Genomic DNA, 71,315 nt, shown 5'->3' with positions numbered 1-71,315 from the left:
ACACATAAAGGCTTCCTTCTATAGATTTATTTGTATCAAACCCTTTGGAGAACAAGCATGGAGATATTGATGCCTCAATGCTAGGCTCTTCCTCTTCTCACTCTATTAGGGACAAAATCAGTAAATACGTATTTTACTTTTAAATTTATATAACGTATATCAATTTCTAATACAACAAACCAAATATTAAAAAAAAAAAATTCCTGCATAACTAATCCATGTATAAGTAATTTCTGCGTAACTAATACATGTATAACTAATACCTGCATAACTCTAACCGGCAACCAAACTACTTATTAGTGTATGGAATCTAAAGTATTAAACCTGATCATCAGAAAGAAAAACAGACGTACCCTGTTAGCTTAGAAATCAGAAAGAAATGTGCTACTAGTGAAAGAGATTGATATTGGAGAATGAATTTGACGTTGTTTTTCTCTTCTATTCTCTCAATTCTTTGATATGTGGCCTACTCTTTATTAGAGAAATTTTCCTTCTTTTTTTTTCTTTTTCATTATTTATTCTGCCTTCCTACAGATCGACGATTTTTTTTTTTTTTCGCATTTCCTTTATTTTTATTTTTTTTGAGTTTTCCACCATATTTGCATTGAGATCAGATAAATTTGAGATAGTGTCAGAAGTCCCATATTAGAGGTACAACGCGCCTTAACAAAGGCGATTTCATATTCATAATTTTCGAACTTTAGTTAAGGATAAAAAAGTATTTATCACTCAATTACAACCATTATTGTTCTCTAAAAATGAATGATCTTCCAATTATAAAATATATAGTTTACTAAGTTTGACTAAACCATTTCTCTTTGCAAAAGGTAGGAAAGGGGAAAGGAGAAGGACAGAGTCAGACGATGCCACATTCTAATGTGGGATTAAAAGTCACTAGGAGTGTGTCCATGGAGTTGTTACACATGCAAGATTCTAGTTTGGCATCTGAATGTAATTAAAAAATTAAACAATGATTAACTATTTATTGAATAGCCCTTAACCTCGTTTATAATTAAAATAGCAAGTTGCAATTTCCTTAATCCCAAATTGATGATGATTTTAAGCCTGATAAAGTGGCATTACTCCAATTGGATTGGCTCTCCCAAATCTCGTATATAGACTTCTCCCAATTTTAATATAAACCCACTGAACGTTGGCATTTCTACCCCTAAAGGTTGGTTTGAGTGTCAACGGAGTGTGATGAAAATTATGAGAGATTAAAATTTAAACACCAATAAAATAAATTTTTTGGTGTCTAAATTTTTATAAACAAAGATATATTGATTAAAAGTAACAAAATATTCGAAAAAATAATTAAAATGCGTACAAATTAATATTTCTGCGCTTCCACTATGTAAAAAAAAAAAAAAAAAAGTACTTGCATTTCATGCCTCCTACGTGGAAACACTTACATGATCTTCAATTCATCCTTAACTGGGGACCATCCCATATTTTTCTGCACCACATAAATAAACAACAAAAAACTACAGGTCTTTTGCTTTAACTTATTCAACAAACTCTAATTCTTATTTTTATTTTCTTATGATCTTCAATATTATAAGTAGTTGATAAACAAGAAGCAAGTTGAGGTAAGATATACTAGTGCTATACTGATACTGATTACGGAGCATCTTTTTGAGTGCTTGGATTTCTGGAGTTTATCATCTTGGAAGGTGAATAAAAGACATATATAGAAACTTTATGCATAGAGAAGATTGGCCATATTAAGCAAATTGATCATTTCGTCAAGTTGGACAACATGGATCTTAACAAATTAAACTTATGAGAACTTTGCTAAATGTTTTGTGCACTTGCAAACAACTTGATTAATTATAAATATATAGTAGGATTAATTCAACTTGTTTATTACTTTTAATGCCTACTTAATGATACTACAGTTATCATATTAGACCCTGGTGGCCTGGGGAGCTTTACCCTTTATAGAAGTTTGTAGCAAGTCATCTGATTTTTTTTTCTTCTTAGTTTGTTTGTTATTATTAACTTAAACAGAGATGGAATAAATACACATGATGAGCTTAATCTTTGTTATAATTCATTAATTTGTATGGAGGAAAAGGGAAGCGGCGGCCTGTCCATATATCTCTTAATTTTCTGAGAACTCAAAAGGTAAGGGACTAATGGTCAAATGCTGGAAATTTATTTTCAGAACTGAATATTTGTAGATTTTTTTAGGACAAAGATTACCATGTTTTAGCTATCATCCGTTGTCAATTTTAAATTTAGCTCGATAATCCACCTGTAATTCTATGTGATTTTTGTAAATAGGAGACATCTTCTTCTTGTTTATTCTTTTTCCATTAGGATTATAAACAAAATGGAGATCCACCCCACAAAGTTTGAAAAGTTTCTTATTGGATAAATTTTTCGCTAGACAAAATTGGCATATAAAGGAAATCTTTTGCAATCGAAAATGATATATTATATAAGTTACATGATATTATAAGCAACACCGTGGGCATTTGGTCTAGTGGTATGATTCTCGCTTAGGGTGCGAGAGGTCCCGAGTTCAATTCTCGGAATGCCCCCTTCTAATTTTATTTATGATTTTTCATAACAAAATAGATGCCACTTATACAGGCGCAGTTGTTGTTTTGGGCCTTGGATCTCTACCAGCCTTTGAGGGACTGAAAAGCATATCCCCAAACACAAGAACAGTGTCATTTGGTTTCTATATCTTTTCTCCATTGTGTTTCCTAACGATAAATATCCAAGCAATTTTTTTTGTGGGTTCCATGTTCTTAATTGCATATATTTTTCAGCAGGCGGTATTTGTTCTATCGTGGCTTGATATCAACTAAGCAACCATCTAAATTTGGGAAGAAATTGAAATAGCCACTTTTATTCTATGCTATAAGAGTTTAGCGTATTTAAAATGTAATGAGAAAATAATTAATTTCTTATTGCGAAAATAAAACATAGACAAAAATACTCCCCAGGCATAACACGAAAAATTCGAGGAACGACTATTGGAGTTTGAACATTATAGCATGAATTGTTCATGGAGTTTAACATGTGCAGTTGGAACTTCAGGAGTTTAAACCTTTTCAATTTAAACTTCAAGAACGATTCCTGGAGTTTGAGCTTGCAGCTTTTCAAAATAGAAGGACTCACATAAATTAGAATTTCACGATTCCTGAGTTGTTAGTAACACATTGATATTTCTTTGTTATGGTTGTTAATACTTTGTATTCGAAAATATATTCAAAAATCATAAGCAAAGCAAAACTAGAAATGTAGAAGAAACAGAAATTAATCTGAGTCCACTAAATTCACAGTGTTTCCTTAAGGAACTTAATCGCCTCCTAATACCCGAGATTTAGGATTATTTTCTCCCAGGATAGAACGGATTACCCTCACTGGTATAGCGGTACTTCAAACCCTAATGACCAACGAACTCAAAGATCGGTAGCAAATCACACTTACTGCTTTTTTCTGTTAAATAACAATGGAGAAGAAAGAAAGAGAAATCACAATTTTCGTAAGAAAAATCTTTAGGAAAGATCATGTATTTATAGCCAAAAAGTTGGGTATTACCGAAGAGTTTCAACTCTTCAGTTAAAGGCTGCAACTCAAAATGGTTGTTTTATAACATGGCCATTTAGGCAAATTGCCAAATTTTAAATTCTAACAGAAAAATCAAAACGGAGAAAAATCAATTTACCATTATAAAAGCGGATAATTTGGATTAAAATAATATTACTTTAATCTTAATATTAACAAATAAATTTGGTCTAAAAAATTAATCAATCAGATCATTTGACCAAATTCGGATCCGAAGTTGAAGCCGAGCGAGCGACGACGACATGAGGTTTGCCTTCTTCTCAACTCTTTAAGAACTAGAAGAAGTGCAATTGTATATATACCCATCAAAAATCTTTTCCTCCTCCAATATGGGACAATGTCCCTTTGTCAAAGAGGGAAATTCAAAATTTTTATTTTTCCTCCATTTCCCATTCACTTTATTTTAAGCTATTACAAGCTTAAACCCAAAAATCTCCCACATGAATGGGGAATGACTATATCACAAAAATATGCATGCATAAATGTGTGATTACAAGCAAGAATTAATCGTATCTGGATAAGTAGGTTTTTGTTTAAACTTTCTGTAATGAACTTATGTCAAATATATTCGATCAATCGATTTATTTGATAGCTTTGAACCGTCGAACTTTAGTGTATACCTAGACAACCATAAGTCACACAACCAACCTTTAACCGTCTTTAGTTCTTATTGTTATGTTCGTTTCAGCCATGAATACCGCCTGGTTTCATAAGCGCATAGAGAACTGGCCTTACAAAATTCTCCTTGAAGCGGCTAACACTTCACACTTACACAGGTGATTCCTAAACGTGTCATCCTGTAGATACACTATTTGATATACCTCGTATCAAATTTAAAAACCATTAAAAAGCTTTAATTCTTTATCCTTGGTACTGAACATTATCTCATCACAAGAATGGACTAAAATTTTAGTTGACAATCTTGAACCGTCATTAATGACTTTGTTTGATCTACTTAAACCTATATCTTGGGATCTCCAATCTTCTAGGTAGAGTTACCGCCACAATGACTTGTCCTCGACCATAGTCCCATTTCCCTCGATGATTTTTTAACTACCTCTCTAGTTAGGCCTTTCGTAAGTTGATCCGACACATTATCGCTTGACTTTATGTAGTCAATCGTGATAATTACTCTAGAAAGTAATTACCTCACGGTTTTATGTCTTCGTCGTATATGATGAGATTTACCGTTATACATAACGCTCCCAACCCTTTCAATTATTTCTTGACTATTGCAATGTATGCATATTAGTGCCAACAGTTTGGGCCAACATGAAATATCTTTCAAGAAATTTCGAAGCCATTCAGCTTCTTCACCAGCTTTATCTAAGGCTATGAACTCAGCCTCCATTGTAGAACGGGAAATACAAGTTTGTTTGGATGATTTTTAAGACACCACTCCTCCACCAATAGTGAATACATATCCACTTGTGTACTTAGAGTCAATTGAATCGATGATCCAATTTGCATCACAGTATCCCTCAATCATCGTAGGATATTTACTATAGTGCAAAATAAAGTCTTGGGTATGTTTTAAATATCACAAGACTCGTTTCATTGCCATCCAATGAGATTGACCTGAATTACTCGTGTATCGACTCAACTTACTTATAGCACAAGCTATATCTGGTCGTGAACAATTCATGATATACATTAAATATCCTAACACACGAGCATAATCTAATTATGATATGCTTTGGCCTTTGTTCCTTGTAAGTGCAAGATTCACGTCAATTGAAGTCTTTGCAACTTTAAAATCTAAGTGCTTGAACTTTTCAAGTACTTCTTTAATGTAATGAGATTGCGATAATGCCAAACCTTGAGGAGTCTTATGGATCTTAATATCTAAGATTAAATCGGCAATTCCCAAGTCTATCATATCAAACTTGCTAGTTAGCATACGCTTAGTCGTATTTATGTTGGCAATGTCATTACTCATTATCAGCATATCATCCAAATATAGGCAAACAATGACTATGTGATTTGGAACATTTTTGATGTACACACATTTATCACATTCATTTATCTTAAAACTATTTGACAACATTGTTTGGTCAAGCCTTCAGGTTGTTCCATGTAAATTTTTTCCTCCAAATCTCCATTTAAAAAGGTGGTCTTAACGTCCATTTGATGAATTTCAAGACCATACACCGCATCTAATTTCTACTAATGTCCGTATGGACGTAATTATTGTAACAGAAAAGTATGTATCAAAATAGTCAATGCCTTCTCGTTGTCTATACCTTTTGACAACAAGTCTAGCCTTATATTTATCAATAGTGCCATCATATTTTATTTTCCTCCTAAAAATTCATTTAGAACCCAACAGTTTATTGCCGGGAGGAAGATCAACTAATTTTCATGTATGGTTGTTCAGTATGGATTTTATTTCACTATTGACTGCCTCTTTCCAAAAGAATAATTCCGAAGAAGATATAGTTTTTTTAAATGTTTGAGACTTATTTTCCAAAAAGAAAGTCACAAAATCTGGTCCAAATGAAGTAGACGTTCTTTGACGTTTACTATATCTTGGATCCTCCTAATTAGATGCACTTTCTTTTGTTTCTTCCTAAGGTCGTTTAGATCCTTCATGTAATGACCCGATCGGTGATTTTGAGTATTATAGTCAAGTTTCTTCAATTACTGCTCAATTTATACTTTACAGTTATTATATGACTTGCCGGGGTAATTAGTTCGGGTTCGGTGAGGTCTTGGAATGAATGGGAACACTTAGTTCCAAACTTTAAAACTTAAGATGAAAAGGTTATCTGGATGTCGACCTATGTGTAAACGACCCCAGAATAAAGTTTTGATGATTCCAATAGCTTCGCATGGTGATTTTGGACTTAGGAGCATGTCCGAATAATTATTTGAAAGCCCGTAGCTAAATTAGGCTGAAAATGGCAAAAATAAGAAGTTAAAGTTTGAAAGTTTGACCGGGGAGTTGACTTTTTAATATCGGGGTCGGAATCCAGTTATTAAAAATTTCATAGGTCAGTTATATTATTTATGACTTGTATGCAAAATTTGAGGTCAATCAGACTTGATTTGATAGGTCTCGGCATCGAATGTAGAAGTTGAAATTTGTTAGTTTCATTAGGCTTGAATTGAGGTATGATTCGTGTTTTTAGCATTGTTTGATGTGATTTGAAGCCTCGAGTAAGTCCGTAATACATTTTGAGACTTGTTTGTATGTTCAGACGGGGTCCCGAGGGGCTCGGGTGAGTTTCAGAGTGGTTTCGGACCATTTCTAGGCCATTCTTAACTGCTGGTTTTTGGCTACAGCAATTTGCATCGCAGAAATATCTGCTGCACAGAGATGATTTTGGAAGCTTATATCTCATAATCTGTAAGGAATTTGGAGATGATAAAAAAATAAAAGTTGTAGCCCTTTGTATTAAGTTTTGAGAAATTTAAACCGTTTGGCAGTTGGATTTGGATACAAAACGTTATGGTTAATATACTACAGGCTGTCTGAAAAGAGTTTTTGGAAGAGTTTGGTGTTTTGAGCATAAGCATGTAATGATACAAAGGTCCATTTATAGTTTAGAGATCGAAATTCAATTTCGAGACTTCCGAGAGTTTGATAATGAATTATAGGAATGATATGGAATGTTTGGTCTAATTTCATCAAGTCGCGATTGAGTTTTTAGCGCGAAACATGAGTTAATTGTTTAACGAGTGAAATTGGTATCGCATTGAGCAGATGAGCTAGTTTCAATTGAACGACTAGGTTTGTATTATTATTTGTGACTCACAAGAACAAGAATCGTCGAAATCCGAGTTAGTATGATGGAGTTAGAGCCTTTTTAATGAAAAAATAAACTGCTGGTGCAAGCAGGTTCTGGTGCGCACCTTTAGTGACGGGAAATGGACTTTTAGTGACGGAAAATGGACTTTTAGCGACCAGATTAGTATTTTTATTGAGCAGTTTTATTTTTTTTAGCTCATTTCAACATTTTTGGGTGAAAGAACACGGGTTGGGACGATTTTTGAGCTAGAATTCACGGGAAAAGCTTGAGGTAAGTCCCTTATGATCATTGTTAGTCAATAATATTGAATTATCATTGAGTATTGAGACTAGATTACGTGTTTTTGAGGTGTAATTCGATAAATTGGGCCTTTGGAGGTCGAGTTAATGTCGGAATTTGGTAAATTTGGTATGGTTGGACTAGTGGTTGAATGGGCGTTCATATTTTGTAACTTTTGTCGGGTTCCGAGATGTGGGGCCCACAGGCGATTTTGAATTAAATTTTAAATTTTGTTGGAAAATTAGTATTTTCATATGGAATAAATTCCTATGATTTGTATTGAGTGAGTCGAATTAATTATGACTAGATACGAGGCTATCAGAGACAAATTCACTAGGCAAAGACATAGCAGAGTAAAGAATTACGGGGTTTGAGGTAAGTAACATTTCTAAACTTGGTTCTGAGGGTATGAATCCCTGATTTTTGTGTTATATCAATTGTTGGAGGTGACGCACATTAGGTGACGAGTGTGTGGGCATGCATCACAGAAATTGTGACTTGAATAAATTTTGTGGACTTATAAAAAAATTAAGGAATCATGTTATTATCCACATATTCCCCACGTGTTAGAGAAATTGAGCAGAGGCTTGTATTAAAGATCATGTTTAGGCTACGTGTCGATATTTTTGGGACCCATAGGGTCGTGTTGCTGTTGAATTTAATTGTTTAAAAATATACATTTCATACTCATCCATGTTCATCAATTGTGAGGATATTTATGGGATCGGGGTTGCCTGCCTGCAGCAGGCTATATCGGCTTTATATATATTATTATTCTACGGATCAGGGCTGCCCGCCTACAGTAGGCTTTATAGGTTTTATTATTATATGGATCGGGGTTGTCCGCCTGCAGCAGGCCATATCGGCTTTATATCACGTCTGGGCTGAAGGAGCCCCTCCGGAGTCTGCACCCCCCCACAGCGAGCATAGATGATTTATATTCTGGATGGACTTCCGAGGGCATGGACTTTCCTTACTTATTTGTATTTGTGATGAATTTCTCTAGACATGGATCTTGTTCGAATCATTATAATTTGGGGATAAATATTTCCCTAGGCTGGTTGGCAATATACAATATTGTGTGATCGAGTAATTGTGATTGGGAGTATACGAGGTTCTTCCACTGAGATGTCATATTTCTCATATCATTCAGTATTGATCTATTTTTCTTGTACTGAGCTTAACTGTTTAACTTGAAAGCATGCCTACATTTTCTGTACTATTATTTCTATACTGGACTGTACTTGCTGAGCTCGTCACTACTTTCAGCCCAAAGGTTAGTCTTGTTACTTATTGAGTTGGTTGTACTCATACTACACCCTGCATCTCGTGTGCAGATCCAGGTACTTCCGGATACGGCGGTTGCCAGATTTGAGGATTTATCTATTGGAGACTTTCAAGGTAGTTGCTTGGCGTGCGCAGACCATGACTTTCTTTCCTTTCAGTTATTGTATTTTTCTATATTTTCAGATAATGTTCTCATCAGTCAGACTTTGTTATTATTTAGATGCTCGTATACTCAGTGACACCGGATTTTGGGAGTGTATTTATATCCGTATGTGTGGGGTTTTTCTATTAAATTTATATATAATATTTTCAAACTTAATAAAAATTGTGGTTTATTAAAATTGTCGGCTTGCCTAGTATTGAGATAGGCTCAAAATGCGGATTTTGGGTTGTGACAAGTTGGTATCAGAGCCTAGGTTACATAGGTCTCACGAGTCATGAGTAGGTTTTTTAGTAGAGTCTTGCGGATCGGTATGAAGACGTCTGTACTTATCTTCGAGAGGCTACCGAACCCTTAGAAAAATTTGACTTTCTTGTATTCTGTCGTGCGAATTTGTTGATTCCAGAAACTAAGTTTCTGTTATTCTATTCTATCATAGATAATGAGGACACGTACTACCGGATCAGACGGCCAGCCACCAGTGCCACCAGTTAGGTCTACAAGAGGTCGGGGTCGTGGTAGAGGCCGAGGCCATGGCAGAGGTCGAGGTGTAACTCATATGACAGTTAGAGCAGCACTCGTAGAGCCACCAGTTGCTCCAGTTCAGGAGCAGGTTCCAGATATAGTCGAGCCGGCGGGGCTAGCTCAGGCACCAGCTATGCCTATTGTGATTCCAGGCCTTCAGGAGGCTTTAGCACACATATTGACTGTTTGCACTAGCCTTGCTCAGGTGGTTTCGGCTCAGGCCACACAAGACACTTCTCAGGCCGGGGAAGGTACTCATACCCCGGTCACCCATACTCCAGAGCAGGTAGTGCAGGGACTTCAGATACCGGGGGCACTACCAGTCCAGCCGGTTATAACTGCTCAGGCCCATGTGGGTTCTATTATGAATGACGAGGAGCAAAAGAGATTAGAGAGGTTTGGGAGACTCCATCCTCCAACTTTCAGTGGAACTGAGTCAGAGGATGCTCAGGATTTCTTGGACATATGCCAGCGGATGCTTCATACAACGGGTATTCTGGAGACTAGTGGAGTCTCAATTAATATTTTTTAGCTGACCGAAGCAGCCTTCAGATGGTGGGAGACTTATGAGAGGAGCAGACCAGTTGGTGCAGCACCACTTTCATGGCATGAGTTCTCCAAATTATTCCTGGAGAAGATTGTGCCACAGACCCGTAGAGAAGAACTGCGCAGACAGTTCGAGTATTTACATCAGGAGGACCTGTCCGTGACTCAGTATGAGATGCGGTTTTCAGAATTGACTCATCATGCAGTTTGGCTGGTTCCCACTTAGAGGGAAAAGATAATGAGGTTCATTAATGGCCTCAACCAGCAGTTCCATTTTGTTCTGACTCTGGGGAATGTAGTAGTGCTAAATTCGACGATGTGGTTGACAGTGCTCGACGGCTAGAGATGGTCCGTACTCAGGAGCGTGAGGAGAGAAAGGCCAAGAGGTCTCGTGGTCCAGGTAATTCCAGCGGTGTTCCTTTTGGGCGCAGCCCTATCATAGTAGGGGTCGTCCTTATAGGCCTGCTCAGATGGCTCGTTCAGCTCATCGTGGCGCATCAGCTAACCATAGTTCATACAGTGCTCGACAGAGTCAGTATTCTCTTGGTGCACTTCCAGCTCAGAGTTCATATTATGCACCATCAGTTCAGGGTTCATCGGTACCAAGTTCTTCTGGCAGTTATTTTGGTTCTCGAGGTTCGCCTCAGAACTTGCCACCATTTTTTGAGAGGGATTGTTATGAGTGTGGAGAGCTGGGTCATGTGAGAAAATATTGTCCCCTCTTTTCGCGAAGTCCAGTTCAGCAGAGGAGTAGGGCTACAGCTCCTGCACCAGTTGCTCCACCACCCGCCCAGCCAACTCGGGGTAGGGCTCAGTCAGCTAGGAGTCGCCCAAGAGGGGGAGGCCGATCAGGTGGCGGTCAGGCCCGATTCTATGCTTTTCCTTCCAGGCTAGATGTTGTTGCTTCAGATGCAGTGATCACATGTATTGTCTCAGTGTGCCACATGGAAGCTTCTATATTATTTGATCTTGGTTCTACTTATTCGTATGTATCATCGTAATTTACTCATTATCTGGATATGCCCCGTGAGTCCTTAGTTTCACTTGTTCGTGTATCTACGCCGATGGGTGATACTATTATTGTGGACCGTGTGTATCGGTCGTGTGTGGTAACTATTGGGGTACTGGATACTAGAGTTGATCTCTTTTTGCTTAGTATGGTTGATTTCGATGTAATCTTGGGTATGGATTGGTTGTCTCCATGTCATGCCATTCTGGACTGTCACGCAAAAACCGTGACATTGGCAATGCCTGGATTGCCGAAGGTCGAATGGAAGGGTTCTCTAAATTATGTTCCCAGAAGGGTAATTTCTTATTTGAAGGCCCAAGGGATGGTTGGGAAGGGGTGTTTGTCATATTTGGTTGTGAGAGATATTGATGCAGACATTCCTACTATTGATTCTGTACCGGTAGTGCGAGACTTTTCGGATGTATTTCCTGCAGACCTGTTGGGTATGTCTCCCGACAAGGATATTGATTTTGGGATTGACTTGGTGCCGGGTACTCAGCCTATTTCTATTCCTCTGTATCATATGGCACCGGCTGAGTTGAAAAAATTAAAAGAGCAACTTCAGAAACTCCCTGATAAAGGGTTTATTAGGCCTAGTGTATTGCCTTGGGGTGCTCTGGTTCTATTTATGAAAAAGAAAGATGGTACTATGCGGATGTGCATCGACTACAGGCAGTTGAACAAAGTTACAATCAAGAACAAGTATCCTTTGCCTCGTATTAATGATTTATTTGACCAGCTTCAGGGAGAGAGGGTATTCTCTAAGATTGATTTTAGGTCTGGGTATCATCAGTTGAAGATTAGAGATTCAGATATTCTAAAGACGACATTCAGGACCCGTTATGGTCACTATGAATTTCTCGTGATGTCTTTTGGGCTGACCAACGCCCCAGCAACATTTATGCACTTGATGAATAATGTATTTCAGCCGTATCTTGATTTGTTTGTCGTAGTATTTATTGATGATATCCTGATGTACTCACGTAGCCAGGAGGAATATGCACAATAGTTGGGTATTGTATTACAGAGGCAGAGAGAGAAGAAACTTTATGCCAAATTCTCTAAGTGTGAGTACTAGATTAGTTCGATGGCATTCTTGGGATACATAGTGTCCAGTGAAGGAATTAAGGTGGATCCGAAAAAAATAGAGGCAGTTCAGAGTTGGTCCAAGCCATCTTCAGCTACTAAGATTTGGAGTTTTCTCGGATTGGCCGGTTATTATCGTCGCTTTGTGGAGGGCTTCTCGTGTATTATATCGCCCATGACTAAATTGACCCAGAAAGGTGCTCTATTCAGGTGGTCGGATGAGTGTGAAGAGAGCTTTCATAAGCTCAAGACTGCCTTGACCATAGCTCCAGTTCTAGTTTTTCCTTCAGCTTCAGGCTCTTATACAATGTATTGTGATGCTTCTCAGATTGGTATTGGGTTTGTCTTAATACAGGAGGGTAGAGTGATTGCTTATGCTTCGCGTCAGTTGAAGCCACATGAAAAGAACTACACTGTTCATGATTTAGAATTGTCAGCTATTGTCCATGCATTGAAGATTTGGAGGCATTATCTCTATGGTGTGTCGTGTGAGGTATTTATAGATCATCGGAGTCTTCAGCACATATTCTAATAGAAGGATCTAAATTTGAGGCAGCGGAGATGGTTGGAGTTACTGAAGAATTATGATATTACTATTCTGTATTATCCCGTGAAGGCTAATGTGGTGGCTGATGCCTTGAGTAGGAAGGCGATGAGTATGGGTAGCCTTACATTCATTCCTATTGGTGAAAGGCCTCTTGCAGTTGATGTTCAGGCCTTGGCTAACCGGTTCGTGAGATTAGATATTTCAGAGCCCAGTTGGGTTCTAGCTTGTATGGTTTCTAGGTCTTCCTTATATGACCGCATCAGAGAGCGCCAGTATGATGATCCCCATTTGCTTCTTCTTAAGGACATGGTTCAGCACGGTGATACCAGAGATGTTACTATTGGGGATGATGGGGTATTGAAGATGCAGGGTCGTATTTGTGTGCCAAATGTAGATGGTGGGCTGCATGAATTGATTCTTAAAGAAGCCTACTATTCGTGGTATTCTATTCATCCGGGTGCCGCAAAGATGTATCAGGACTAGAGGCAGCACTATTGGTGGAGAAGAATGAAGAAAGATATGGTGGGGTTTGTAGCTCGGTGTTTACATTGTCAACGGGTGAAGTACGAGCATCAAAGACCGGGTGGATTACTTCAAAAACTTAAAATTCCATAGTGGAAGTGGGAGCGTATTACCATGGACTTTGTAGTTGGACTCCCACGGACTTTGAGGAAGTTTGATGTTATTTGGGTGATTGTAGATCGGTTGACCAAGTCCGCGCATTTTATTCCAGTTGGTACTACTTATTCCCCGGAGCACTTGGCTTAGATTTATATCCGCAAGATTGTTCGCCTTCACGGTATGCTAGTGTCCATCATTTCAGATAGGGGCACGCAGTTTACATCACAGTTTTGGAGAGCAGTGCAGCGAGAGTTAGGCACACAGGTTCAGTTGAGTACAACATTTCACCCTCAGATGGACGAAAAATCCGAGTGCACTATTCAGATATTGGAAGATATGCTACGTGCTTGTGTTATAGATTTTGGGGGTTCTTGGGATCAGTTTCTGCCACTTGCAGAGTTTGCTTACAATAACAGCTACCAGTCGAGCATTCAGATGGCTCCGTATGAGGCTTTATATGGGAGACGATATCGGTCTCCGATGGGTTGGTTTGAGCCTGGTGAAGCTAGGCCATTAGGTACTGATTTAGTTTAGGATTCTTTGGAAAAGGTTAAATTGATTCAGGATCAACTACGTACGACGCAATTTAGACAGAAGAGTTATGTCAACCGGAAGGTTCGCGATGTTGCTTACATGGTAGGAGAGAAGGTACTACTCCGAGTTTTGCCTATGAAGGGTGTTATGAGGTTTGGGAAGAAGGGCAAGTTGAGTCCAAGATATATTGGGCCTTTTGAATTACTTAAGAAGATTGGAGATATGGCTTATGAACTTACATTGCCGCCTAGTCTATCGGGTGTTCATCTAGTGTTTCATGTATCCATGCTCCGGAAGTATGTCGGAGATCTGTCTCATGCTTTGGATTTCAGTACAGTGTAGTTGGAAGGCAATCTGACTTATGATATGGAGCCGGTGGCCATTTTGAACCGGTAGGTTCGAAAGTTGAGATCAAAGAACATAGCTTCAATGAAAGTACAGTGGAGAGGCCAGCCAGAAGGAGAAGCTACTTGGAAGACTAAGCGGGAGATGCGGAGCAAATATCCACACCTATTTAAGGCTCCAGGTATAATTCTAAACCTGTTCGAGGACGAATGTTTGTTTAAGAGGGGGAGAATGTAACGACCCGACCGATCGTTTTGAGTATTACAGCCCTGTTCCCCCAATTACTGCTCAATTTATGCTAAAGTTATTAAATGACTTGCCGTGGTAATTTGTTTGGTTCCAGTGAGGTCTTCGAATGAATGGGAACACTTAGTTCCAAAGTTTAAAACTTAAGTTGAAAAGGTTGGCTGGATGTCGACCTATGTGTAAAAGACCCCGGAATAAAGTTTTGATGATTTCAATAGCTCCGTATGGTGATTTTGGACTTAGGAGCATGTCCAAAAAATTATTTGAAACCCGTAGCTAAATTAGGCTTAAAATGGCGAAAATAGGAAGTTTAAGTTTGAAAGTTTGACCGGGGAGTTGACTTTTTGATATCGGGGTCGGAATCTAGTTCTGAAAATTTTCATAGGTCAGTTATGTATTTTATGACTTGTGTGCAAAATTTGAGGTCAATTGGACTTGATTTAATAGGTTTCGGTATCGAATGTAGAAGTTGGAATTTGTTAGTTTCATTAAGCTTGAATTGGGGTATGATTCGTATTTTTAGCGTTGTTTGATATGATTTAAGGCCTCAACTAAGTCCGTAATATGTTTTGAGACTTGTTGGTATGTTCGGACGGGGTCTCGAGGGGCTCGGGTGAGTTTCGGAGTGATTTTGGACCATTTCTAGGCCATTTTTAAATGCTGGTTTTTGGCTGCAGCAGTGTGTATCGCAGAAATTTCTGCTGCACAGAGCTAACTTTGGAAGCTTATATCTTGTAATATGTAAGGAATTTAGAGATGATCAAAAAATAAAAGTTGTAGCCCTTTGTATCTAGTTTTCAGAAATATAAATCGTTTAGTAATTGGAGTTGGGTACAAAATGTTATGGTTGATACACTATAGGCTATCTGGGAAGAGGTTTTGGAAGAGTTTGGTGTTTTGAGCATAAGCATGTAATGATCCAAAGGTTCAATTTTAGTTCTACAGATCAAAATTCGATTTCGAGACCTCCGAAAGTTTGATAATGAATTATAGGAATGATCTGGAATGTTTGGTCTAATTTCATCAAGTCGCAATTGAGTTTTTAACGTGAAACATTAGTTAATTGTTTAACAAGCGAAATTGGTATCGTACTGAGCAAATGAGCTCCGAATTGAGATACTAGGTTTGTATTATTATTTGTGACTCACAGGAACAAGAATCGTCGAATTCCGAGTTAGTATGATGGAGTTAGAGCCTTTTAGTGAACAAATAAACTGTTGGTGCAAGCAGGTTCTGGTGCGGACTTTTAGTGACGGAAATTGGACCTTTAGCGACCAGATTAGTGTTATTATTGAGCAGTTTTGTTTTTTAGCTCATTTCAACATTCTTGGGCGAAGAACACGGGTTGAGGCAATTTTTTAGCGAGAATTCACGGGAAAAACTTGAGGTAAGTCCCTTATGATCATTGTTAGTCAATAATAATGAATTATCATTGAGTATTCCGACTAGATTACGTATTTTTGAGGTGTAATTCGATAAATTGGGCCTAGGGATTTGAAAATAAGATTTGAGATTTGGAGGTCGAGTTAATGTCAAAATTTGGTATGGTTGGACTCGTGGTTGAATGCGCGTTCATATTTTGTAACTTTTGTCGGGTTCTGAGATGTGGGGCCCACGAGCGATTTTGAGTTAAATTTTGGATTTTGTTGGAAAATTAGTATTTTTCATATGGAATAAATTCCTATGATTGAGTGAGTCGAATTAATTATGACTAGATACGAGGCTTTCAGAAACCAATTCGCTAGGCAAAGGCATAGCAGAGTAAAGAATTACACGGTTTGAGGTAAGTAACATTTCTAAACTTGGTTCCGAGGGTATGAATCCCTGAATTTTGTGTTATATCAAGTGACGCACATGCTAGGTGACGAGTGTGTGGGTGTGCACCATAGAAATTGTGACTTGAATAAATTTTGTGGACTTGTAAAAAAAAATTAAGGAATCATGTTATTATCCACATATTCCCCACGTGTTAGAGAAATTGAGTAGAGACTCGTATTAAAGATCATGTTTAGGCTACGTGCCGATATTTTTGGGACCCATAGGGTCGTGTTGCTGTTGAATTTAATTGTTTAAAAATGTACATTTCATACTCAGCCATGTTCATCCATTGTGAGGATATTTATGGGATTGAGGCTATCCGCCTGCAGCATGCCCCTATATATATATATATATATATATATATATATATATATATATATATATTATTCTATGGATTGGGGCTGCCGGCCTGCAGCATGCCTTATAGGCTTTATTATTATATGGATCGGGACTGCCCTCAGGTAGTAGGCCATATCGACTTTATATCACGCTTGGGCTGAAGGAGCCCCTCCAGAGTCTATACCCCCCACAGTGAGCGTAGATGATTTATATTTGGGATGGACTTCTGAGGGCATGGACTTGCCTTACTTATTTATATTTGTGATGAATTTCTCTAGACATGGATCTTGTCCGAATCATTATAATTTGGGGATAAATATTTTCCTGGGCTGGATTGGCCATATACAGTACTGTGTGATCGAGTAATTGTGATTGGGATTATACGAGGTTCTTCCACTGAGATGTCATATTTCTCATATCATTCAGTTTAACTTGAAAGCATGCCTACATTTTCTGTACTATTATTTCTATACTGGACTGTACTTGCTGAGCTCGTCACTACTTTCAGCCCAAAGGTTAGTCTTGTTACTTATTGAGTTGGTTTTATTCATACTACACCCTGCACCTTGTGTGCAGATCCAGGTACTTACGGATACGGCGGTTGCCAGATTTGAGGATTTATCTGTTGGAGACTTTCAAGGTAGCTGCTTGGCGTGCGCAGACCTTGACTCTCTTTCCTTTCAGTTATTGTATTTTTCTATATTTTCAGACAATGTTCTCATCAGTCATACTTTGTTATTATTTAGATGCTCGTGTACTCAGTGACACTAGGTTTTGAGAGTGTATTTATATCAGTATGTGTGAGGTTTTTCTATAAAATTTATATATTATGTTTTTAAACTTAATAAAAATTGTGGTTTATTGAGATTGTCGGCTTGTCTAGTATTGGGATAGGTGCCATCACGATATGCGAATTTTAGGACGTGACACTTCACTAATCGACTCATATTCATTTTTATACAGATATATATTTTTCAAGAATTTAACATTATTTGATTCTATAACCGTATTATTATGAATGTCTGCATTTTTTAATTTATGAACCAGAAATCAATATACTTTACTATTGGTTGCATATTCTATGAAAACACAATTAACTGTTTTCGGTCCTATCTTAATCTTTTTGGGTTTAGGAACTTGCACTTTTGCCAATCACCCCCACACTTTAAAATAATTCAAGTTGAGCTTCCTTCCTTTTCATTTTTCAGACGGAATAGATTGTGTTTTGCTATGGGGTACTCGTTAAATATTCTGTTAGCCGTAAGAATTGCTTCCTCCTACAAGTTCGGTGGCAAACCAGAACTTACCAACAAAGCGTATATCATCTCCTTTAATGATCGATTCTTTCTTTCCGCAATCCAATTGGATTGAGGCATGTAAGGGGCTGTTTTTTGATGAATAATTTCATATTCTAAACATATTTCTTCAAAAGGAGATTCGTATTCACCACCCCTATCACTTCTTATCATTTTGATTTTCTTGTTAAGTTGCGTTTCAACTTCATTTGTATTGCTTGAATGAGTCTATTGCTTCATATTTACTATTAAGTAAGTAAACATAGCAATATCGAGTATTGTCATCAATAAAAGTTATGAAATACTTCTTTCCACCGCGATATGGTATTGACTTCATGTCGCAAATATCTGTGTGAATTAAGTCTAAAGAATATGAATTCCTTTCAACTGACTTATTAGGATGTTTAATATAGTTAGATTCCATACATATTTGATATTTTGATTTGTCACACTCAAACTTAGGTAATACTTTCAAATTAATTATTTTATAAGGTTTTGTAATTGACATGTCCCAAACATATATGCCATAAATTATTTGACTCAAGTAAGTAAGAAGAAGCGAAAATTTTATTATTCTCAACAACCATTACGTTCAGTTTGAAAAGTCCCTCAGTAAGATAACATTTTTCTAAGTACATCTCGTTCTTACTTATTACAACTTTGTCTGAAACAAAATCACACTTAACCCGTTCTTGACGAGAAGTGAAGTAGAAACTAAGTTCTTCCTTATTTCAGGAACATGACAAACGTTGTTCAGAGTCACCAACTTGCCAGAGGTCATCTTCAGGAATATCTTTCCATAACCTTAAATTTTGGCCGTTGCAGAATTTTTCATAAAAATGGTCTCGTCGGGTTCAGCGGGAGCATATGAAGCAAACACTTCTCTAACAACACAAACATGACGGGTGGCTCCAGAATCAATCCACCACTCCTTAGGATTTTCCACTAAGTTGCATTCAGATAACATAGCGCACAAGTCATCAATATCATCATTTGTTTCAACCATATTTGCTTGACCATTTTTCTTCTCTTTCTTTGGAGCACGACATTCTACAGCTTTGTGTCCAAGCTTTTCACAGTTGTGGCAGTTTTCCTTGAATTTCTTCTTGCTGGGATAGTTCTTTTGTCTAGAAGACTTCTTCCTCTTTTTCGGATTAGTTGGAGCAGTCTCAACAATATTTGCTCCCATAATTGTTGAATTTCCCGTGTCTTCTTTTCTGCAACTTGGAGGTCTTGTGGTTGATTCTTTACTTATTGCTTGTTTACTGTGGGAAGTACTGTTTGATGGACCCTTAGTTTTTTCATCATGGTTGCTCCACCTAACCTCGAGGAAGGACAATCAACTACAAAACCTCCAAGATTCAACGAGAAGTACTATGGGTGGTGGAAAACAAGAATGCATGACTTCATCATGGTTTGAAGGTTAAATTACTTAATTTGGTATAAATACTAGATGTGAATAAATTATTCTGAGGAACGACTTCAATCTCTCACCTTATGTGAAAGGGCAAGTCAAAATTCCTATTTTCGATAGTTTAACCTTTTATATACTGAATTATGTAAAATATTTGAACAATAATACTGGTTAAAAGCAAATTTAGGTAGGTGTCAGTAAAGATCAATTGGTAACATGAAAAATACTATAATTGTCCTGTTATAATCAGTTATGTTACAGTGATATATTTAATTCTATTAATGTTTTAACATACATAAGTCAAATCCTTTGAGTAAACAAATCCACCTTTGCATCTACAAGCATATTACCTATGTGACCCTGCACGACAGGTTTGCTAGTCTAACATTATACGGTCTTTTTAGCTTGTTTGCACAACTGCCACCTTCATATCATTCATCTTCATAAGTAGCTCGGAGTACACATATATATAGGTGAGCTTAAAATATAATAAAAAATGTCTGACTAATTCTTTGTTGATACAACTTCTTTCTATTCCAATGTTGGCATCCTTGTACAAATATACATGACAAATAAAGCCACATATGCGCTGTACTTGATGCATCTACATGAACCTAATTTACAAAGGCAAAAACATGATCTAATATGTGTTTGATGCTAGCTGACATATCATTCATTGAAGGCCTGAGCAGTACTAGCAACCTTGATAAAAACATCCTCTAAAGTTGTATCAGCCATACCCCAAGCATAAACTGTAAATCTACTCTTTGCATTCTCAACTAGTTGAAATACATCTGCAATTTTAACTTCATGCTTTGGCAACTCGAACTTCTGTGTCCCTGATAAATGGTATACCCTATTGGCATTTGGGCATAGGCATCGCACCATGTTCTCAACTTCCACCTCATTATCAGATGATGTAGTGATAGAAAACACATAAGAGCCTCCATATCTTGCCTTCAACTGTTGATAATATAGTTGGAACGGTTTGAGAATTATTATGAGAATAAATAAATTCACAGTAGGACTACCACACTTCTGAAATTGAAGTATACAGCATTTCTATAGTTTGAAATTACCTCTGTAGAGTTTCCCACGCATTGCAAGCTTCCATCAACGAATATTCCTAATCGATCACATAAATAATCTGCTTCTTCCATTGAATGGGCTGAAATGATTATATTTGTCAGTAATCACACCATTAATGAATTTGGGATTTTGCTGTAGAATGCATGATGTTCCACTATGATTACCTTTAAGATGATGCAATTCAATCAAGTGTTTTACTAGTAAGCCGATGCAGTACTTTTATTCATGTCAAAAGGGAAAACAAGGAAACTAGAGATGGAAAGTAGATTTACTAGTGAGAATTATCGCTCTGCCTTTCCGTGCATTCTTGACAACGGTCCACAAGGTATTTCTTGAAGCTGGATCGAGTCCAGTACTGGGCTCATCTAGGTAGACAACCTGGTAAATTTGCATATATATGAAGACATATCCAAATGTATTTTCGGTCCAGGAAATATGACAGGACAGACATATATACCTTGGGATTTCCTATCAGTGAAATAGCAACACTTAACCTTCTCTTCATTCCACCACTGTATCTCCCAGCTTGCTTGTCAGCAACGCCTCCGTTAAACAAGTTGAGACTTTTAAGAGAGTCTTCAACTGCCTGTAGGTTGTAACAAGTACTTTCGGATGTTAAGATCTATTTACAGGCCTTCCTCCTAAGCTAGGGTATCAATTTAGAATGGGTCCATAAATTACTCGATGTAAAGTCGCTCCTTTAAGATTTTTAAGCCTTCCGTAGAAAAGCAGGTGTTCCCTTCCAGTTAATGTATCCCAAAGTAAGCTGTCGATGATAAGACAAATTAGTATTTAATTTGGAGGTAGGAATCAGATGTCAACTTGACTTTATAGTGCACTGGTTCATACTCATGCTGAGGACATACACCCATGACGGTGTATATCTTATCCATCTCTTTACTTATATCCAGACCGTCAACATATGCAGCACCGGAGCTTGGCTTTATCAGCCCAATCATCTGTTAGCAAAGATCAAATTTTATGTTTTAGCAACCCAAGTAATAAACAAAAGCTAATGTTGGATAGCATATCTAGGCTACAGAATGATGGATACTAAGACAAAGTCGTAAGGATTTGAACAAATCAAAGTCACTAATTTTAGAGATAAGATAACATTTTGCAAAATATATTTTCAGAAGATTGAGATCACAGAACTGACCATACTAATAAAAGAAGTTTTTCCAGCACCGTTCGGGCCAAGCATACCAAAGCATTCCCCTTCGGGCACAGCAAGCGACAGTCCTCTCACTGCATATTTATCTGGATTTCCATCTCTCCCCGGATAAACCTTTTTCAGGTTGTCAACGACGATGGGATGACCTGTTGTCGACCCAAGTACCATCTGTTCAACCCTTTCTCTCTGTTCAAAGGAGGGGACATGGTCAAGTTTGTGGATACAAAACAAATATAGTAATTAATGAGAGGGAATCTTCAACCCATCCCATTTTATGTGACATAGTTGGAAAGGGGATGAACTTTAAGAGACGTGGAAAACTATTAAGTCAAGTCTTATAACTTTCGTGTTGCAAATTGTGAAGAGAACACCATAGTTTTCTGTAGACCTTTTTGTAGTCTTTTATCCTAACAATGGCTTATCTAGAGCACTCTTGCTCTTGTTTCTGTGGCCAGGCATTTAGGCTTACAACTTGGTGCTAAAGAGAATAAGCATAATAGACTTGAGCTTTTATGAATGAAAAAATGAAAAAGTAAATGAATTTCAGCTCACCTCTTGGGCAACATCTTCTTTCTCCATTTCAAGACAAACTCCAGAGTCCTTTTCTAATAGGTTCATAGTGGATTGTGACTGCTTCTTGCGGGAGTTACCCAAGAAAAATAGGGGACTTTTCCCTGATGATGTGATCTGGTCTATGTAATAAGCAAGAAAGAGAACCACTATCCACTCTATGAACATAATAATCAAAACTTCTTTCATCCCATTGCTGGGATCATTCAAATCTTTCCATGTCATACCATCTCGTTGGCCCGTATAAACACTAGAGCCACTATATTCGGATAACTCAAATAATCCACGATAAAGAGAAAATACAGGGTATACCTCCAAAAGTACAATCCACCCTCCTACAATCATTTACCACAATTAATGTCAGCAGTATGTAGAAACATGAAGCAAAATGCAAAGGGAAGTTACCACTAAAAGGCGTATAATCTAGTGGATACTGGCGGGACATGGAAGTCTTCAAACAATACATGTTGGTTTGATTCCTAAAGATTATATCATTATGCTTGATGTAGAAGACAAGGAAAATAAGTCACGATCAATTGCGTCATTCTCTTTGGTAAGATGAGGACCATTGTTACGGCCAGAAACTGAAGACATAAAATGGAAAGGCCCAAATTGTATCTTTTTTTATGAAGAGTCTCACCAACCAACCAAGCAACTGTAAAACCTCCAATATGTTAATTCTATAATGCCAACCTTCCTAATATAAACACACGAATAAAGTGTTTTAAGAAAAATAAGTTATCTTCAATCTGGAGGATGACTAGTATGATGCGGCTAGGAGAAGTATGATAAATAGTAGAGCTAGATCATGAAAGTGTTTTGCTTGTATTCTCAACTTACTTGACAGTGATGTATCTTCAAGAAAGTGATCGAAAAAGAATCCTCCTAAGAGACCGCTTGCAAACACCACCATGTAGCCCATGACTGATCATACAAATGTGGATGAATTAGTTTAATATCACATGTTATTTGCAATAGCGAGAGCTAGCTAGTAAGGATATCAGTCATCAGACCTGTGGCTGTCTTAACATTTGAGAAAAATGTGGCCAGAAAAAAAGCAAATGAGATTTGCAAGTTTATGTAGATGAAGTAGAACGCGAACTGGATGCTGTAAGCATTATAACGAAAGGTCTTTATCGCTGCAAATGAGGGAAAAGAAAAAAGATATACTATTATTTAGCCACTAAATTTGAGTTTACGGAAGGAATCAATTTACAAGCTGCGGCATTACCGAAAAGCGAGCCAAACCCCACAAAGCATAACATGTAGAGAGACGATACAACAAGAAAATAAGCATAAGTAATCGTCCAATAGGGGATGTCCTTAAGTCCATGCATTTTCATCATGATTCTTAGTTTCTGTTGCTTTTCATAAACCAGAGATACAAAAGCAACCTGTAAATAGTTAATCACAGAATGAATACGAGCAACTTAAAGAGGCAAATTAAAATATCATATGAAACTGATACCATCAGAATTCTAGGATGAAAACAACATGCAATCTTTTAATTTTATTTTTTATATGAACGACAAAGAGAAACTTAAAAGAGGAAATTAAGCTAGTTTTTAAAAGAAGATACATCTCTCCCACATTTTTGGAAAAGCTTAAGGTTGACAAAATAACCAAGTATATATGTAACACTATGAAAAGAAGTCGAAGCCAATGACTGTTCAAATTGATTGATTCCTACACGTATATCATGGGGTGTATACACTAAAGTTTAGATTGCCTTAAACAAACATATTGTTTTAGCTCTCCAGAAAAATAAATTACTTTTTCACAGACCATTAGTCAGCAGAAAAACAGAAACAAGTTAAATTTATGGGGTATGATTGAATACAAAGTTTCTCCGAGAAGAGGTCAACACTAAACTTTAAGTATTAGTAGTTGTTTAGAGAAAAGATATCAGAGTTAATCAGAACAAATGGCATTAATAGAGCTTATTCCACTGACATGCTTGAACTTGTTCCGTCCTGATAAAACAGAACTTATTTTACTTACAGGAAAAAGCTGTAAAACCACCCATGAAAAGAATACTGGTCCAAGTACAGAAATAATATCCAGAACATTCCTAGATCCTCGCTTTGGCATTTCTTTGACAAAAGCAAATATCATATTGGTAGAACCTCCAAGCAAATACTGAAGGAAGGCATTTGATACCTGTACGAACACATAGTTTAATTTGATTATTGATTAGCTAATTGATGCACTAGTTTCATTAGCCAAAGTGTAGCACATCAGATGACATTTGTGTTGTTAGCTGTATTAGAAATTAAGTAATTTTAATGGAAGTCAACTTTATTAATGAAATGGTAAATTTTGCAATAAATGCACATGAAATATTTAACAAACTTTCATTAGTTAGTAGAGTCTTAATGACGAAAAACTGCAGAAATTATCTGCAGCTACTTAGCGATCTTGACCATTAGATGAAAATCATTTCATTTCCTTGCATGGTTAATACTCATACAACTGATAATTTCTATGAGCAACAAACTACTAGTCTTCCCTAAACTTACCATTTAGGGGAGGAAGTAAGTGAAAAAAATATTTCTAAGCATTAATTGCAGAAATTTTATATAAGCGATCAAATGCTCCACAACATTTTGAACCCATCCCATCCAGATAGTGACTATATCTAGTCAATGCAGTCATGAAGTACGAAAAATTATCAAAGAAAAAAAAAAACAAGTTTCTTTCCTCTTGGAAAGCACATTAAGGATTAATCCGATCATGTTGATAGAAATCTGACAATTGTTAAAAAGGAGAGGAACAACAGGTTTTACATGTAAGAGGACATAGTAAAGAGCAAAAGATTTACCAAGTTCACCGAAGCAGGCACTCGTGTCATTTTTGTACCTTTTCCACTTCCTTCTTCCTTATAGGTAGCATTATACCAAATACTCACATTGAGCCTACTTCTATCTGTGTTTAAGAAATCATATGCTGCAAAAGGAAGGAGATCATACAAGTTGTTTATTGATAGTTTACATGATATTAAAAAAGCATGTTATGCATAAGGACATGCATGCAAAGAACCTGCTACTATCTCGTTTGTTGTTCTCGCTTGATTCCCCTTCTTGTAACCTTTATACAGCTCTTGATTGATCTCAGTGGAATTATTACGCCACAAGGGCAAACCTTCAAGACATTTCGCCTCTGCAGTAGAACATCAGGAAAGCTCAGGGCTACTTATAAACATCCAGGGGTCGGATGCACATGTTTGTTTTTGTCTAAAGAGAATAATTTTCATCAATAATACTAAAATAATAGAACTAGTAGTTTTAAACACCAATCTAAATTTTCTTCAATAGGGAAATGTAAGTAAAGAGTCTGCCACACCTTTTTCTATTCTATATTCATTTGTAGCACTAGCGTTTACATATGCGTCAGTATAGACAGCTCAGAATTATCAGATTAGATATGATGGACTCTTGGTGAAATCGTTGATGTGCTAAATTCGGTCATAACTATACCTAAATCACGAATGGGTTCTAAGAATCAGTGTGCTGGGACCGAAACATCTCAGAGTTTAAAGACCTTTGGAAGAGAAATTAATCCTGCTTGATTCATAAAGTCTAAACAAATAAAAGAATTTCTAAATCTGTCTTGTTCTATTTCCACGAAAATGTAGATCCAACACTTATAAAAATAAACATTAAACTAAACCAACTTTAGTTTTCAGCTTTTTGCCCTTGTGCCTTGTTCTTGAGTTCACATATGCAGAATCTAACACATCAAGAAGATTAAGGTGTTAAGGCCAGATAGCAGTAAGAAGCATAAGTCGTACCAACGTCGTGGTAACCTTCTATGCTGCCATGAAACGTGGAGTTCGGAGAACACTGAGATTGAATACTATAGAGTGAAGCATCTGGCGTATAAGCAGGGTCAATAAAATTCGTGCTCTGGGGTTCAGACGTCGAACCCTGAAAGAAACTTCACTATCAAACAGGGTCAAGGATATATACAGCAGTGAATCTCAAGAAAAACAAAAGAAATGAAAAGGGCCTCACCAGGATTAAGGTGGATGGATGGGTATCAGAATCTATAGCTGATTCATCACCGAGCAGGTGCTCACTGATACCTATGAAGTTCCATATCAATTGGACATACATACATTAGAAAGAAAGAAATCTCGTTTGGATTTGGTACATCAGAATCACAAAAGATAAAGCATACTTTCTCCAAAAGTCTGATTAGTTCCAGTCACAAGTATGATAGCTGGACAAGAACGAGACTTTCTGCATGAATCTTTAGGCAAGTCTGGATATGTAATAAAATCAGTTTGTACAGCAGTATATTCTTGTCCCGGTATCTGTAAAGTGGGTGGCCATTCAATTGGCTTAGAAACTTCACAACTGCTTGCTTGTATCTGATCTGAGTATTCCAGACCACATACATCTGATTTGCAGCCACATTTCAATTTTGGTGTATCCATCGTTATACCCATAAGAATACCAAGGAAATGTAGCATAATAATGAGTACAATAGGGACCGAGATGAGGCGACAATTTGTCTTGACATTTCGTTTCTGCAACAAAATGAAAACAAACCAATCAAAATACCACTTCAGTCTGTAAACAGAAAATGATACAGAATTTAATAACTTTAATACCGTAAAGAAATTATCACAATTTGCACCAAAAAGGAACATGTACAAAGTCTGTTATACACACACATACACACAGTGCCACAAAAGAAAGCTTGTTTTTGCTTCAGATGAAATGAATTGACAAGGAATCGAACAAAATATACGGGTCAATATCTTGAGATTAGTGACAATATTAGTAGCTTCGTAGCTTTCCATAAACTCATCATATTTACTATAGAAAATTAAATTTTCATTTTTAGAGAAGCCATCACGTTCAATTGACCAAGGTGTCTGCTAATATTATCCTCAACAGCATATACAAATAGAAAAACGTAATTCCAAATTATATTTCCACTTTTTGTCAATGATAAATCTCGTGTACCCTTGCTGAGAATACTACATGCTCCACGTTGTTTTGCAATAATTTCCCAGAAGGTTTTATGATGATCCTTAGTTACTTCACCTACGTCGAGGTGGATGATCAGATTCTTTAACATGATATCTTGAGCATCTCCTCTCAAGAAAAAATAAATAAATAAGAAAGAAAGAAAAGGAAAAAAAAAAAGTCTAGTAAACTTGGCCAACATTAATTAATTGTGTTAGAGGCTTCCTAAGGAATGTATAATAATCCTGTGGAGTTTAAAATGATCTTATGGAGCTTTAAAAGGAGTTTATAATGTTCCTAGCTGTATTAATCCATCCATTTCCTTGAATTTCGGATCAAACACTGGTAAGCCCTTTTCTGTATCATAGAGAGCAAAATTTGCACATACAAAGCCAAAAAAAAAAGTTGTTTTCTACAATATAAAACAAAACATGCAATTTTTCTTTTAATAGTGGCCGCGCGAACTTAAGCTGATAAGAAGATTGACCTTGGGCACCAATTTTTCCCTATCCCATCTATGTGGGACTCAGCACTCTCAGCACGCCCAGGACGGGAACAATATAAGATGGGGGTCCAACATCGGGTAAACAATGAATTCGGTAAAAGATGGGGCCCAAATATCGGATAAACAATGAATTAGGATGAGCCACTATGATAGCATGATAAGAAACTGGACCTTCATCCTAAATCAACCCCAAAAGTTAGCTCAAGAACGATGATTGTCCAAAAGAGACGAATGATGTGGGACTCAACATAAGCTGGCACCCCTCCCAAGTGCAATGGAGGTCTCCAAACTAAGCCATGGGCTTTCTTGACTTGCAATTAGAAAGCGAAAAAAAGAAAATTGTCTCTGTAATTCAGAGTAAAAGATAATACCTGAAATGTTAAATTTTTCCTAAGCAAAGCATCGGCTTGAGTACAGAAACTCGCTGGAGCTGTCACCGAGTCCGCCATTGAAGGACCTCTGTTTCAGCCCCAGTAAGTAAAGTAAAAGAACAATCGTTGATTTTTTTATTTTATTTTTTAACTTACTACGATTGAGTTCGTTAGGAATGAGTAACTAACTCTTAAATAGGGGTTGTTACATAGTAACAGTGAACTGCCCCTACTTTCGGCTTTAAATCTGGCGGTAAGTTGCTGTCTTAATGACTCAATTGCCCTTCGCACGGTTAATTGACCACACAATTTTTCTTCTATTTTAAATATTTAGAGTTAAAAGCCACAGAAATTCAGATCAAGAAACTAATTTAACAACAACTTGAAATACTGAGAACTCATACCAGCTTCTTCTGCTGAATAGAATAAAATAAAGTATTGCAGAATCAATGTGCAGTAATCAATTCCACATTTTGTTTTTCAAAACCTAATAATTTGAATATTGTAATTATCCTCCTAGCATGTTAAGTGTTTGGTTTTAATGTAGTGAACAACTTGAAAGTTTATGGGTTCTGAAATTGTCATAGTAAATTTAATAAATTTTCTAATACAAATATATGGTATAATTAAAAGCGATATATGGTATAATTAAATTTTCCAATACAAATATATGGTATAGTTAAAACCGGTAAAGAATACTCCGAGGAGCAAAATGGTAGTTCAACATATCTGTCAGTTAAGGTAAGAAAAATTAAAATTCATGGTGGGTAGGAGTAGTAGCAGTAGCTTAGCCTAGTATTTTAGGAGTAGTACTTTTTTTCCTAACAGAAAAGTACGGTTTAGAATGAAAGATGGTTCAACGTTATAAACATCCTTATTTGCTTCCACATAAATCGGTTCGTCACTACTTGAGATCAGTCGGTTTATTACTTAATGATGGATTACAAGGTAGTTATTCCAGTTACAAACTCTCGAGAAATTGAAGAGATAGAGAGGAAGATCGAGAGAAGAGCAATATGGAATTGCAGGGGGGAATCCCTCTGCTGGTGCAACAGTACAAAGCATTATTGAAGAAAAATTATTTACTTGCATGGCGTAACAAGCCAGCCACATTCCTACAGCTCTTCTCATCACTCTTCTTCATCTTCCTTCTCTTCAGCATTCAGAAAGCTAGCGAAGGGCGCTCGTCCTCTGTTGAGAAAGATTTGCCCGACCCTGACCCTCTTGTCACCCCACCTATCCCCCCCTGCGAGGACAAGTTTTTCATTAAGGTCCCTTGCTATGATTTCATTTGGAGTGGCAAAGATAGTAAAACTATTGGGGATATTGTCAAAAGAATTATGGCTAATAATCCTGGTAGGCCTATTCCTCCCAACAAGGTATATATGGATGGGCGTACAATCACTCGTTTCATTCATTGATTTTTGTCGTGTGTCATGATTCTCTTTCCTTAATTTCTTGTACAGGTTCTTGCATTTAACACTAGAGAAGAAGTGGATAAATGGCTTTTCGATAATCCTGTGCGTTGTCCTGGAGCTCTGCACTTTAATGTAATAAATGGAAATATTATCAGTTATGGTATACAGACAAACTCTACCGAAGTTATGAAGCGAAGAGTTTTTGAAGATCCAACTTTTAAGTTCCAACTCCCACTTCAACTAGCAGCAGAGCGCGAAATCGCGAGGACTCTGATTGGAGGTATATATATAGAGATGTGATGTGACATTAACTTGTTGTTATGATCCATTTACTAGATAATGATGGTTTCTTCTTTGTTCTGTGTTTCAGATCAAAATTTCCCCTGGGTTGTCAGTTTAAAGGAATTTGCACATCCTCCTGGTGAAGCATCCTCTACCACGTCTAGTGTAGGGCCAATCTTTTTCCTGGCAGTTGCTATATTTAGTTTTGTCTTCCAAATCACTGCTTTCATCACTGAAAAGGAACTCAAGCTTCGACCGGTTTCGCCTTTAATTTTGCCATTTTGATACTGTTTGGCTGGCTAGTAAGTAATTATACCATTGGTTTATATTTGACTTACAGGCAATGACTATGATGGGTCTCTTTGATACTGCCTATTGGTTGTCATGGATCACTTGGGAAGGACTCCTCATTTTCATCTCCTCTCTTCTCACTGTCATCTTTGGAATGATATTTCAGTTTGATATTTTCTTGCGCAATAACTTCATAGTCGTGTTCCTTCTCTTTTTCCTCTTCCAACTTGCTATGGTACGGTATATATGCCTCCATAGAAAACTTTTTACTTTTGTTCTCCGATCCACTGAGATAGATTTATAATTAATTATGTTTCTGCTCCTTTTGCAAGACTACTTTTGCATATTGGCTGTCTGCTTTCATGAACAAGTCAGCTTCAGCAACAACTGTGGCTTTCTGCGTCTTTATTGTTGGTTTCGTTACTCTGGTAATTAATTAAGTCCATATATCTTGAAATGGTTTAGTGTTTATTACTTTAGTGATGATCAGTAGAATAACATATATATATATATATATATATATATATATATATATATATATATATATATGTTCCATTTCTCAGATGGCTTCAAGTGGTGGATATCCCTATTCCCCTGGTTATAACCAAAGCCACAGGGATTGGTGGTCATTGTTCCCACCAAATCTTCTTAATGCAGGTCTTCAGTTACTTGCTAGAGCAACTGAAACTCCTAAAGATCCGGGTATTAGCTGGAGTACTAGGGCAAAGTGTCTACCTGCTGAACCAACGTGCGTAATTACCATGGTAAGACTAGACCACACCTCTCAATTATTTGATTTCAGCATCTAATCTATATATATATTGCATGCAACTAATATATATATTGTTTTAACAGCATGATGTATATATAGGGCTCGTGAGATTGTTTTTTCTCTTTTTCGTTCTGGCTGTATACTTTGACAATATAATTCCAAATATCTCTGGTGTGAGAAAATCAAAATTCTACTTCCTATTTCCTGGATACTGGACTGGTAAAGGTGGAAGTAAAGTGAGAGGTAAGCACAAATTTACTAAACTATCTAGCTGCTACCTTTATAATAAATAAAACTACTGATCCGTTAATTCCTTTTCTATGTTAGAGGGCGGTTGCTGTAGCGTCTGTTCAGGTTCATTGCCAAGGCCGCAAATTACTACACCAGATGACGAAGACGTTCTTACAGAAGAAAACACAGTTAAAAAGCAAGCTATGGAAGGTGGATATTCCAACATTGCAGTTCAAATACGCGGCCTTATCAAGACATATCCAGGAAAGTCAAAAGGTTGCTGTTGTTGTTTCATAACTGGTCCTCCTTTCCATAGTGTCAAGGTACTTCATCTATTTATCTCTATTGATGCTGCAAAAGTAATCCATCAGTAAACAAAAACTTACGAGTCCCACGACCATTCATGACTGTAGGGCTTATGGTTGAACGTCGAAAAGGATCAGCTGCTTTGTCTTCTTGGGCCCAATGGAGCTGGGAAAACTACTACTATAAGTTGTTTGACTGGGATTAACCCTGTTACTGTTGGAGATGGTAATTAATAATGGCTTTGTTTCTTAATTACATTGTAGTATGATCATTCAAAGTGTTAACATGCATGGAGTGCTTCTTTCAACAGCATTAGTATATGATGAGTCCATACGAAGCTCTATCGGCATGACAAACATTCGAAGGATGATGGGGGTTTGTCCCCAGGTAACTCCACTGTTTTTTAAGTCTCTAATATATAGAACAAGCTGCTAATCCACAGTTTTAGATTGGAGAAACTGACTCTTTGATTTCAATTTGTAGTTTGATATTCTTTGGGATACATTATCTGGTCAAGAACACCTTCAGCTTTTTGCCAACATTAAAGGTCTACCCCCTGCTTCAATAGACACGGTATGTATTGCCTAAACTATATCAATCCTTTTATAAAGATTCTATGGATAAACTTATAAATTAACAAGCTGTTTCAAATATTACTAAACCAATTTTCAAAAACAGGTTGTAGAGAAACTATTAGCCAAGTCAAAAATCACAAAGGTAGCAGCCAAAGTGAGATCCTGTAGTTACAGTGGAGGAATGAAACGACGACTTAGTGTTGCTATAGCCCTTATTGGAGATCCAACGTTGGTTATTTTGGATGAACCGGTTGGTAGTGGTAATTAATTAGAATTCTTACTTTTATGCTAAAAATAATTTTTGTTCAACATTTTCTTTTCCTGATACTCTGTAGACTACTGGTATGGATCCGATAACGCGAAGGCATGTTTGGGACATAATTGAGGATGCTAAAAAAGGGCGTGCCATTATCTTGACAACCCATTCAATGGAAGAAGCTGATATCTTAAGTGACCGCATCGCTATCATGGCAAAGGGAAGGCTTCGTTGCATTGGAACTTCATTAAGGTTGAAATCTAAATTTGGAACTGGTTTCATTGCTACTGTAAGCTTTTCTGGGGAGACGACATCTCAACCTGAAGCTTTGAAACACTTCTTTAAAAGTGTATGTCAATAGATACTTCTTTTGCTTTTCTCAGACTGGTAATAATTAATGACATATAAACTCTATTGACAGCGTTTGGACGTGGTGCCTAAAGAAGAAAACAAGTCCTTCCTAACTTACGTTATTCCTCATGACAAGGAGAGGGTGTTGACGGTAATACCTAGAATATCTTAAGAATTTAACTTATATATAAACAAGTTAAAACTCATATCCGTTTGATGATTTGCCTTTACACCTATCAGGACTTTTTTACTGAGCTTCAAGGTAGAGAGACAGAATTCGGTATAAAAGATATCCAGCTCGGTCTTACAACTCTAGAAGAAGTTTTCATGAACATAGCTAAACAGGCAGAAATTGAAAGTGCAGCAGCTGAAGGAAAATTTACAACTCTTACATTGAATACAGGGCAATCAGTTGGAGTAAGTCAATTATCAGAATCTTCATTTAGATAAAATTTGGTGGGAAAATATTTAAATCTAAATTCATGGTGGAATAAGTAACATTTCTTCTTACTGTTCAGGTACCTGTGGGATCAAGATTTGTGGGAATTCCAGGAACAAAATCTCCACAGAATCCTGGAGGTATTATGGTGGAAGTATATTGGGAGCCAGATGATTCTGGTAGACTTTGCATTTCTGGTCACTCGCAACACATGCCAATACCACCTCATATTCAACTACCAGATCCTCCAAATGCCAAATCAGCTAGAACCCTAGGAGTTGTAATTGACCCTGCACAACTCAAAATGTTATAGTCATAACAAAAATATTAGGAAATATAGGGACCTAGGTATGTAAACTCAGATAAAGTATGAGATTAGAAGCATCCACTGTGCATAGTCTTATCCTATTCGAGTCTCAGTTTACCATAAGCCGCTAGCGCTTCAAAAGGTGAAAGTTTTGCAGTAGGAGCCTTTAGTTTGTTGATTTGGTTCAAAAGTTTTGCATATCATTTACGTGTATAGAACCATAGGTAACATGTCGTAAATGTTGCAGTTTTCTTGTATCACAAGTATCTCCTTTATAATGACATTTTTGGCTAATGTATTAAACATATTTACTACAGTATCATAGTGATACCAATTTTGCAAGTTTCATATATGTATAGATTTTCTCTGTCAAAAATATAGCACTTTATAAATTCGTTACTAGTTTAATGTGCTTTCTGTGGCTCAGTGATGGTGAGAACTGAAGTGTATGAATATCTCTTGGTAAAGTCTAATTGATGCTTTATTTTGTAAACTCATCTATGTGAGCTTCGTAACCAGTTCTAAGTCCATTGAAAGGAATAGTGGTAGGTTAACAGTAGATGTAAACATATTTAGATTACAACGAGTCCTTATTATACTAAAATATATAGAGAATCCGTATCACTAACTTCATTTATTCTGGGATTGAGGCATAGTTAGTTGATTGCTTGTTATCCTTTGCCAGAGTGTTCTCAATAGCACATTATATTTTTATAGGCCTATTGCCCTTTAGTTCTGTCTTCTTCCTTTTTTTAAAAATCGACTCAGTTATACATGCTATATCAACTAAAATGATACATTTTCTAAAGTTACAAGTCTTTGGGACCACCATTTAATTGTTCAAAAATCTCAATAGTCAATGCCGTCAAACAATATAATGCAAACCAAGTTAGTAACAATAAGATTGCAACATTTATTTATTCATGAGTCGCTCACGCTTGAGAGTGAAGATACGGGCGCTAAGGGCAATAGAAGAACCTTTATGTGCTAAGTAACCATGATCATTTACTACAAATCAAGAATCATTCTTGTCTAGAAAAAGAAAAACTTCAATTCACATCTTACAAGCAAAAGAATGGAGGATTGAAGCAGATGAAACTTACTGTATAACATTATGCTTTTAGATTATTAGTAGAACTTTAAATCAATGTGCCTCAGTTGCCACCTTGATGAAGACATCCTCCAGTGTTGTGTCAGCCAAACCCCAAGACTCGACTGGAAATCTCTCCTTTGCTTGTCTAACTGTTAGGAACACATCTGAAATTTTCACCTCATCTTTTGGCAGCTCAAATTTCTGAGTTCCATACAATTGGTATGTTTTCTTCGCGTTTGGAGATAGACGTTTCACTAAGTCTTCCACTTCACTTCCATTTTCGGGTGATGTAGTCATGGTGAACATGTAGGATCCCCCGTACCTAGACTTTAACTGTCATTTCAAACATATTTAAATACTATATGATCAGAAGTATGTTCCAGCATACACACTATAGCTTTACCAGTAAATAAAACTCTCCATTCAGCGGGGTTATAAAGAGGGAGTTTCTGCTAATTGGATGGTATAGTGGTAGCGATTTTAGAGTACCATGATTTCCAATGAGGCATGAATTGTCAGAAATAGTCCCCTCGGGGAAATCCGATAGAAAAATATAAATAAATGGTCATAAAATAAAATCACGGGGGGCCAACTTCCCAAATACAGTATGCAGAACATTAAAAAATGAACTTAGCTTCCAACATGAGCAACCTATGGGGCAATAACACGCAAGTATTTATAGAAATACCGGGGGTTCGAATCCCTCTCCATCTGCGAGGTCATAAGTTCTTTCTTGTGTTATCTATAGATACGAACGAATCAGATCGACTCAACTGATATGATAGATGGAATGGGAGTTTGTGCTCTATTTAGCTAGGACCTTGTCTCCCTTTCGTTATCTTCAGCTCTCCTTGTATAGGTTGGGAAAGGGCCGGGTGAATTACCTTTGGGACCTAAGTCGAAGATCTCGGTGGTCTTGTGAGTGGTTGATAAACTGCGATTGCAGTTTTCTTTAGAAAGTCCCATAGCTGTGAGGCTTAGCAGATAAAGAAAACGGTGGATACTTTTTCGGGTAGAAGTGACAACCCTAATGAATTGACTATGAAAATGTCTCTTAGCTACATCAACGCTCAAATTCCTTAATTGTTATTGCCCAGGCATCAATGATCAACCCCTGGCACATTTAGGTTTTGATCTTCAGCCATCCTAGTCCTCAGGACCCAACACTATATTATTCAACTATAGTTCCTTTAAAATGAAAAGATGCAAAAGGTTTTTGATACGTCCTATCCACATAGAAATCTTACCCTCTTCCACACATTACATTACTGGTGGATGCTACAGCCGCTATCACTTTGGCTGCAGGATGGGAATGAAGGTCGAGGAGGCAGGGAAGAAAAGGTTATTCGCTATTGGCTTACCCTTATATCAGGCCTTGGTACGGCCTATATACGATAGATAAAGGTTTTTGGCAAGGTTAAGAATGGATGGTACCTATAATCAGAGTTGCAGTACTTGAGAAGAATACGATGTGTATTAAAGCTAACATGTTTATGCGGACATATTATGGCTTTGAATTTCATACTCATTGAAAGTATGCTCATCTCATATTCTGCAATTTAAAATTCACTTCCAGATTCCAGAATCCGTGTTTTACACAATTTCATTGTGACTTAACTTGTTTCAGAGCCTTCCTTTTTTGTTAACAAAGAATTATGGAATCACAGAGATTTTTCCAGTACTTCTGCTAGAAGATATTCATATGGATCAATGAAGTGAGCATCACATGATGAAATTAACAAAATTTGATCACACTCGATAAGAATTTAGCAATCATATAATGGAATGGTTCAGCAAATAAAAAAAATAATTTAAATATCCAAGCTCCAATTGCCACTCTCCCTGCCCTATACTCGCCCACTCCTTCAATAGATGTTATCCTAGCTAATTCAGTAGGAAACTAATCTAGAATAATACCTTTCTCCCGCAATTCCGAAAACAGATACAAGCCTCAAATGTGATAGTCAAGTTCCAAAAAATTGAATTGTAAACTAGCTGGTAAGGTCATAGCAGTCACCTCATCTGTAGTTCCCAAGCACTGGAAGTTTCCGTCCACAAAGATACCTATCCTATCACAAAGATATTCTGCCTCATCCATCGAGTGTGCTGAGAGGAAGAAAAAGAACAAAATGTTATCCCTATATGACAGCAGAATGGAACATAGAGCCTAAGTTTGCTCCATTTCCTAAAGATGCATAACAATGTTACGGCATGTAATTATCGCATGGTAATTGCAGGCAAAACTTCAAGACAACTAAATAGTAACAACCCAAAACAAAACTCGTATAAGTAAGAGTGGAGTAGAGTACTGGTGAGAATGATTGCTCTATCTTGCTTTGCATGCTTCACGACATCCCACAACATTTTACGTGAAGCAGGATCAAGTCCGGTGCTGGGCTCATCCATATAGACAATCTTAAAAAAATTGACTTCTGTTAGTAATAGCCAATTGGAACCCAGAATTTCAGGACAATTTCAAGGCATAATATAAGAGGACAGATCTGTACATACTTTAGGGTCCCCAGTCAATGATATGGCTACACTGAGTCTTCTCCTCATACCGCCACTATATTTCTTTGCTAATCTGTCAGCAACTCCTCCTTGGGAAAGATTAAAACTTTTAAGAGATTCCTCCACTGCCTGTTGCAATAGGATGGTATCAAAGAGAGGAAACCAAAATGCAATAAACAGTTCACCATCGTGATATAGGGCTTTCTCGGAATATCACTAAGCAAATTAATAAGAAAACTATCCAAACTGTTCCTCAATTTTGGCTTTAGTTAAGCGGGTGTCATAATGGCGTTGATGGTTATATTTACATACTTGGCTTAAAGCAGCACCCTTGAGATTTTTCAGTCTTCCATAAAAGAGTAAGTGTTCTCTTCCTGTTAGGGTATCCCAGAGCAAGCTAATAAGGATTGAAGAAACAGAGAAAATGGTATGAGTCAACACTTTAAAATTCAAAACAATAGCAAAAATGATGCCGTAAGTGTTCTTGGCCATGATGAAAACAAATAAACTTACTCATGTTGTGGACACACACCCATGCTACCATATATTTCGTTCATTTGAGTCCGCAAATCTAAACCCTCAACATACGCACTCCCAGAGCTTGGCTCCAAGAGCCCAGTCATCTATCATTTTGCACCATAGCTTGCTTGATAAGTTCCAATATTTTGAAAATGATAGGAAAAAAGTGCAATTTACATAATTCACACCAGATCTTTATTTACCCCATGATAACATGGCGCATGTTTTTTTTTCTTTTTTCTATATAACATGGTGTATGTGGATAGCTAACATTCATTCCCAGTTACTTTAGATAATTTTACTAACCATGCCAATAAAAGTAGTTTTTCCTGCACCATTTGGTCCAAGCATGCCAAAGCATTCCCCACGCGGTAATGCGAGAGTTAATCCTTTAACTGCAATTTTATCAGGGTTCCCGTCCTTTCCTGGATACATCTTTTTGAGGTTGTAGCAAATGGCAGAATAATTCGAATGTGGCTTTTCTAGCAACTGTTCAACCTTCTCTCTCTGCAAAAGAGAGCCAGAAAACTAGAATGAGATGACTCCAGTATAGGCATAGTGCAGGTAAATTCAAGTGACAGCGACTAAAACATGGAAAGCCTCCAAATAATCATATTGAACATTAGACATAACTCAACCTCAAAAGCTAACTCATAATATGAGGATTTTCCAAGACAGTACAAGGAGACAACAACCTATTCGGTGAACCAATGTGGGACAATTTAACACCCATGCACGGCCAGGCCTAGACATTTCAAAGGTGGACAACATAATATACGGGACCCAACATTGGGTAAACTAAGAATAGAAAAGGGTCCGACTCTAATACAATGTAAGAAAATAGACTTTCCGTCTAACTTAACCCCAAAAGCTAGCCCATGAGGTGATGATTGCCAAAATTAGAAGGAGAAAATAGTTCATTCCCTCAACCAATGTTGGACTCTCACACCCCATCCCCTGCTTCCCCCTCCCCCCCTCCTGGACTGGACATCTGGCTTAAACCTTGATGCACACTGGGTGTAACTCAACCCCAAAAGCTAGCTCATGAGGCGAGAATCGCCCAACACCATAAAAAGACAACATCCTGTTACTTCAACTAACATGGGACACTTAATACCTTGTACGCCTAAGATTGGACATTTGGAGCATGAACAATATAACTTGGGGGCCCAACATTTGATAAACCAAGAATTGGGATGAGTTTGCCTCTAATGCCATGTTAAGAAAATCAACATTGTCCAAAAATATATAAGGAGACAACAACTCATTCTATCAACCAGTGTGGGACTCTACCACCCTCCCCAAGGTTAGACATTTGAGCGTGAACAACATAATATGGAGGCTCGACATTTGGTAAACCAAGAGTGAGGGTAGGTTTGACTGTGATATCATGTGATAAGAGTAGACATAGGACATAGCTAAACCCCAAAAGCTAGCTCATGAGGTCAGTATTGCCCAAGACCATATAACAAGACAACAACATATTCACTCAACCTATGTGGCACCATAACAACCTCTGCATGCTCATGACCGGATATCTGGAGTGTTGACAATATATTTTCGGGGCCCAACTTGTTCGAAGCATTGTACTTGCATTTATGGTCCATGAGTTCATGAACCACTTCAAAGACTTTTGTACATGAAAATCTTAAGTAAAGGAGGCAAGATGAATCACCTCTTCGGAAACGTCATTGTCTTCAATTTGAACACTAGATTCCGCACTCTGAAAAGAAGGTTTCTCCAATGATGGTAAATGCTTCTTTTGAGAATTTGGCAGGAAGAACAAAAGACTCTGATGGTTTCCACTTCCAGATGATATAACTTGGTCAAAGTAATAGGAAACAATCAGAAATACCACCCACTCCATTGACATGATAATCAGAACCTCTCTCACGCCATTATTGCTGTTACTAAGATACTCCCAGGACATCCCATAAGTCCCTACCCTGAATCCCCCTCGGGCATACTGGGACAGCTCATATAACCCTCGATAAAGAGAAAATCCAGGGTATAATTCCATGAAAATTATCCAACCACCTACTCCACCCAAAAAAAAAAAAAACACCCCATGTTATTGTAGATGAGAGATACAGGTAGAATCCAAATATAATGAATAAATGAAGAAAAAAGCATTAGACCAGAAAACAAAAATACTGCTTGAAGTAATCCACCAGAATTTCTAATTCTACTGAAACACAACAGGAGTAGATAAACAGCCATAATTGTCCAAACCACCAGATCAGGTGGAGGAATTATACCACATTGGTTGTCCAGAATACATAATGGTGACAGGCTATGATGGATCATAACTACACCATTCTTTTCAGAAGTATTTGCAAGAAGTGTCTTTGGAAGAGAACATGGAACATCAATTAATATATAATTGCCAAATTGGTGGGATTTTTTCCCCTGTGAAGATGATCTATTTAAGATAACATGAAAAATATGAAAGGACAGTCGCACTGTTTCATTTGTCATAGGTACAAAGAGCCAAGCGATCTCGCAGAGAAGCAGACTGATCGGATGCGTAACTCGTAACACAATTTTAGGCCTTCAACATGTGGACATGCCTTGTTTCCTTAACCTTGAGTTGATCCAAGTATTTTTCAATTTTGATCCTCTAAAGCTACTTGGAAGAAAAGACAAGAATAACGAGTCAAAGGCTACATCTAGAGCTGCCACCTCCCAAACAGCTAGTAAAATATGCTCAAGTGGACTTAAACAATGATTAAGATACAGAAAACAAATTTATCTCTCTTATTTTAGATCAGAGGATTAAGATAAAGTTCCCGGCAGCTTTGCACCTAATCCGAGATGTATTAAGCAGTCTTTATCGTGTTATAATGTAAAAGACGTCAGTTAAAAAGAGTACAAGATCAGTTCCTTGATAACAAAATGAGTCTTATGAAGTTGAGTGAGTTGGCAAAGCTATAAAAAGCCCGCATTTATCAGAAGATAATTGTCTACCACAGTTAAAGGTTGAATAATAGATTTATGAAATTTGGAACAAAGTAATTGGGTTAACCTACTTACGAGGAAATGATGTATCATCAACTAGGGGCTGGAAAAGGAGAAAAGCCAAGATCCCCGTCCCAAAGACAATTGTATAGGCAACAACTGCAACATCCAATGTTAAGGTTATTATTCATGAAAATCGATCCTCTTTTGAGTTGATTACTCATGTTTGTAAACTACTTCTACAGACTTCCGCACTGGAACCAACCTGAGGCAGTCTTCAGATTTGAGAATACTGCAGCTAACAGAAAGGCCATAGAGATTTGCAGGTTTGTGAAGACAAAGTAAAAGATGCACTGGACACCATATGAATTCAGCTTGAAAATCGTTAACCCTGTAAAACAAGAAAATATATTGAACCAGATCGTGTAAACGTGAAATAAGCAGCTGAACTGTACACTATTACCTGTCAATACACCAAATCCAAAGTAACAGCACATGTAGATCAAAGATATGACAAGAAAATACGCGTAAGTAATCATCCAATAAGGAACATCTCCAAGGCCATGCATCTTCATCATGATCCGTAACTTCTGTTGCTTCTCGTAAACCAGAGATGATAATATAACCTACATTAAAAGAACTCTCCTCTTATATCAAGATGGAAGAAGTGAAGCAGTTCCGTAGTCAGATAAGTCTATAACTCTACATAGAAAATGTAGCTCTACATAGAAAATGTAAGAAAGTAACTAATATCCTTCTCTTAAATACCAAAAGAATCAAACTCTTGCAATTTTTGGTCTCTGGAAATGCCTTTCAAGGAGGAAGTTATGATCAGAAAGACATAGTAATCACATAAAAAAGAGAAACATTTACTTTCATGAACATAGAGCAGTTACGGTTTTATTCATGCATGTATCGGATGTCAATATATGGCCCATCCCGTGGTTGCATCATTTAGCTTTCCACTTTGGATATAATCAGGATGCAAAACAGTTACCTAAAACATCTATTCTTTTATATTTAGAAATGGTTTTCCAGCCTAAGATATTTGATCACCAAGACTATCACACCTAATTATGAAAGAACACACAAAAGTATTGATCTCAGTAATTCTGATATATTCCTTTCTTCTCTTAGTTATTAACAAAATATTTATGATGAACTTTCTCAAGATGCTGGGATAAACTAAATATTATGCCAATCACAAGATTTTTATGCAAAAACACCTTCTAAATTCTAACCAAAATTTGGATATACCTTAGCTCCTAATTTCTATAGGGAAAAACTTAGTATGACGAGAAAAAACAAAAGGGAGAAGGGGCTTAAAAGTTAATAATCATGTAAGATCAATTGAAATTGGCTCTTAAAAGTTTTAACAAGGAATTATTAACTGAGAACATCTTAAGCACTAAAATATATACACATTTGTTTCTCCAAATGAATGCTTTTTAATTTGTTTGTTGTATTACATTGCATAAAAATGTGACGAGAAGTCTTTCTCTTACAATTTATGCTTATTTAGGGAAATGGAAAGACAGAACTTTAATTTTCTTGGAGCATTAGATGTATGTACTTTTGTTCTGAACACTGAAGTGAAGATTACCATACACTTCATTTGTACGGTGCTCCTGCAAATTTAGATGATGTAAAGGATTTGGAAACAGCCTACTATCAAAAGGTATCGCATGAAGTGGATCTCTTACCAAGTAATTGTAGTTATAAAGTAAGTATTTGCAACTGGGCTAACTTCAAAAGTGGATTTGAAGTTCCAGGTCATCTCTAATGTAATAAAAGAAAACAATGATAGAATATAAGTAGACAAAATCATTTTTTCATAACGGCTGAAGCTCGTAAACTATATCTATGGACCGCTAAACTGAGTCAACTGGAAAGAAAGTAAATCATCAAGACACTAGAAACTTCTAGTAAATGATAAATGCAATAAACTTCCACCAGAAAAGCATCTTTTGACGCAACCATACTCTTCACAAACTAAATAAATATTTACCGGAAATATTTGTAGAATGACCCATGTAAAAAAGACAATATTGAGAAACGTAGATATGTCATCTGGCCTTCGGAAGCCACCAGGAATTGGCATCTCAGCTACAAAATCTAGAACCATCTTTGTAGAGGGACCACGTAAAAATTGGAGATAGGCATTCGCTACCTACACAGAAAAGCATAAGAATGTCACATGCCCAACTGCTGTCAACAGCATTCAAAAATTGTTGTACAATCAAGGAAATTTAGAACAATAAAATGTGAAATACATTGCATCAAGAAGAAGGTGTGCAAATGTTGGCACCAAGCGTTAGAATATAGATCAAGTTAGTATTTGCCAGCTAAGTTGCTCCGACATGGCAATTTAGGTGCCGCACCCGTGTCGACACGACACTAGTATGTGTGTGGGTATGGGATCCGTACCGGATCTAGTCAAATAATTTTGGGTACTTTGATCACAACGGACGGAAATATTCGACACGAGATACAATTTGATTCCTAAAATCAGAACCAAAACTAGGATAAATTTGAAGAAAATAGCATACCTTATCTAAGAAATCAATCCTTTACTTATCTATAATTTGAGAATAAAAAGAAATCGACACTTTACAAGCTATACTTAAATATTCCACAAAATTTATCATAATTTAAAGATATTTTTATATTTTCTTTTGAATTATTTTTAGTCGGATCCCTGCACCCGTATCCGTACTAGGATCCGTATCCCCGAATCTTAAAATTTACATCTCGAAGGATCCGACCTCTAGATCCGCACCCGTGTCCGAGCAACTTAGTTTGCCAGCACATATTCTCAAATGTTGACACCAAGCATTAGAACTTAGATCACGTTAGTATTTGCCAGCACATATTCTCTTAGTAACCAAGCTGTCTGTTGCATCTTTAAATCTGTTCGCTATAGAGTCTATCTAAAAATTACTGCTCATAAATTTCAAGCTTTCATATTTTTGCTCCTTTATCTACACAATTTCTCATGATTCCTAATTTGCTATGTTAATTCAAGTCCGGATTACTACTCCCATTCAAATGATGCTCTCTCACAATTTGTTCAAAGCTAGGAGAAACATCATTTAATGCTGAAGATGAAGATTTAGGTTAATTTGTAAAAGCAGCAAGCAACACCTAAAAAGTACAATCCAACAATTAACTGAAAAGAAATTAAGAACATCTAAGCTGTATAGCCTTTTTATTTATTTGGTAAAGCTTCTATTCAGTGCATAAAAAAGGTATAAAGATATACCATATTCTCAGCACGGAGTATTTTCAACAATTGAGGTTCATCACCTAGATGAAATTCCTCATAAGTAGAATTGTATTGAATGTTGACATTGAAGATCTCTCCACTTGTATCCAAGAAATCATAAGCTGTGTGAGACGAGAAAAGTATCAGTGGGAAGCATATCCCTGCAGGGATATCAAGATATGAAACTATAGATTCCAGGCATCTAAGAGAATAACCTGCCAAAACTTCATTTAGTTTCCCCTCTGTATTTCCTTCTCTGAATCCTTTGAATAGCTCATCATTAATCTCCGCAGAGGCATTGCGCCACAAATTTAAACCTTCCACGCATATGACCTCTAAATGTGGTGTAGAAGTAAAATTTAGTGCATGTTACAGACTTTTACTGTTTAAAAATATCACACAATAAGAAATGGGTACATTATAAGCATGTAGAAGGCCTAAGGACAGGGAATGAACAAATAAAATTCAAACTAAGAGTCGGATTAAAAAGTTTTGCAGAGTAGCATAAGAAACGATTGGACTTCACGGGCTTCATTTTAAATTGTTTTTTTACTGCATAAATGTGATGACATTGCAGAACTTGGAAAATAAACCAAAAGAGATAGATCCAGCTATGTTCTAAAGATAGTAGCACCAATAGACAATATCAAAAGACATTACCAAGTTGCAGTCTTTCTGTTGTGGAGTTTCTGGAGAGTGAAGGTATTGCAGCAGAACATTGAGGTCGAACATGAAACAGTAAGTTCGGGACATATGACGAATAATAGCTGATGTTTGTTCCCTAAAATATTTTCCAAAATCATGTATTACAGAATGGTAATAAAAAACATGATAAGCAGAATAAAGACTTCAAATTTGCTACAACCTAATCCAACAACGAAGACCAAGATTCAAGGATAAGAAACAATAGAAAATGAGGCAATCAGAATGAAGAGGAAAGAGAACTCACGAAAACGCCATTGGCAATAGTTTCAAAATCAGAAGTTGAATTTGGTTCAGGTGAATCTATGAACATTTTCCCAGCAACACCTAAAAAAGTCACAAATTAAAATTAGAAAATTCACCAAGTAACATTTTTTTTTCCCCTTTTGGTACTAAAGGTAGCTACGTCAAAAAAAAATTACTTTCTCCAAGGGTTCTATTTTTCCCTGTGATAAGTAGTGTTGCAGGACATGAACCAGTTTCTCTGCAAGAAGCATCGGGCAAGCCAGAAAACGGCAATGAATCGGTCTTCACGGCACGAAATTGGGGAGAAGGGATTTGCAACAAAGGAGGAAATTCAACAGGAATGGTGGAGCCTTGTTTCTCTCTTTTAGCCTTGTTGCTGTAGCTTTGCAAAACACCTAGCAATATAAAGAGAACTGCTGGGAACAAAATCACCTTCAAGTGTGACCTCACATGCCGTTTCTAAAATGTGGAAGAAAAGAAAAAACAAATAATAAGATCAGAAGAAACTAAAATCAATAGTCAGAAACTATATACTACTATGTGCTTTCTCTTTTTTCAACATAAATAACTTGTTAGAAACTAGAGGAAAAGATCATTCTTGAACACAATCATGTGACTAATGAAATCAAACTCAAAGAAAAAGAATCCGAAAATAGATACAGAAAATTGGGTAATTAAGAAAACAAGAGTTCTTGAAACTAACATGGTATATGAGGTTTTTGCGGAACAAAGCATTAGCTTGGTTCAAAAAGTGAGCCATTGATGAAAAAACGTTACTGTTTCCGAATAAATACAAGAGAAGAGCTGTGAATTGGGATGTCCCTTTTACTTCACATTCACATTGGTGCAACTAAGTGCATGTTCGACTTTACCGATGACTATGAGCTTATGCCATTTGTAAGGTTCTTCAACTGTCTTTCTGAAAGTCTAAAATGCCCCTCTTAATTTTCTTCTCTTAAAATATTTTTCTCGAGAAATACATACTATACGATAGTTAATTCGTTAATTACAATAAAATTCCAACTACGAATATTCGCTGCTTGCAAGAAAGAAGCATCCTCACTGCTGCTATATACTTATCATCATTAATCTCCATATTGATCTCCGTTTCTGTGATATTCTCTACCTATTGAAAATGGGAACTAAAGGTTTAAAACTTCTTAGCAGCATTCATGATTGATACCAATAATTTAAGACACCGGCGAACCAGAAATTTATACATTGGGATTCAAAAAATTCTAGGATATTACAATTAGAATTTTAAACTTATGATCTAAAGTAATTTTGAACCCCCTTTACTATTATACTTTAATTTTACTGAAAGTAATCAAATATATATATATATATATATATAGATATAATTAAGGGACATTGTCAGGTGATGTGGCATGTCTTATTGATCAGAAATCACTTGTATCTTTTTCCACTAAGTTTTGCCTTTTCCTATGAAAAAAGGCTATTTAAACGACACATACCTTTTAAACGACACTACATTCTACAAAGATTCATAACTGTATACCGATACCTATAAATTATAAAAACCTTTTCTCACCCTTCACATCCATTCTTACACACACACCCCAAACAAAACAAGCGTGATCAGATGCATAGAGAAGTGTTTTTTGGATCTCCGTCAGACCAGCATTTTCTTTCCATGTGCTTTTTCCCTTTATCTTCTCTTTGAAAGGTGCCCCTTAAAATTTAATTTTTGGATTTTTGTTGCAGACTTTTGTTGTTGTTGTCATTTTTTCTCTTCAACGCTAATTAAGCCATGTACAAGACTTTGTTAATGTCTTTTTTCATGCTTGAACTCCCTGAAAACTTTTTGGATAGACACGGTCAAATTCCTGTTAGGTAATGTTGTCCTTTTCATACCACATGTTGGAAACAAATGAAATTATATGCTATTATTGCTTGCGCGTATTATCGTTTCATGCAGAAGCGGGTTTGTGTTCAGGAACAATATAATGGAGGTAATATTTGCTGGCTTAATTTGCTTTGTTTGGAATCTATATTAGTACTTATTATTTTCTAAAGAATCACACACACACCCAAATACAACTCTTTTTGAGAGACTAAATTTATAGAAAAGTGATCAGTATTTCCAAATGATGGGAATAATTATTTGCAAAAAGAAACATATACAGCAAATTAGGAGGAAATGAAAGAAGACATTTGTTTTCTGACTTGAGAGTAAAAAGACATCCGTTGTTACCAAAGGGGAAGAAGGTCATGAGGGAGAAAGAAGGTGTTCGTTTTGGGAGAAAGATCTAATGAAAAGGGTCCAAAATTGGTGCTACCATTATTTCTTTCTACTTCTTTTTCTAATTATTTCTTCTTATTTAATTTTCTTCTTTTTTATCATAAAAATAGCAGAAAATTATATGAATAGAAGAATTTAACTTTTATCGAAGGAAATATATATACACGGTCTTCTTGAAATTCTCTTGGATAGCCAGAAAAATTATTTATCTTCTTAATTTCTCAAATTTTTATTTTTTTCCTTATTATAAAGGGTCAATTCGTCTCTGAGTTCTTTTCATTTTGTACCTCTAATGTGTGTCCTCTTTTTTAATTTGCACCATATCCTACCTTTTTAATGATTTGCATCCTATCTTTTTGGTTCTTTTTCCCTCCCTTATTCAGTGTTTTTAAAAGAATAGCTATTATTATTCTTTATTGTGTATAACAATGGAGAACTGAAAAGTGTGCATCACCTTTCAAGTGTTTTCCGCCTTCTCCTCTTCATCACCGTATTCTTCATTTGAGCATTTGTTATTCACTTGATTTAGTTTATATGCAAGGACCAGGTGGAAGGAAGCAGAACATGCAGATAAACAGTTCAGTATGTAGTGCTCTGTCATTTATTCTAAAAGCACCAAATCAATACGGTCAAGCTACTTTGATACAGGAATTGATGCATTTTCTTGAATTCGATCCTCATGTCTTTGCTCATTTCAGATAGAGATAAAACGCATGGTGTGCGCGTCCATAAATTTTGTATTAGAAAATGACATTTGTTTTTATTATCATTTATCCATTTCGTAAACAATTTTTAGTAGTACATCTTATTTCGGAATTACACCAAATATATATGTTTTGACATGGAGGAAAGATTTGTGTACTCCAGTTTATTTTTTGTAGAGCCCTAGCAAATTTTGCAAAAAGAAATAACTTGATGCAAATTGATTATCGGTCTTTTGCTGATCTTGAAGTCATAATTTTCTCATATTCTTTTTGTTAAAGAATTTTATATATGGCACCACTAAGACAACTATCAAAGAATATTTAATTAAATTTTAATTTTTTTTAGTACCGCGCAAAGCGCGGATATATATACTAGTTTACATATAATCCAAAAAGATGGTGTTTACTTTATTTGCATAGTGAAACTTTTTGACAAAGGAGATTTAGTTGAACCCCTTGCTATGCTTAGTTGACCTATCACCGGCATCTCACTAAGGTTGGATATTAGAGAAAAAGCCACCTAAATTAAAGTTTTAATTTGAACTTTCATCTCCTATTATTTTCACTTACTTCTTCATTAACTATTAAGTCGCACACTTTAATACCAAAATACAGACAATTTCATCTTCTTTTTCTCTTAAATTTTTCAACCAAATGCATGCTTATTTCAGTATAAGTGGACATTGTAGATGCAAACTAGAGGAGCTGCAAAAGCATATTCAGCTTGCCAAATGCCAAGCATAGCACGTTTATACCAAATAAAAATTTGTGCCGGTAAGAATAAACCCTATTTGGTAAGCTCCAGTTTATACGTTGTTGGAGATGGAAAGGTAATTATGGAAGAACAATGCAAAATGATGTAAGAGTGAATTCCTTCCTTGTTTGGTTTGCAAGAAATGGAAAGTTTCTACATATTATCCTTTCTAATAAAGTCCCACAAAGATAGAGCAATTCTTCTTCTTGCAGTTTCTCTTTCTTTTCTTTTTTTGTTGTGTGAATACTCAAATCAATGTTAGCAATTGATAATTTCACATTCAACCATATATATCCACAGAATTTTTGTTAAGGGGTGTCAAAATATATAAAAGTAAACATACCAGGAAATTAAGGGGAGTCAATACATAGTATATATACATATAATTTATTTTTTTACCTAGCTACACAGTGTATTTTCCCTGCGAAGGGGTGTGCCACCTATAAGGTGGCTCTGCCACTGTATATCCGTCTGTCAAGGGAATAAGAACGCGGATTGTATAAATCTCACTGTGTATGGGTAAAGTCGAGGCTAATGTTACCCTGATTTCTCGGTAAAGAAACGAGAGGGAAGCATGATCTTATACAACCTCGAATAAAGCCGAAGGGTTCCTCGTTTCTGAGCCCGGGGAGGATGAACTATGCATCCGGGATCAGACGCAGCTGAACATCGGGTCCGGGCAGAGTAAAGGTTCGAGACTAAGGAAAAAGAGGAACGGTTAAGCACGATTAGCGGGGAGCCATAATATCCGCCCTCAACCAGGAATTACGGTGCAAATCCCGCCCAATATCAATTGCAAATCAACATTTACAGAAAAAAGAAGATTTTTACCTTATTTAGACTTATATTAGGATTGAAACTCCCCTACTATATAAAGGGGAGAACTTTTTCCATTTTAAATCATTATTGGCACGCATATCAAAGAAATAAAATTTATTTTTGTCTTCTAGTTGTTGTTCAAAGTGTTCTTTAGTTCCTCTTTTCTTTAGTTACAACCGAGCATATCTCGAGGACTCGATCGGAACCAGTTTCAGTGTTCAATTCAAAGCCAGGCTTAATTGTTCCATCGCGTTTGGTTTGATCGTTTTATCTCTTTTTAATTTAATTATTTGTTGTTCTTAGATCACTCATGTTAAATTAAATCATGTATCATTTAAACCGTGAACAAATTTAATTATTACTCATTTTAAGGGTAAACAGTTTAGCGCCCACCATGGGGCAAAGGATAATAGTGGTGATTTAATATGAATCTCCATAACACACCCTATTTTACACTTGCTCTTTAAAGTTTGATTTCAGGTTAATCTAAGAATGTTAAATTCTCACTCTACTCATTTGAACGTTGACGCCGAGTCAGACCACCATGGTGAAAACAATAACGTAGTACCCAGCAATGACGTACCCCCAATTGATCCCAATGGTGTCCCAATCGCTGACCTGGTCAACGCTAACTCACAGGTTGCCATCAACATCAACCTACCAACTAATCCCTGAAAACAACATTCGCGAGGCACCCTCGCCATTGGCTCGAGAAGCACCCGAAGGGGAAGGTGATGCAGTAAGCATGCGAAATGTTGCAAGCTCAGCAAGCGGCAATAGTGCAGTTGCAGACCCAAAGTCATGTCTCTAACAGGACCGAGCCCGAACGGGTCAGAGAAAACACTTGAAGGGATGAACAAATTACCGTGAAACCGGATGAATTCTGGCCTGTGAAAACTTTCGAGGTAATGAAAATGCTTGAAGCACTAACAAAGCGGGTGGAGTCTAGTGAGAAAAGATAAAGGCAAATGACAAGAAGGTGGAAACTTATAATTCCAGGGTCGATCAGATCCCGAGAGCGCCTCCAATATTGAAGGGGCCGGATTCCAAAAAATTCATTCAAAAGCCTTTCACACCGAGTGCGGTGCCGAAGCCAATCCCGAAGAGATTCCGAATGCCCGATATTCCCAAGTATAATGGGACACAAATTCAAACGAGCATGTAACCTCCTATACGTGTAAAATCAAGGGAAATGACCTGGAAGACGACGAGATCAAATCGGTGCGATTGAAGAAATTTAGGGAAACCTTGTCAAAATGAGCGATGATATGGTATCACAATTTGCCTCTAAATTCTATTGATTCATTTGCTATGCTTGCGGATGCTTTCGTAAAAGCCCATGACGCCGCCATTAAGGTCGAGACGAGGAAATCAGACCTTTTTAAAGTCAAGCAGAGAGATAACGAGATGCTTAGGAAATTTGTGTCGAGGTTCCAGATGGAGCGAATGGACCTGCCCTGGTCATAGATGATTGGGCCATTCAGGCATTCACTTAAGGGTACAACCCTCGAAGTTCCGTTACTTCTCAACAATTGAAGCAAAACTTGGTGGAGTACCCGACGGTTACTTGGGCCGACGTCCATAATAGGTATCGGTCAAAGATCAGAGTCGATGACGACTAGATGGGGGCACTCTCGTGGTCTGTTTACCCCAAGAAAGCGAATGATAGATCTAAGAGGATTATGGACCAAGAGCCAGGGCCAGTCCAGGATCGGTACCAGCCGTACGGCTCGGACAGAAGGGGAAACGGATCCGGCCATCACCTAACCAGGAACGACAAAAGAAATGATCAAGGACCGAGCAACCGGGGTCTAATGAGTAAAAACGGTTTTGACAGATCGCTCGGGGGTAGGGAAGCACCGAGATTATCGGAGTACAATTTCAATGTGGATACTGCAAGTATAGTATCGGCCATGGTCGCATCAAAGAGATCAAGTGGCCTAGACCACTTTAGTCTGATCCCACACAGAGGGATCACAACTTGGTGTATAAGTACCATGGTACTCACGTTCATAGGACTGAAGATTGTCGACACCTAAGGGAAGAAGTGGCTTGACTATTCAACAACGGACATCTTCAGGAATTCCTAAGTGAACGGGCCAAAGCTCATTTCAAAAACAGGGACGCCAACAAACAGATTGAACAAGAGGAGCCCCAACACATTATCAACATGATCATTGGGGGAGTGGATGTCCCACAAGGGCCAATGATAAAACGCACCAAAGTTTTTATCATAAGGGAAAAGCGCACTCGGGATTACGTCCCGAAAGGGGCCATCTCGTTCAGCGACGAGGATGTCGAGGGCATCATACAGCCTCATAATAATGCACTAGTAATATCCATACTTATTAATAAATCTTGAGTTAAACGTGTATTAATTGATCCAGCTAGCTCAACCAACATCATCCGATGGAAGGTCGTAAAGCAACTGGGCTTATAGGACCAAATCATATTGGGGGTCCGGGTGTTGAATGGATTCAACATGGCATGTGAGACGACGAAGGAAGAATCGCCCTACAATTGAACTCTATCGGGACCATTGATAAGTGTGAATTTTGACCACTTATTAGAACCTTTTTACTTTAGTTTTAGTCCGAAAGTGTTGATTTATATTCCCAAAACTAATGAAAGTGTGCAAATTGCAGGAACGTTAGATATTTTGACTCAAATGAAGAAATCTAACTCAAAAAGGATTGTTCCAGCTCAGAAGGCATGAAGGGAAGCAACAAACCAAAAGTGTGGTCCGCAGAAGAAAGCGTGGACCGTAGAATTCTCTTTGCAGACGCAGATCTGGTGTTGAAGATCAGAAGTTAATTGAAGAGAAGTATGGACCGCACACAATTTGTGCGGCCGCAGAACATGGTCGCAGTGACAAGAATTCAAAAAGTTCCGAGAGTGTGCAAAATGACCAAGACTGAAGCCTTACCAGAAGTGCAGACCACACATGGAATTGTGCGGCCGTAGAAGCTGAAGTGCAGCCGCAGGTCAAATTGTACGGCTGCCGAATCCGTCAACCTGCAGACTCGAGCAAAGTGAAGCCCACACATGAAATTGTGCGGCCGTAGAACCTCCCGAAGGGTATTTTTGTTAGCGAATTTTGGGCCACTATAAATAGACGGGAATCACTTTTTAGGTCATGTTTTGTAGTATTTTGAGTTGTAGCCATAGTAGTTTACCACTTTGGGTAATTTGTGACCAATTTGGGTTAAAAAAATAGTTTATCATTTTAGTTTTATATTATGGATTTAATTAGTGTTTCTTCTTTATTTTTTTCAATTTCTACTAGGAGTAGCTAGACATTTACTAGGGTTGTGACCCAACCCTAGTGTGTAAACCTTATGGGTAATTAATCTAATACTTGTTTATGATTGGGTGTTTGTTATTTAGCCTTTTTCATGCTTTAATCTTAGAATAAATAGTTACAAATACTGATTTATGCCTTTTTAACTTGGTCTTTACTTGAGAAAGAGAGACTTAGTTTAGGAAGACTTGGCTAACAAGAAATCGGGCTAGTTAAGCTTTTGCTTAGCCTAATTAAAGGGTTTGAACTAGAGATAGGGAAAACCCAACTTGAGCTCATATCAACTATTTGGTTTGATACCCATTTGGGCTTGAGAAAGCCAAATTAGGCAAATCACTCTATAACCGAGAGGTATTAAGTGTGTAATTTTGAGTTGAAAGTTATAATACACCCCAATCACTAAAACAAGTGTTAACGTAATTAACTCATTAGGCTAACACCTAGGCGAAGGTTACATCCATAGGCCTTTTACCTATTTGAAAACAACCAAATACAATTAATCAGTTTCTAGTTTCATTTCTCTAGTTAATCATTGCTAGTATAGTTTATTGAAGTAATTTGCAAAACCAACTTGTTTGGAAGTATATTTAAGCTATTTCTTCTACACGCATCAAGTGTACACTATAACACCCATTCTTAGCTCCCTAAGAAAATCGACCATGACTCATAGTTGGCTACTATTCTTCCAACGACCTCTTCCACTCATTGTTGAGTGAGGATTGGGAGTGGATCTACCACCCAGGAAACAAAGTTCTACGTGATCGAGGGGGATATGAGATACAACGCCTTGTTCGGAAGCCCATGGGTTCACAGCATGAAGGCAGTGCCTTCAACCTTACATCAGGCATTGAAATTTCCCACTCTGGGAGGAGTCAAAACAGTCTACGGGGAACAACCAGCCGCAAATAAGATATTCGTTGTCGATGAAGTGACCCTGGTGCCCATAGTCTCGAAATAAAAAAATAGAGGACTAGTCGAAGTAAAGGAAACCAAATAGCAATCAACTATCCCGACCTCGATCGAGAAGGAAAAAAAGGAGGAACACACGATAAATGATGAGGATGATTACGGTGCCCCGAGATCTTTTATAGCACCCGATGACATTGATACCACTAAATCAACAATCGAGGAATAGAAGTAGGTTATATTGATTGAGCACCTACGGGATCGAAAGGAATACCTGGGCACATGGTTAACTCCCGAGCTTAGGAAAAAACCTATTGATTTCCTTAAAGCTAATGCCGATTGTTTTGTCTGGTCCCACTTAGATATGACAGGGATCCCACCGGAGGTGACAACTCACAAATTGAGCATGGATCCAAAATTCCACCCGATCAAACAAAACAGAAGGCCGCAGTCCGAGATCAAACACATATTCATCAAAGACGAGGTATCTAAACTTTTGAAAATAGGTTCCATCTAGGAAGTTAAGTACCCAGATTGGTTAGCTAACGTAATAGCAATACCTAAAAAAGGAAACAAACTTAGAATGTGTGTAGATTATAAGGACCTAAACAAGGCGTGTCTCAAGGATTCATTCCCTTTTCCTAACATCGATGGAATGATCGATGCGACGGCCGAACACGAGATACTAAGTTTTCTCGACGCCTATTCAGGGTACAACCAAATTTAGATGGACCGGGGCGATCAAGAAAAGACTTCTGTCATAACAAAATTTGGCACCTACTGTTATAACGTTATGCCGTTTGGGCTAAAGAATGCTGATGCCACGTATCAACGCCTAGTTAACCAGATGTTTGAAGAATAAATAGGGAAATCAATGGAGGTTTATATTGACGATATGTTAGTTAAGTCCCTGCGAGCAGAGGACCATTTGAAGTATTTGCAGAAAACCTTCGACATATTGAGGAAATACAACATGAAGCTAAACCCAGAGAAGTGTGCTTTCGGGGTCAGCTCGGGCAAGTTCCTCGGGTTCATGGTATCCAACCGGAGAATAGAGATCAACCCGTACAAGATAAAAGCTATAGAAGATATCACTGTAGTTGACAACATGAAGGCAGTACAAAGACTGACCGGGCGGATAGCCGCATTAGGTCAGTTTATTTTGAGGTCATTAGACAAGAGCCACCGATTTTTCTCATTACTAAAAAAGAAGAAGAACTTCTCTTAGACCTCGGAGTGCCAACGAGCTTTGGAAGAACTCAAACGGTACCTATCGAGCCTTTCCTTGTTGCACACTCTGAAGACAAATGAATAATTGTACCTCTACTTGGCAGTTTTTGAGGTAGCGGTAAGTGGTGTCCTGGTCCAGGAAGAAGAAGGTACGCAATTTTCTATTTATTACATTAGTAGAACCCTAGTTAATGCCGAAACAAGGTATCCACACTTAGAAAAATTAGAGCTCGCCTTATTGAGTGCATCTAGGAAATTAAAACTGTACTTTCAGTGTCACTCCATATGTGTCGTGACCTCTTACCCGCTGAGGAATGTTATACACAAACCCGAGCTCTCGGGATGGCTGGCCAAATGGGCCGTAGAGATTAGCGTGTACGATATCGAGTACAAATTCCAGACCGCCATAAAATCTCAGATTTTGGCGTACTTCGTGGCCGACTTTATGCCGGCCTTGATCCCCAAGGTTGAGAAGCAATTACTGTTTGCCTCGGGGACTAGCTCGGAGATCTGGACCCTATTCACGGACAGTGCCTCCAACGCAAAGGGGTTCGGGTTGGGCATCGTATTAAAACCACCTATGGGTAACGTAATAAGGCAGTATATTAAAACTGTAAAATTGACTAATAACGAAGCCGAATATGAGGCAATGATTGCAGGTCTGGAACTAGCTAAGAGCCTAGGGGCCGAGGTGATCGAGGCCAAATGTGACTCCATCCTCGTCGTCAACCAAGTCAACATGACGTATGAAGTAAAAGAGGAACGGATATGGAGATACTTGGATAAGTTGCAGGTGATGTTACACCAATTCAAAGAATGGACTCTACATCATGTACCTCGCGATCAAAATAACGAGGTCGATGCATTGGCCAATTTAGGGTCGTTAGTCGACTCCGACGAATTCGACTCTGGAGCAGTAGTTCAATTGATGAACTCGGTGGTAGAAGAAGGACACGCCGAGGTGAATTCGACAAGCTTGACTTGGGACTGGAGAAACAAGTACATAGACTACCTTCAGAAAGGGAAATTATCGTCAGATCCCAATGAATCAAGGGCCCTACGTACTAAAGTTGACAGGTTCAGCTTGGTCGAGGGAAAATTATACAGAAGGTCATTTTTCAGGCCACTAGCTAGGTGCTTGGGTCCGGGGGAGACCGACTACGCAATGAGGGAAGTACACGAGGGTACTTGCGGAAACCATTCAGGAGCAAAATCCTTGGTTCGAAAATTGATCAGAACCGGTTATTACTGGAACGAGATGGAGAAGGATGTGAAAGACTTTATTCAAATATGTAAGGAATGCAGAGGCATGCCCCGATGATTTATCAACCGGGGGAAATGCTTCACTCGGTCTTATCGCCATGGCCATTTATGAAATAAGGGATGGACATCGTCGGTCCCTTACCATGGGCACCGAGTAAAGCCCAATACATATTGTTCATGACCTATTACTTCTCTAAGTAGGTAGAAGCACAGGCGTTCGAGAAGGTTTGGGAGAAAGAGGTCATCGACTTCATCTAAAATCATATAATAAGCCAATTTGGGATACCGGTCGAGATCACTTGTGACAACGGAAAGCAGTTCATCGGCGGTAAGGTAAGTAAGTTTCTTGAAGACCACAAAATTTAAAAAATCTTGTCAACACCCTACCACCCTAGTGGGAACATTCAAGCAGAGTCAACAAACAAAACTATACTCCAAAACTTGAAGAAGAGATTGACTGATTCAAAGGGAAAGTGGAAAGAAATTTTGCCCGAGGTCTTATAGGCATACCGAATGACTTTGAAGTCAAGCACCGGTGCAACCCCGTTCTCTTTAGTCTACGGCGCGGAAGCTCTGATCCCAATCGAAGTAAGAGAACTGAGCCTAAGTTTCGTGTACGCTATCGAGACGTCAAATGAAGAGGCCATGGCCAAAACCTTGGACTTATCAGACGAGAGGCGAGAAGCCGCCCTGGTCCGGTTAGCGTCCTAAAAGCAGTGAATGAGGAGATACTACAACCGAAGGGCTAACCTTCGACACTTCCAAGTCGGGGACTTGGTATTATGGAAAGTTACGCTACACACTAAGAACCCAAATGACGGAAAACTAGGCCCGGATTGAGAAGGTCCGTACAGAGTTGCCGGTATAACAGAGAAAGGCTCATATAAGCTCGAGTCAGGGAACAGTGTACAACTACCGAACAACTGGAATGTGTCACACTTAAAGCGGTACTACTTCTAAAGTACGAACACAATTTCCTTTGAAGTTTGTTATGCTTTGGACTAACCTATGCAGGTATTCGGTCGAGGTTAAATCTGACGATTAGGTCAGAAAGCACGTGTTACACTCTTTTTCCTTGGACCTGTTTTTCCCAAAGTGGATTTTACAACAAAGTTTTTAATGAGGCAACAGTAAAACATGCTACCCTAGTTTTGAAGACCGGCCCGAGACTTGGATTGCTGATCACCCGTACAGAATCGATAGTATTCGAGCCTTCACGAGCTTAGTATCGAATACTGGGGGAGCCATTACGCCCTAAGTCAGGATCCTTAGAAGGCATTTTTTATTTGATGTTAAAAGCCAAGGCTTGAATATTAGAAATATTTATAAGGGTCAAACGGTCAACGAATCGTGCCTGTGTAGCTCATTCTCACCATGGCAGAAAGCTTTTGTGCCTTCCATCATGTACTCTATATGCAAAGTAATAAAAGAAATTTGCCCTCTATATTTCATCACTTCACATTTGCACCAGCGATATTATTGTTAAGTTACTTAGAATCAACAATGGGTTCAAAATCCTAGAGCCCACGGGCCTCCCCGAGTCGGGGATTGATGTCCGATAATAAGATCGGACAACTCAAGCTATCGAATCTTGAAGGCATCGACCCTATTAGGCAGGGCCCGAACATGAAAGGCTACGGCCAATTTAAAATGACTCGGAGACGTCTAAGTCCGTACGTAGAAAGTAAGGTCCTTAAACATGGTTAAAACCTATGAAAAGATACTACCCGGCTATAAAAAAAAGCATTATCGTGTCCGGCTGAAACATTCAAGTATTTTTAAGACTTTTATTTTTTATCAGATATTCCGAAGCCAAAGCAACTCGGGGTTATTACTTAAACCAGGCCTCATTCGGGGTCTGGGAAACGAACACTTTAAATTATGTCCAATTCTATACTAAGGCATTAATGACATATTTCAAACAAAGAGTTGTAAGCGGATGCCGAAAAAGTAAAGGACATAGTATAGCTGAAGGAAATATTTTTATATGTGTCAAAAATATTTATAGAGGCACTGTAAATCGACCCCAAAATTAAAAATGTAAAAAAGAAAAAATAAACTAAGGCTTTTCCCCCTAGTCTTCACCAGAACCCGATTCACTACCTGAACCCTCGGGCTCGTATATCTCCTTGGTCTCAGCCTCTTTGCCAATTCGATCTCAGCCAATAGATCGAACCCCCGGGCGTGAATCTCCTTGAGGGTCTCCCTCCGGGATAACTAGTTTATATACTCGGCCTTTGTTATTAAATGGGACTCGGCTATCTCTACTTCATTCTTGTATTGGGCCAGTATATCCTGTACCTCGGAGGACTCGTTCGAAGCTGCATCTAACTTGGACTTCAAAGCGGTGTACTCTCGGCTGAGGGCATCCTGTTCCGAGACAGCCGAGTCCAGTTGTGCTCAGAGCTCATCATTCAGCTGAGACCACTTATAGGCTTTATCCTTCATCACCCTGAGCTAGCCTTTGGCCGAGGCCAAATCCTCTTTAGTAGCCTCCTTTTTCGAGGACAGAAGATCCATCTTGCTCCTCAGCTCCTCGGCCGAGTCTTTGACCTGGTTCATCTCGGTCCGGAGTTGGTTAATTAGGTCTATCTTCTCTTGGACCTGCGAGGTTGCGGCATTAGCATCTGCACTTAGCCTCTCGTTATTAATCTCAAATTCCCTTACCTTTTCGACCGGAATGACATGCTCCTATTTCACTGACGAGGCCTCATTTTGAGATTTTTCCAGCCCAGCTTGGAGGATGGGGAGGTCCTTGAGGGCTTCATCTCTTTGTTCGCTAAGTTCTTTGTACATGTCCTTCTACCGGACCTGTTCCTTGAGCTCGAACTCGAGCTGGCTCACCTCCAACTGAGACAGATGGAAGCTCTCGTGATGAATCACTGAGGCCTGAGAAACAAAAATTTTGAGATCATAAGAATATGCTAAGGTTAAATGAACACTTCAAGGGATACAAAGAAAGAAAATCATACCCTATTCAGTGCCTATTGTGCCTCTTCGGCCACCAAGAAGAAAAGGTAGCTGGCAACACCTAGGTATCCACCGGAATCGTAAACATGACCGTTCTTTTGCGGTCGAGATCCATGCTCGGGGCGAGGAACTTCTTCACCAACTCTGGGAATAAGCTCGGTCCACCTGACTCCGACAGCACATCCTTTTTCGGGATCTCCACCGATGTCCATGCCTTCGAAGAACAGGTTGAGGGCCTCATCTATGACCCTTGATGTCTCGGTTGGTTTTTCTTTGATGGCCTGAGCCTCGTCAAATAGAGACTCCGTGTGAGACGGCGACTCCAGGATGTCAATGACACCGATGACTTCTCTCGGAGTGGGAGTAGCTTCTCGAGAGGCCGTAGCCTATGGCTTTCATTTGGGCTCTCGAGCCAAAGAGGGTTCAGCCTCCTGATCACTTCCCTATGATGTTGCTCGCTCTTCTGCATCAATGGCAGACCCATGGGTGACGAACTCCAAGTCGTCATCTTTAGGGTAGTCCCTGAGCCGGTAAAGGGATTCGGGGTTCGGTACCCTGGCCCGGGTGCTCTTCTTGTTGCTCTTTCGGACCCTGGCCGTGACCCTCCTCTTCTTGGCCTCGGCGTCCAGGGAACCGGAAGACCCCCTATTTTTTCTCTTTTTCTCCTCCTTCTTCATAGCGGCCTCTGTGGCAGGCTGTCCCGAAGCAGAGGGTTTAGCAGGTGAAAACGAAGCCTCATCCTCGTCAACTGCCCGAAGCTCAGTGGTCTTGGGAAAACCTGTGGAAGGAAGAAAGGGACTAAGTAAAGGTGACAGTTGAATAGAAAAAGGAAACTTAATCAGGGGGAGAATACTCACCATGAGAACGGGCCTCCCACTTGCCCTTTGAGAGTTTGCGCCATTCGCGCTCGAAGTACGATAACTGTTTGCAGATTCCATCGACCAACTCTTTGAAGCGGGGAACTGTGTTGGGGACTCGGGCAACCGCTGCACAACGGTAGAACTAAACGATGAGAAAGAAGAACAAAACCCAAAAAGTATTATAAATACTCAAGAGGAAAGGAACTTGCGTGTTAGGTTCCATTTTTCAGGGAACGGCAGGAACTCGGGGAGAATGAGATCCTCGGTCTTCACCCGAACGAATCTCGCCAGCCAGCCCCGATCGCTGTTTTCACCGATGCTCGAGAATGGAGCTTTTTTTGCCCGACGGATGAGCTTGATTAATCCCCCTCAGAAGATTCAGGGACTGTAGAGGCGAAGAAGATGGTCGATAGTAAATCGAGGTTCCTCCGTGTTATTGAGGAAGTGACGAGAAGGATCACGATCCTCCAAAAGGAAGGGTGAATCTATCCAAGGCAGACCTCGTACCTTTTGCAAAAGTCGAGGACTATTGTATCCACTGGGCCAAATGTGAAGAGGTATGCATAAACACTTAGATACCCCTCCACATGTGTGGTGATGTCCTCATCAGGGCCAGGGACGACCAGTTCCTTGCCTTCCCACTTGCAGTCCTCCTAAACTGTGGGGAGCGTGTCCTCAATGATGAAGCATATATACCTCCACACCTCCTCCCCTCGATCCCCTTGCTTGGAGGCTTTTTCGACCTTAAATTCATTTTTTATAGACCAGCCTCCGGGGATGAAATTCTTTAGAAAAAAGAGGTCCCGGGGCCACTTCAGGTGCGACTAGCTCGACATTCGTGGCTGGGTTAGAAGTTGAAGGGGCAGTCTGTTGGGGCACATATTTCGAAGTTTTCTCCATCGAATTCTAGGAATATGAATGTATGAAGGCGGGTATGAAGGCAGGTATGAAGGTTTGAAGATGAGAATGAAGGTTTGAAGGTCAAACTTGAAGATTCAAGGATAAAGTATGAAGATTTGAAGATGTGAAGAACAATGTATGAAGATTTGAAGGGATTAAGAGCAAGTAAAAAGTTCGGGGGTAAATTAAGAAGTTTTGAAATCGAAAAGTAAAAAAGTGAAAAAAGAAGCGAAACTTTTATAGGAGAGAGGTAATCAATGCGTGACGTTTCGCATTCGAGGACGGTCAACCGGCGGCTAACACGTATTCGAAGTCAGAACGACATGACTGATGGAACGTTTCACTGACTTATCGACCCGATTGCAGCGTACGAAGAAAGGAGCTAGGGTCAATTAATCACTTCTCGTCGCTTCGATAAATCTGCTCTCCGAAAAGTGAGGGGACTATTTGTGTACGGGTAAGCTCGGGGTTAATATTACCCCTGATTTCCTGGTAAAAAAATGAGAGTGAAGCATGATCTGACGCAACCTTGAGTAAAGCCGAAGGGTTCCTCGTTTATGAGCCCGGGGAGGATGAACTGTGCATCCGGGATCGGACACGGCTGAATATCGGGTCCGAGCAGAATAAAAATTCGAGACTAAGGAAGAGGAACGATTAAGCACGATAAGCGGGGAGCCACAATATCCGCCCTCAACCAAGAATTACGGTGCAAATCCCGCCCGATATCAATTGCAGATCAACAATTACCGAAAAAAGAAGATTTTTACCTTTTTAGACTTGTACTATGATTGAAACTCACATATTATATAAAGAGGAAAACCTTTTATATTTTAAACCAGTGTTGGTACGCATATCAAAGTGATAAAGTAAATTTTTATCTTCTAGCTGTTGTTCAAAGTATTCTTCAGTTCCTCTTTTCTTTAGTTACAAGCGAGCCCGTACCGAGGGCTCGATCAGAGCCAGTTTCGGTGTTCAATTCAAAGCGAGGCTTAATTGTTCTATCGCGTTTGGTTTGATCGTTTTTCTCTTTTTAATTTAATTTTTTGATGTTCTTAGATCATTCGTGTTAAATTAAATCACGTATTCTTTAAACCGCGAACAAATTTAATTGTTACTCATTTTAAGGATAAATACTCACTCTTTTACTTTTTTTTAAAGTAAAAAAATTAATTACAGTCAGGTTCTTTTTTTTTCTTCCGAAATACTATCTCATTATGGTTTCATACATGTAAACATCAATTTCCTATAGTAACAACAAATCAACAATGGACAGTGACATTTATGTATATTTCAACCGTGCAATTAATTTATGAATTCTTAGACTTTACCCAACTTTTCAAAGCAGAAAAAGCAAAATTTCCAGTCCAAAGTGTCAATCCTCAGTGGAAATTTTTAGAATACTGGATCCCTTTCATTTTCCACAATAAAGCAAAAAATGTTATATAACCTTATCAATATTTTTAAAAAAAACTTAAAACTAATTAAGTTTGTTAAGGTATGACCAAGAGATGTACAGGATTGGCAGAGATTTCTCTACTCTTAATATAAAATCTGAGCCTTAGAAATTGGTTATTTCTTTAAAAAAAATATTTTTTTATCTCTTTATTTTATTCAACGAGAATCTAAATTAGTCGATTAATATATTCTAGATAAGAAATACCTAAAGAGAATAAAAAGAACCAATAATATGATGAAATGGTTTACTTCAGCATTAATAAGGAAAATAATCCAAACCATTACAATAATTGCAATCTGTTTTTTTCTCGTCGTACGCAAATGGTTTACCAAGTCACCGTCAACGCTTCGTCGCGCCTATGCTTGATATCTTTGGATCTTTTTCTTTGTCTGTTAATGACGACACACCTTTTTTATTTTCCAACTACTGACAACAACCTTTAATCTAGTATTTTTTTTTATTTTTTCCACCAGATTTTATTTTTATTGGAGAAGGGCAAACAATATTCTTAAGGACAGAATAGTCTTTTCAAAAGTGAAAATGGCGGAAGTATTTAAACGGTTTTTGTTGGTTTCCCCGGAGAAGAATGAACAAAAGACCCGCCATTGCCTTTGTTAACTTCACCATGCCTATAAATTTTTCCATATTAAAACCCAAATATCCCAATTTTTTAAAAGTGCTCCTTACTATAGAGAAATTTGCTTAACACTTGATCATATATATATATAAAAAGAGATTGTTTCCACGTCTTGAATGCATTCATTTGAAAACTCTGCCCAAAATTCGCCTTATTTTTAAAAAAACAGAGTGACTTGGAAATAGAAATGGCAATGGAATTGCAAAGAGGATTTTCATTGTTTTGGCAGCAAACAATTGCTTTACTGAAGAAGAATTTCTTGCTCTCAATGAGAAGTAAGAGAGCCACATTTCTTCAGTTATTTTCGTCGCTCTTCTTCTTAGGTCTCTTGTTTGGAATCCAAAAGGCCATGGATTTTCGCTCCAAGCATCCATCCGCTATAGGGGCAGTCAACGATCCTCAGGCTCTGACGAATCCTCCTATACCGCCATGCGAGAACAAGTTCTTTATCAAGCGTCCGTGTTATGACTTTGTGTGGAGTGGAAGTGGCAACAGAAGAATTGAATCCATTGTTACTGGAATTCTGACTAATAATCCAGGTCGACCTATTCCTCCTACCAAGGTACGTACAACTACCTCTTTCCATCTACTTTTTTTAAAATTTATTTTGATGGATGTATTTGCTTGATTTGTATGCCGATGAGTAATCCGTTCAATAGCTTGATTTTCTGGTCAAAGGGATAATTTCTTACGGAGAAATTTAAAATTAAAAAAGGCATTCTCCATGCATAAATTAACGTGCTCTAAACCAGAAGTTGGATCTAGGATTTCTAAAACATGGATGCACTACTAAAGAAAGGAGAAAAAAGAAAGTACACCAATATTCACCATTAACCCTTGAGGGAAGGGGAGAATAGCTATGTAATGCAGATTGCATTTCTTCAAAAAGGTTGCTTCCATGCTTCGAACATGTGAGTTGTGACTTACGAATCGCTAAAGAAACAACTCTATGGTTGCCATTAGCGTTCACCCCGGCCCAATTTGACATCAAATAGTAATTGAAACTAAAATTCCACTATTTAAAAAAACAATGCTAGTTATAATGTATATATTGTGGCAGGAGTACAATCCTGCTTGTATATGGTAGGTTATATGGAATGAAAGGAACATCAGATGTTTTGAGGAAAGCACAGAATAATAGATTAAAATTACAATCGCTTTCCCCTTTGGCTTTTTGGCGTATATGGAGAATGCAGAGTAGATAACTTATAGGCTTCCTGAGCAATTCCTTTAAAAATTCGAATAGACAAGGAACTGAGCTTTTGTAATCACCCTTTGCAAATATGCAGAGTCTTAGTGCTGGTATTTTTTTATCAATAAAGCTCATTTCGTTTACTATCATAAAAGAATACTGTGGCAGGACTTACATTTTATCAAGATAATGTATTTTCAGTACAGAATTCGGTTAGGGATGTCGGACACTCAAGGTCTGGATGAATGCAGCCATTAAAGTTTTAATTTTTCAGGTCAAGTCATTTAGTACAAAAGATGATCTGAACAATTGGCTTCTCAGTGATCCAATGCGTACCCCTGGAGCTTTGCATTTCGTGGAACGAAATGCCACAGTTATAAGTTATGGTGTTGTAACAAATACATCTACATACATTCAAGTTCCAAGGGTATCTGAAGATCCAACTTTCAAATTCCAACTTCCCCTTCAACTAGCTGCATCTCGAGAGATTGCAAGGTCCTTGCTTGGAGGTAGTATTAGATAGCAGTTTTCCTTTACCATGATAATTAATAAATTCCAAAAGAGTTATCATCAAAATAAAACATTTGTAACTTTAAGATTGTATCCTGATTTCACAGATTCAAAGTTCAGCTGGAATGTTGGTCTCAAGGAATTTGCGCATCCTGCAATAGAAGACCGTGAAGCTGGAGATTCATTTCAAAACTTTGCTTTTGTTGCTATTTTCAGTCCAATCTTCTTCTATGCAATCTCTATGTTTGGTTTTGTATTTCAGATCAGCTCAATGGTTCTTGAGAAGGAGCTCAAACTTCGCCAGGTAATATATCCATTTTGATAAAAATACTTGACCTGTATTCAACTTTTTTTGTTTTCTGATTTCCAATTTGATTTACAGGCAATGACTGTGATGGGACTTTTTGATTCTGCTTATTGGTGCTCGTGGCTTATATGGGAGGGAATTATGACATTCCTTTCATCACTCCTCATTGTTCTTTTTGGAATGATGTTTCAGCTTCACCTTTTCTTGAAAAACAACTTTTTGATTGTTCTACTTTTGTTCTTTCTTTTCCAACTCAACATGGTGAGTTTCTTACTTTGGACTATTATAGTGATCATATATGACTAACTTAGCCATCGTTGCAGTAAATCAGGACCTAAATCTTTTTGCATCTTGATGTACTAGGTTGGTTTTGCTTTCTTAGTATCAAACTTCATCCGCAAGTCCGCTTCAACTACATCTGCCAGCTTTGCCATATTTGTAATTGGTTGTGGAACTCAGGCAAGTCAATTCCTGATCTAAACTTGCAGAACTCCTAATTATCTCTTTGTAACGCGTTTGTTTTATTCTCTTACAGACATTTTCAGGGGTTCTCTACAGTGACACAAGCCATAAAACAAGCTATAGAAGAACAATTTGGTCCTTCTTTCCGCCTAATCCCTTTTCAGGAGGTCTGAATCTGTTATTATATGCAGCAGACAATGGCGGGATCAGCTGGAGTAGGCTTTCCGAGTGTGACATTGATGATTCGTATTGCTATTCAATTGTATGGTAGAGTTTTATTTTAAATTTCTCTTTATTGGTTTATAGCAAAAGAATCTTATGTCTTGTAATTTATGATCTCTTCTGAAATCTAATTCTCCATGTACCTGAGATGATAAGAGATCCTATAACCTAGTTGCTGTGCTTTATCTCTTGCTTATGCATGTTAAAACTTATTACCCTATATTATAAAATGAAGTTGTTTGACCATTTCCTGAACTATTTTGACTTGCTAGCTCCATTACTATCGATGGCTCATTGCGACGTTCTTCCTGTGGCTTATTTTGGCTATCTACCTTGACAATATCATACCCAACTCAGCAGGTGTAAGAAAACCCTTATATTACTTTTTGAAACCTGGATATTGGAGAGGAAGAGGTGAAGAAAAGTTTAAAGGTACTACTGAGTTTTTGACTTATTAAATCTCATTTCCTCAGAAGTTCTATTGCCATCCTTCAGTAACCAAGCTTAATCTTCTTTTAAAATTCAGAAAATGCTCCATGTTGCGGTTCTGGTTCTGCGCCGCCACTTGACAGTTTTACTCAAGATGATGAAGATGTTCTTGTTGAGGAAAATAGAGTGAAACAACAAGCGGAGGAAGGCAATGTTGATCCTAATGTTGCTGTGCAGCTACAAGATCTTAATAAGATGTATTCTAGGACAATAAGCTTAAGTTGCCATTCTTGCTGCCTTCTCTGTTGCTACTGTAGATGCAAGATTAAGAAACCTTATAAGGCTGTCCAGGTGAATTTATCATGAACCTTGGTTAGGAAGTAGTATTTGGTTAAACTAAATGAGAAAATTAGAATTTCTTTATTTCAGTAATAAGTCATCAGATATTGGACTTCCAAAGTTGACTTAATAGAAACCATAGTTGGTTTTTGTTGCATCTCCCTGTAGTAAGATGGCTTGACCCTTACATGATAGAAGATGCATGCTCGCCAAATTTTCTCATTTAGAATCTGCACTTGAAATAAGTGAAGGCATCGTCTATTATATGGTTCTCATCAAACATTTTGCCCTCCAATATTTCTGCAGTCTGCTTCCCAAGGCTACATTATCAAGACAGCATAGGAAAACTTTTGAAAATTTCCTTTTCTCATTGTAGCATAACAGAAGATGTGTTGCAATGCAGAGAAGGTGCCCTTTCATTCAGGATGTATAGTTAAATATTAAGAATGATCCTTTTTGTTCAGGGTCTTTGGTTAAATCTTGAGAAGGATCAATTGTTCTGTCTCTTGGGACCAAATGGAGCTGGCAAAACAACTGTAATTAGTTGCTTGACTGGTATAACTCCAGTCACTCATGGAAATGGTAATAGCAATCCTTTTGAAAAGTTTCAAGTTAAACTGTTTTCTCCTTTGATTGAGAATGAATGATCACGTAACTCATATTTGTTGCTTTCTGACAGCACTGATCTATGGAAACTCTGTTCGAAGTTCGAATGGTATCTCCAACATAAGAAAGCTGATTGGAGTCTGCTCGCAGGTTGCTTTTCTGTCTCTCTTTGCTTCTCAATTCAAGTTTATGTGCTCCTTCTTGGCTTGATTTTTCTTTCATTAACTTTGTATGGCCATATTGCAGTTTGACACACTTTGGGATGCATTATCCGGACAAGAGCACCTTGAACTCTTTGCCACCATCAAAGGCTTATCACCAACTTCAAAAAGATCGGTAACTATATGAAGCAACCCTTATTCTTTTGGGGTTAGAAAATTGGATATTATCATCTATATCTACGTATTTATGACTTCACTGGCTTATAGTCTTATGCATCCAATTAGATTGCCGCAATTTTTCATTGACTCTTTGATTGGAGAAGTGGCTATTGCATATGATTTCTCACAAAACCTTATCCATTTACTTGAATGTCAGGAAACTAAAAAATTGTTGGCTGATGTGAAACTTGATGATGTTGCCAAAGTAAGAGCAGGTGGCTACAGTGGTGGAATGAAGCGTCGCCTCAGTTTAGCAATAGCATTGATTGGAGATCCAAAACTTCTATTTTTAGATGAACCAGTATGCAATGTTTAGAAGCTACAGTCTAGCATAATCCTTATATTGTTTATTCATTTCTGAAGTAAATTCATGGAACTTGTAGACAACTGGTATGGATCCTGTAACTCGAAGGCATATCTGGAGTGTAATTGAGGCTGCAAAGCAAGGACGTTCTATTATTCTGACAACACATTCTATGGAGGAAGCTGATATTTTATCAGATCGCATTGGGATTATGGCAAAGGGTAGACTTCGTTGCATTGGAACATCAACCTTGCTGAAGTCTCGATTTGGAGTTGGCTTTATCGCTAAAGTTAGCTTCAGTAAAACTGCTGACAATGTGAATGCCATGGCAAATACACTAGACAGCAAGCATCATGAGGCTGTCAAAGAATTCTTCAAACAGGTACTTTCAAGTAATAAAGCTTTTAAAAACCATCTTCAATTGATGAACAAGTGATCTTGACTTATTTAGTTGTTTTACAGCATTTAGATGTCACACCAAAAGAGGAAGATAAATCCTTCTTGACTTTTGTTATCCCTCATGAAAAGGAGAAGCTACTAGAAGTAAGTACCTATCACGAGATTCCTGAAGACAAGCATAACATATATTTTGATCACTCAACACTATGTTATCCTGATTTTATTTGCACATTTGTATCAGAATTTCTTTGCAGAGCTAGAAAATAGAGAACTGGAGTTTGGCATATTAAATATCCAAATTGGTATTACAACGCTAGAAGAAGTGTTCTTGAACATTGCAAAGAAGGCAGAGCTTGAAGTGGCTGCATCCGAGGAAACTATCATGCCGCTGATTTTACCATCAGGAACTACTCTCCAAGTAGGTGCACTAGTTGGGAATTATATTTATGTTATAGATTTAACTCATATACACTGCCACTATAAAGATGTTTACAATATCAACATACTTTAACCAATTATTGCAAGTTATTTATTGCATTAAGATTACAATAAAAATATACTTATTTGTTATTGTTGGTCATCTTAACCTGACGGTGTAAGATATTGTACATTGTTTGTGCACATAAATTAAATTCGTGTCTTATAAGCTGGTTGAATAGCATTCAGATGAAAAAGAGAACTTTCAGTTTCAGAGATGATAATGAAAGTTTTCGACTATACACTAAAAAAGAAAGATGAAAAACAAAGTGATTGATTTGCATTACAATTTACAAATAAAATACAGGTACCTCTAGGATCAAAGTATGTGGAGATCCCTGGCACAATTTCCACAGAGAACCCCCGAGGCCTTATGATCGAGGTCTATTGGGAGCAAGATGATCATGGAAATCTCTGCATTTCTGGCCATTCAGATGAGATTCCAGTGCCACCTAATCTTCAAATATCAACTTCCACTTTAGTTATTGCCAAGCCGAAAGTCTAAGATTGAGAACAGTGAACAGTTTTAAGTATTTTCTTCTGTTGTTTTTCTATGTTGTATAGTATTTCCTAAGCATAAGAAAAGATTTTAAATGTTTTCTTCAAAGTTTACATAGGAACCGCGGAATCTTTTTTTCTTCTGGATATTCAGAAATAGAGAAACTTGCATTTTGGAACTTCGATAGTAGTGCTTTTTTGTTTTTGTTTTGGTAAACCAGATACTTAATTAATAATAATTACAGTGCAAACATGTTAGTAGGGCTGTCCAAGTGGCTAACATTGTTAGTTCGAGTGTCGTTAGACCATAGTTTTCCTACTAAATGTAGTTTCTAAGATGTCTGCCCATATTGCATCGTTAGCAAACACCGGAAGAGCTACCAAAATCCATGCCTTGTTAAAAAGCTTCCTCTTTGCTCCCTCTTTAGCTAGAAGGTCAGCCACTTGGTTCTGTTACCTGAATCTATGGCCGATGACTGGGTTCCCCAGTCGATCCATCAAAGACATGCATTTAAAAATAATAGGATTGTAAGGCAAATGACCAGTATTTAACATCTTAATAACTTCCATTGAATTAGTGTTAATGCTCATAGGAGTCAGGTTATGTTCTACTACTAATCTAAGTCCTTGGAATAAATCACTTAATTCAGCTAGGTTGTTAGTGATGTTAGGAAAGCCTTTCATGAAAGCAATAACCCAGTCGCCTGAATGGTTCCTGATTACACCTCCCATGCCCCGTGTCCCTGGGTTCCCAAAGGAGGAGTCATCATGTTTAGTTTGTAAGTACCCCTATCGGAAGGTTCCCACTTAACCTGGATGGTAGTCCAATGTTTTTGGGATTTATTTCTTGCCACAAGGTGGTATTCCATAGCCATGGCAATGCCATTCTGGACTGGTATATGGTCTTTATTGTTGAACAGATTGTTGTTCCTAGTTAGCTAGATGTTCCAGAAGCAGAAGGGGATAAGAAACTGCCACTGGATACTGTCATTAAAAGCCATATTCTCGAGCTTAGACCAAGTATCATTTCAAGAGGTTGGGTTAAAATGGAGGGATTGAGCTAGTGCTTGTGTCACACCCCAAACTCGGGGAGCGCGACCGGCGCTCAACCGAGTGAACCCGGCCGAGCAAACCTGTTAGATTTCCTTCTGCCCAAACTCATCCATGAATAAAGAGGAGATGTACTCCATTAATCAAACACTGAGAAGATTTCATTAACAACTTCCATTTTATTCCCATTAGCAACTTCATTCATAATTTCCAAAATATTACGAGTTTATAGAATTAGTAAAAAACATAATTTCCAAATACCAACATTTCTAGTTCAATTCCCAATATCAACCACAACCCACAACCTGTCTACGGAGCCTCTAAGTACAATAGAAGAGTAATATAAAAATACCGGCAACAAGGCCCCGGCTATACCTCAAAACACAGTACATGAGAAACAAAAGATACATGACCTCGAAAGGAAGTGGGGATCACCAAGTCAGCTGGAAAAAGAGTGTACCGCTATCACTGATCAATGTCGTATGCTGTAGAACCACCTGAATCCATTAAATATGCAGCGCCTCCGGCAAAATGGACGTTAGTACTATCGAATAGCACTAGTATGTATAGCTAAAAGTCCTCTTTCAAAATAGAATGCCCATATAAGAAAAAACAAAACATAGAAACATCAAGGCACAATCAACAATATTCAAATGTCCAGTTAAAACATAATAATTTTCAAAATACGAACTTCATATATAATTTTGGTTGAGAGATCATTAGCACCGATATACCACCGTCTTTGTTAGCACGAAGTCCGATCACGCCCGATCGGCTAGGCTATCTCTCCACGAACAATGTGGTTTGACATGTGATGCGAAAGAAAGTTATTACCAAGAGTACTACCACCATGTGCGCAACACGACGTTCGATCTCCACCCGATCAGCTAGGCCGCCTTCCCACATATGCCGTGTGGGTTGACTTTTCCAATTCACAGTTATTACCAGTTTCATCCCAATTAAGGGGAATAATCACAATTTTACCAATATTTCAATTTCATTCCAAATAAGGGGAATAATCACAATCCACCCCTACACCGGCACGTGTAGTTTCAGGTGTGGGCCTTATGACCCACTCTTACTCGATTTTGCTAATGATTCTCCCAAAAATATCTTTTTGATTTGATTTGCACACAAAGGTAACATAAATACAATTGTTCTCACATCAACATCTTTCACTTTGTATAAATTCTCATTAGTATTTCCAGTCATTCACAACAATAATATTTCCTTGGCTCATTTGGCCATTCACAAGATTCTTTATTCCTGACACGATGGCAGTATTTCATATCCCACACTTTCACCTCTTTCAAATTCAAAGATCACCATCAAATATTAACATATAGAATATTCCGGAAATCACAACTTTAAGTTCATTAGAAATGAACAATTTAAGCACAATAATTTTTTTACGAAAAATGGAGTAAAATAATTGGCAATTGATGCGCAAGTTAAAATCATCAACAAGCAACACATCATTTATTC

At 37.8% G+C, this 71,315-nt stretch overlaps 4 protein-coding genes, 1 long non-coding RNA gene and 1 other non-coding gene across 8 annotated transcripts; 4 read left to right on the top strand and 2 right to left on the bottom strand.

The window, feature by feature from the left end:
• The first annotated feature begins 2,474 nt into the window (after window positions 1-2,474).
• TRNAP-AGG (transfer RNA proline (anticodon AGG)) lies at window positions 2,475-2,546 on the top strand. The gene has a single exon. It is a non-coding gene; the product is annotated as a tRNA-Pro (tRNA).
• Window positions 2,547-19,855: 17,309 nt separating this feature from the next.
• Window positions 19,856-28,247, bottom strand: LOC104119821 (ABC transporter A family member 7-like). Its single transcript, XM_009631414.4, has 18 exons — window positions 28,071-28,247; window positions 26,398-26,749; window positions 26,232-26,302; window positions 26,009-26,144; window positions 25,258-25,377; window positions 25,040-25,164; window positions 24,220-24,378; window positions 23,450-23,612; window positions 23,232-23,357; window positions 23,059-23,142; window positions 22,201-22,553; window positions 21,634-21,834; window positions 21,324-21,433; window positions 21,156-21,240; window positions 20,932-21,060; window positions 20,747-20,852; window positions 20,465-20,553; window positions 19,856-20,348 (listed from the first exon to the last, which is right to left on the bottom strand). Exons 1-18 carry the CDS (start codon window positions 28,146-28,148, stop codon window positions 20,055-20,057), a joined length of 2,781 nt encoding a protein of 926 aa, XP_009629709.1. The 5' UTR covers window positions 28,149-28,247; the 3' UTR covers window positions 19,856-20,054.
• Window positions 28,248-29,023: 776 nt separating this feature from the next.
• Window positions 29,024-33,601, top strand: LOC104119823 (ABC transporter A family member 2-like). Of its 2 annotated transcripts, XM_009631416.4 has the most exons (16): window positions 29,025-29,449; window positions 29,537-29,768; window positions 29,859-30,028; window positions 30,111-30,296; window positions 30,394-30,489; window positions 30,625-30,825; window positions 30,917-31,076; window positions 31,161-31,387; window positions 31,478-31,595; window positions 31,681-31,757; window positions 31,854-31,943; window positions 32,049-32,195; window positions 32,281-32,550; window positions 32,623-32,703; window positions 32,793-32,969; window positions 33,071-33,601. In XM_009631416.4, exons 1-16 carry the CDS (start codon window positions 29,087-29,089, stop codon window positions 33,302-33,304), a joined length of 2,829 nt encoding a protein of 942 aa, XP_009629711.1. In that variant the 5' UTR covers window positions 29,025-29,086; the 3' UTR covers window positions 33,305-33,601. The 2 variants fall into 2 exon arrangements, with proteins under 2 accessions (XP_009629714.1, XP_009629711.1); XM_009631419.4 differs by lacking the exon at window positions 33,071-33,601 and having other exon boundaries at window positions 29,024-29,449; window positions 32,281-32,453; window positions 32,793-32,930.
• A 586-nt stretch (window positions 33,602-34,187) lies between these two features.
• Window positions 34,188-45,480, bottom strand: LOC104119822 (ABC transporter A family member 7-like). Of its 2 annotated transcripts, XM_009631415.4 has the most exons (18): window positions 45,296-45,479; window positions 44,769-45,051; window positions 44,594-44,673; window positions 44,305-44,425; window positions 43,860-43,979; window positions 43,642-43,766; window positions 42,388-42,549; window positions 40,843-41,005; window positions 40,645-40,770; window positions 40,455-40,538; window positions 39,097-39,458; window positions 37,728-37,928; window positions 37,416-37,525; window positions 37,215-37,299; window positions 36,903-37,031; window positions 36,701-36,806; window positions 36,409-36,497; window positions 34,188-34,724 (listed from the first exon to the last, which is right to left on the bottom strand). In XM_009631415.4, the coding sequence occupies exons 1-18, from the start codon at window positions 45,350-45,352 to the stop codon at window positions 34,443-34,445; spliced, it is 2,685 nt and encodes an 894-aa protein (XP_009629710.1). In that variant the 5' UTR covers window positions 45,353-45,479; the 3' UTR covers window positions 34,188-34,442. The 2 variants fall into 2 exon arrangements, with proteins under 2 accessions (XP_009629710.1, XP_070033606.1); XM_070177505.1 differs by having other exon boundaries at window positions 40,645-41,005; window positions 45,296-45,480.
• Window positions 45,481-46,011: 531 nt separating this feature from the next.
• LOC104119825 (uncharacterized) lies at window positions 46,012-47,813 on the top strand. The gene is made up of 2 exons (XR_691542.4): window positions 46,012-46,279; window positions 47,403-47,813. It is a non-coding gene; the product is annotated as an uncharacterized lncRNA (long non-coding RNA).
• Window positions 47,814-62,601: 14,788 nt separating this feature from the next.
• LOC104119826 (ABC transporter A family member 11-like) lies at window positions 62,602-69,038 on the top strand. The gene is made up of 16 exons (XM_009631420.4): window positions 62,602-63,217; window positions 64,122-64,356; window positions 64,465-64,661; window positions 64,740-64,925; window positions 65,028-65,123; window positions 65,200-65,388; window positions 65,621-65,780; window positions 65,875-66,128; window positions 66,581-66,698; window positions 66,796-66,872; window positions 66,969-67,058; window positions 67,260-67,403; window positions 67,486-67,788; window positions 67,869-67,949; window positions 68,047-68,223; window positions 68,590-69,038. Exons 1-16 carry the CDS (start codon window positions 62,843-62,845, stop codon window positions 68,785-68,787), a joined length of 2,880 nt encoding a protein of 959 aa, XP_009629715.1. The 5' UTR covers window positions 62,602-62,842; the 3' UTR covers window positions 68,788-69,038.
• The last annotated feature ends 2,277 nt before the right edge of the window (window positions 69,039-71,315 follow it).

Source organism: Nicotiana tomentosiformis, chromosome 6 (genome assembly GCF_000390325.3).
Source record: "Nicotiana tomentosiformis chromosome 6, ASM39032v3, whole genome shotgun sequence".
Lineage (NCBI taxonomy): Eukaryota > Viridiplantae > Streptophyta > Magnoliopsida > Solanales > Solanaceae > Nicotiana > Nicotiana tomentosiformis.
This window is presented reverse-complemented; position numbering and strand designations above follow the sequence as displayed.

Bases quoted from the DNA above. Each gene is read 5' to 3' on its own strand.
- LOC104119823 (XM_009631416.4), top strand. From the start codon at position 29,087: ATGGAATTGCAGGGGGGAATCCCTCTGCTGGTGCAACAGTACAAAGCA. The intron at 29,769-29,858 runs GTATATATATAG...TCTGTGTTTCAG, and splicing joins CGCGAGGACTCTGATTGGAG to ATCAAAATTTCCCCTGGGTT. The intron at 31,077-31,160 runs GTAAGCACAAAT...TTTCTATGTTAG, and splicing joins AGGTGGAAGTAAAGTGAGAG to AGGGCGGTTGCTGTAGCGTC.
- LOC104119822 (XM_070177505.1), bottom strand. From the start codon at position 45,352: ATGGCTCACTTTTTGAACCAAGCTAATGCTTTGTTCCGCAAAAACCTC. The intron at 42,550-43,641 runs GTATATCTTTAT...TTTTCTGTGTAG, and splicing joins TACTCCGTGCTGAGAATATG to GTAGCGAATGCCTATCTCCA. The intron at 37,526-37,727 runs GTTAGTAAAATT...GCAAAATGATAG, and splicing joins AAACTACTTTTATTGGCATG to ATGACTGGGCTCTTGGAGCC.
- LOC104119821 (XM_009631414.4), bottom strand. From the start codon at position 28,148: ATGGCGGACTCGGTGACAGCTCCAGCGAGTTTCTGTACTCAAGCCGAT. The intron at 26,750-28,070 runs GTATTATCTTTT...ATTTTGTTGCAG, and splicing joins GGAAAAATTTAACATTTCAG to AAACGAAATGTCAAGACAAA. The intron at 26,145-26,231 runs GTGAGGCCCTTT...AGTTTCTTTCAG, and splicing joins ATCCATCCACCTTAATCCTG to GGTTCGACGTCTGAACCCCA.
- LOC104119826 (XM_009631420.4), top strand. From the start codon at position 62,843: ATGGCAATGGAATTGCAAAGAGGATTTTCATTGTTTTGGCAGCAAACA. The intron at 65,389-65,620 runs GTATGGTAGAGT...TTGACTTGCTAG, and splicing joins ATTCGTATTGCTATTCAATT to CTCCATTACTATCGATGGCT. The intron at 66,699-66,795 runs GTAATAGCAATC...GCTTTCTGACAG, and splicing joins TCCAGTCACTCATGGAAATG to CACTGATCTATGGAAACTCT.